This window comes from Aegilops tauschii, chromosome 4 (assembly GCF_002575655.3).
Source record: "Aegilops tauschii subsp. strangulata cultivar AL8/78 chromosome 4, Aet v6.0, whole genome shotgun sequence".
Classification (NCBI taxonomy): domain Eukaryota; kingdom Viridiplantae; phylum Streptophyta; class Magnoliopsida; order Poales; family Poaceae; genus Aegilops; species Aegilops tauschii.
Window position 1 is genome coordinate 523,977,599 of NC_053038.3, and position 72,089 is coordinate 524,049,687.

A 72,089-nucleotide genomic window follows, 5' to 3' on the forward strand; every position below is an offset into this window, starting at 1 on the left:
ATCTCGTTACCAGCAAGTCTCTTTACTCGTTCCGTAATACATCATCCCGCAACTAACTCATTAGTTGCATTGCTTGCAAGGCTTAAGTGATGTGCATTATCGAGTGGGCCCAGAGATACCTCTCCGACAATCGGAGTGACAAATCCTAATCTCGAAATACGCCAACCCTACAAGTACCTTCGGAGACACCTGTAGAGCACCTTTATAATCACCCAGTTACGTTGTGACGTTTGGTAGCACACAAAGTGTTCCTACGATAAACGGGAGTTGCATAATCTCATAGTCATAGGAACATGTATAAGTCATGAAGAAAGCAATAGCAACATACTAAACGATCGAGTGCTAAGCTAACGGAATGAGTCAAGTCAATCACATCATTCACCTAATGATGTGATCCTGTTAATCAAATGACAACCGATGTCAATGGCTAGGAAACTTAACCATCTTTGATCAACGAGCTAGTCAAGTAGAGGCATACTAGTGACACTCTGTTTGTCTATGTATTCACACATGTATTATGTTTCTGGTTAATACAATTCTAGCATGAATAATAAACATTTATCATGATATAAGGAAATAAATAATAACTTTATTATTGCCTCTAGGGCATATTTCCTTCAGTCTCCCACTTGCACTAGAGTCAATAATCTAGATCACATCGCCATGTGATTTAATATCAATAGTTCACATCACCATGTGATTAACACCCATAGTCACATTCTCATGTGACCAACACCCAAAGGGTTTACTAGAGTCAATAATCTAGTTCACATCGCTATGTGATTAACACCCAAAGAGTACTAAGGTGTGATCATGTTTTGCTTGTGAGAGAAGTTTAGTCAACAGGTCTGCCATATTCAGATCCGTATGTATTTTGCAAATTTCTATGTCTGCAATGCTCTGCACGGAGCTACTTTAGCTAATTGCTCCCACTTTCAATATGTATCCGGATGAAGACTTAGAGTCATCTGGATCAGTGCTAAAACTTGTATCGACGTAACCCTTTACGATGAACCTTTTGTCACCTCCATAATCGAGAAACATATCCTTATTCCACTAAGGATAATTTTGACCGCTGTCCAGTGATCTACTCCTAGATCACTATTGTACTCCCTTGCCAAAATTAGTGTAGGGTATACAATAGATCTGGTACATAGCCTGGCATACTTTTATAGAACCTATGGCTGAGGCATAGGGAATGACTTTCATTCTGTTTCTATCTTCTGCCGTGGTTGGGCTTTGAGTCTTACTCAATTTCACACCTTGTAACACAGGCAAGAACTCTTTCTTTGACTGTTCCATTTTGAACTACTTCGAAATCTTGTCAAGGTATGTACTCATTGAAAAAACTTATCAAGCGTTTTGATCTATCTCTATAGATCTTGATGCTCAATATGTAAGCAGCTTCACCGAGGTCTTTCTTTGAAAAACTCCTTTCAAACACTCCTTTATGCTTTGCTGAATAATTCTAAATTATTTCTGATCAACAATATGTCATTCACATATACTTATCAGAAATGTTGTAGTGCTCCCACTCACTTTCTTGTAAATACAGGCTTCACCACAAGTCTGTATAAAACTATATGCTTTGATCAACTCATCAAAGCGTATATTCCAACTCCGAGATGCTTGCACCAGTCCATAGATGGATCGCTGGAGCTTGCACATTTTGTCAACACCTTTAGGATTGACAAAACCTTCTGGTTGCATCATATACAAATCTTCTTTAATAAATCTATTAAGGAATGCAGCTTTGTTTATCCATTTGCCAGATTTCATAAAATGCGGCAATTGCTAACATGATTCGGACAGACTTAAGCATAGATACGAGTGAGAAACTCTCATCGTAGTCAACACCTTGAACTTGTCGAAAACCTTTTTGCGACAATTCTAGCTTTGTAGATAGTAACACTACTATCAGCGTCCGTCTTCCTCTTGAAGATCCATTTAATCTCAATGGCTCGCCGATCATTGGGCAAGTCAATCAAAGTCCACACTTTGTTCTCATACATGGATCCCATCTCGGATTTCATGGCCTCAAGCCATTTTTTGGAATCTGGGCTCACCATCGCTTCTTCATAGTTCGTAGGTTCGTCATGGTCCAATAAGATAACCTCCAGAACAGGATTACCGTACCACTCTGGTGCGGATCTTACTCTGGTTGACCTACGAGGTTCAGTAACAACTTGATCTGAAGTTTCATGATCATCATCATTAACTTCCTCACTAATTGGTGTAGGTGTCACCGGAACCGGTTTCTGTGATGAACTACTTTCCAATAAGGGAGCAGGTGCAGTTACCTCATCAAGTTCTACTTTCCTCCCACTCACTTCTTTCGAGAGAAACTCCTTCTCTAGAAAGGATCCATTCTTAGCAACGAATGTCTTGCCTTCGGATCTGTGATAGAAGGTGTACCTAACAGTCTCCTTTGGGTATCCTATGAAGAACATTTCTCCGATTTGGGTTTGAGCTTATCAGGTTGAAGCTTTTTCACATAAGCATCGTAGCCCCAAACTTTAAGAAACGACAACTTTGGTTTCTTGCCAAACCACAGTTCATAAGGCGTCGTCTCATCGGATTTAGATGGTGCCCTATTTAACGTGAATGCAGCTGTCTCTAATGCATAAACCCAAAACGATAGCGGTAAATCAGTAAGAGACATCGCACCATATCTAGTAAAGTACGATTACGACGTTCGGACACACCATTACGCTGTGGTGTTCTGGGTGGCGTGAGTTGCGAAACTATTCCGCATTGTTTCAAATGAATACCAAACTCGTAACTCAAATATTCTCCTCCACGATCAGATCGTAGAAACTTTATTTTCTTGTTACGATGATTTTCTACTTCACTCTGAAATTATATGAACTTTTCAAATGTTTCAGACTTTATGTTTCATCAAGTAGATATACCCATATCTGCTCAAATCATCTGTGAAGGTGAGAAGGTGAGAAAATAACGATATCCGCCACGAGCCTCAACATTCATCGGACCACATACATCTGTATGTATGATTTCCAACAAATCTGTTGCTCTCTCCATAGTACCGGAGAACGGCGTTTTAGTCATCTTGCCCATGAGGCATGGTTCGCAAGTACCAAGTGATTCATAATCAAGTGGTTCCAAATGTTGGGTAACGTAGTAATTTCAACAGAAAATTCCTACGCACACGCAAGATCATGGTGATGCATAGCAATGAGAGGGGAGAGTGTTGTCCACGTACCCTCGTAGACCGACAGCGGAAGCGTTATCACAACGCGGTTGATGTAGTCGTGCGTCTTCACGATCCGACCGATCAAGTACCGAACGCACGGCACCTCCGAAGTTCTACACACGTTTAGCTCGATGACGTCCCTCGAACTCCGATCCAGCCGAGTGTTGAGGGAGAGTTTCGTTAGCACGACGGCGTGGTGACGATGATGATGTTACACCGATGCAGGGCTTCGCCTAGGCTCCGCAACGGTATTATCGAGGTGTAATATGGTGGAGGGGGGCACCGCACACGGCTAAAATATCGTATATCAAGTGTGTCCATGGGGTGCCCCCTGCCCCCGTATATAAAGGAGCAAGGAAGGAGGAGGCCGGCCCTAGGAGGGGGCGCACCAAGTGTGGAGTCCTACTAGGACTCCCTAGTCCTAGTAGGATTCCACCTCCCATATGGAATAGGAAAAGAGGAAGGGAAAAAGAGAAGGAAGGAAGGGGGCGCCCCCCTTCCCTAGTCCAATTCGGACCAGACCAAGGGGAGGGGTGCGGCCACCCTTGAGGCCCTTTTCCTTCTTTCCCGTATGGCCCAATAAGGCCCAATACGTATTCCCGTAACTCTCCGGTACTCCGAAAAATACTCGAATCACTCGGAACCTTTCCGAAGTCCGAATATAGTCGTCCAATATATCGATCTTTACGTCTCAGCCATTTCGAGACTCCTTGTCATGTCCCCGATCTCATCCGGGACTCCGAACTCCTTCGGTACATCAAAACTCAATGAAACTGTCATCGTAACGTTAAGCGTGCGGACCCTTTGGGTTCGAGAACTATGTAGACATGACCGAGACACCTCTCCGGTCAATAACCAATAGCGGGACCTGGATGCCCATATTGGCTCCCACATATTCTACGAAGATCTTTATCGGTCAGACCGCATAACAACATACGTTGTTCCCTTTGTCATCGGTATGTTACTTGCCTGAGATTCGATCGTCGGTATCTCGATACCTAGTTCAATCTCGTTACCGGCAAGTCTCTTTACTCGTTCCGTAATACATCATCCCGCAACTAACTCATTAGTCACAATGCTTGCAAGGCTTATAGTGATGTGCATTACCGAGTGGGCCCAGAGATACCTCTCCGACAATCGGAGTGACAAATCCTAATCTTGAGATACGCCAACCCAACAAGTACCTTTGGAGACACCTGTAGAGCACCTTTATAATCACCCAGTTACGTTGTGACGTTTGGTAGCACACAAAGTGTTCCTCCGGTAAACGGGAGTTGCATAATCTCATAGTCATAGGAACATGTATAAGTCATGAAGAAAGCAATAGCAACATAATAAACGATCGGGTGGTAAGCTAACAGAATGGGTCAAGTCAATCACATCATTCTCCTAATGAGGTGATCCCGTTAATCAAATGACAACTCATGTCTATGGCTAGGAAACATAACCATCTTTGATTAACGAGCTAGTCTGGTAGAGGCATACTAGTGACACTCTGTTTGTCTATGTATTCACACATGTATAATGTTTCCGGTTAATACAATTCTAGAATGAATAATAAACATTTATCATGATATGGGAAAATATATAATACTTTATTATTGCCTCTAGGGCATATTTCCTTCAGTCTCCCACTTGCACTAGAGTCAACAATCTAGTTCACATCGCCATGTGATTTAACATCAATAATTCACATCACCATGTGATTAACACCCATAGTTCACATCTCTTATGTGACCAACACTCAAAGGGTTTACTAGAGTCAATAATCTAGTTCACATCGCTATGTGATTAACACCCAAAGAGTACTAAGGTGTGATCATGTTTTGATTGTGAGATAATTTTAGTCAACGGGTCTGTCACATTCAGATCCGTAAGTATTTTGCAAATATCTATGTCTACAATGCTCCGCACGGAGCTACTCTAGCTAATTGCTCCCACTTTCAATATGTATCTAGACCGAGACTTAGAGTCATCTAGATTTAGTGTCAAAACTTACATCGACGTAACCCTTTACGACGAACCTTTTGTCACTTCCATAATCGAGAAACATATCCTTATTCCACTAAGGATAATTTTGACCGCTGTTCAGTGATCTACTCCTAGATCACTATTGTACTCCCTTGCCAAAATCAGTGTAGGGTATACAATAGATCTGGTACACAACATGGCATACTTTATAGAACCTATGGCCAAGGCATAGGGAATGACTTTCATTCTCTTTCTATCTTTTGCCGTGGTCGGGCTTTTGAGTCTTACTCAATTTCACACCTTGTAACACAGGCAAGAACTCTTTCTTTGACTGTTCCATTTTGAACCACTTCAAAATCTTGTTAAGGTATGTACTCATTGAAAAAAAACTTATCAAGCGTCTTGATCTATCTCTATAGCTCTTGATGCTCAATATGTAAGCAGCTTCACCGAGGTCTTTCTTTGAAAAACTCCTTTCAAACACTCCTTTATGCTTTGCAGAATAATTCTACATTATTTCTGATCAACAATATGTCATTCACATATACTTATCAGAAATGTTGTAGTGCTCCCACTCACTTTCTTGTAAATACAGGCTTCACCGCAAGTCTGTATAAAACTATATCCTTTGATCAACTTATCAAAGCGTATATTCCAACTCCGAGATGCTTGCACCAGTCCATAGATGGATCGCTGGAGCTTTGCATATTTTGTTAGCACTTTTAGGATTGACAAAACCTCCTGGTTGCATCATATACAACTCTTCTTTAATAAATCCATTAAGGAATGTAGTTTTGTTTATCCATTAGCCAGATTTCATAAAATGCGGCAATTGCTAACATGATTCAGACAGACTTAAGCATAGATACGAGTGAGAAACTCTCTCATCGTAGTCAACACCTTGAACTTGTCGAAAACCTTTTGCGACAAACAATTCTAGCTTTGTAGATAGTAACACTACTATCATCGTCCGTCTTCCTCTTGATTATCCATTTATTCTCAATTGCTTGCCGATCATCGAGCAAGTCAACCAAAGTCCACACTTTGTTCTCATACATGGATCTCATCTCAGATTTCATGGCCTCAAGCCATTTTGCGGAATCTGGGCTCACCATCGCTTCTTCATAGTTCGTAGGTTTGTCATGGTCTAGTAACATAACCTTCAGAACAGAATTACCGTACCACTCTGGTGCGGATCTTACTCTGGTTGAGCTACAAGGTTTAGTAACAACTTGATCTGAAGTTTCATGATCATCATCATTAACTTCCTCACTCATTGGTATAGACGTCACAGGAACCGTTTCTTGTGATGAACTACTTTCCAATAAGGGAGCAGGTACAGTTACCTCATCAAGTTCTACTTTCCTCCCACTTACTTCTTTCGAGAGAAACTGATTCTCTAGAAAGGATCCATACTAAGCAACGAATGTCTTGCCTTCGGATCTGTGATAAAAGGTGTACCCAACTGTCTCCTTTGGGTATCCTATGAAGACACATTTCTCCGATTTGGGTTTGAGCTTATCAGGATGAAACTTTTTCACATAAGCATCGCAACCCCAAACTTTAAGAAACGACAACTTTGGTTTCTTGCCAAACCACAGTTCATAAGGCGTCGTCTCAACGGATTTTGATGGTGCCTATTTAACGTGAATGTAGCTGTCTCTAATGCATAACCCCAAAACGATAGTGGTAGATCGGTAAGAGACATCATATATTGCACCATATCTAATAAAGTACGGTTACGATGTTTGGACACACCATTACACTGTGGTGTTCCAGGTGGCGTGAGTAGTGAAACAATTTCACATTGTTTTAACTGAAGGCCAAACTCGTAACTCAAATACTCTTCTCCACGATCTGATCGTAGAAACTTTATTTTCTTGTTACGATGATTTTCCGCTTCACTCTGAAATTATATGAACTTTTCAAATGTTTCAGACTTCTGTTTCATTAAGTAGATATACCTATATCTGCTCAAATCATCTGTGAAGGTCAGAAAATAATGATACCTGCTACGAGCCTCAATATTCATCGGACCACATACATCTGTATGTATGATTTCCAACAAATCTGTTGCTCTCTCCATAGTTCTGGAGAACGGCGTTTTAGTCATCTTGCCCATGAGGCACGGTTCGCAAGCATCAAGTGATTCATAATCAAGTGATTCCAAAATCCCATCAGTATGGAGTTTCTTCATGCGCTTTACACCAATATGACCTAAACGGCAGTGCCACAAATAAGTTGCACTATCATTATTAACTTTGCATCTTTTGGCTTCAATATTATGAATATGTGTATCACTACGATCGAGATCCAACAAACCATTTTCGTTGGTGTGTATGACATTAGAAGGTTTTTATTCATTTAACAGAACAACAATTGTTCTCTAACTTAAATGAATAACCGTATTGCAATAAACATGATCAAATCATATTCATGCTCAACGCAAACACCAAATAACACTTATTTAATTTCAACACTAATCCCGAAAGTATAGGGAGTGTGCGATGATGATCATATCAATCTTGGAACTACTTCCAACACACATCGTCACCTCGCCTTTTACTAGTCTCTGTTTATTCTGCAACTCCCTAATTTGAGTTACTACTCTTTAGCAACTGAACCAGTATCAAATACTGAGGGGTTGCTATAAACACTAGTAAGTACACATCAATAACATGTATATCCAATATACCTTTGTTCACTTTGCCATCTTTCTTATCCACCAAATGCTTGGGGTAGTTCCGCTTCCAGTGACCAGTCCCTTTGCAGTAGAAGCACTTAGTCTCAGGCTTAGGTACAGACTTGGGCTTCTTCACTTGAGTAGCAACTTGCTTGCCGTTCTTTTGAAGTTCCCCTTCTATCCCTTTGCCCTTTTCTTGAAACTAGTGGTCTTATTAACCATCAACACTTGAAGTGGTCTCGTCAACCATCAACACTTGATGTTTTTCTTGATTTCTACCTTCGTCGATTTCAGCATCAGGAAGAGCTTGGGAATTACTTTCGTCATCCCTTGCATACTATAGTTCATCACGAAGTTCTACTAACTTGGTGGTGGTGACTAGAGAATTCTGTCAATCACTATTTTATCTGGAAGATAAACTCCCACTTGATTCAAGCGATTGTAGTACCCAGACAATCTGAGCACATGCTCACTAGTTGAGCGATTCTCCTCCATCTTTTAGCTATAGAACTTGTTGGAGACTTCATATCTCTCAACTCGGGTATTTGCTTGAAATATTAACTTCAACTCCTGGAACATCTCATATGGTCCATGACGTTCAGAACGTCTTTGAAGTCCCGATTCTAAGCCGTTAAGCATGGTGCACTAAACTATCAAGTAGTCATCATATTGAGCTAGCCAAACGTTCATAACGTCTGCATCTGCTCCTGCAATAGGTCTGTCACCTAGCGGTGCATCAAGGACATAATTTTTCTGTGCAGCAATGAGGATAATCCTCAGATCATGGATCCAATCCGCATCTTTGCTACTAACATCTTTCAACATAATTTTCTCTAGGAATATATCAAAATAAACACAGGGAAACAACAACGCGAGCTATTGATCTACAACATAATTTGCAAAATACTATCAGGACTGAGTTCATGATAAATTTAAGTTCAATTAATCATATTACTTAAGAACTCCCACTTAGATAGACATCCCTCTAATCCTCTAAGTGATCACGCGATCCATATCAACTAAACCATGTCCGATCATCACGTGAAATGGAGTAGTTTTCAATGGTGAACATCACTATGTTGATCATATCTACTATATGATTCACGCTCGACCTTTCGGTCTCTGTGTTCCGAGGCCATATTTGCATATGCTAGGCTCATCAAGTTTAGCCTGAGTATTCTGCGTGTGCAAAACTGGCTTGCACCTGTTGTAGATGGACGTAGAGCTTATCACACCCGATCATCACGTGGTGTCTGGGCACGACGAACTTTGGCAACGGTGCATACTCAGGGAGAACACTTTTATCTTGAAATTTTAGTGAGAGGTCATCTTATAATGCTACCGTCAATCAAAGCAAGATAACATGCATAAAAGATAAACATCACATGCAATCAGTATAGTGATATGATATGGCCATCATCATCTTGTGCTTGTGATCTCCATCTCCGAAGCACCGTCATGATCACCATCGTCACCGGCTCGACACCTTGATCTCCATCGTAGCATCGTTGCCGTCTCGCCAACTATTGCTCTTACGACTATCGCTACCGCTTAGTGATAAAGTAAAACAATTACATGGCGATTGCATTGCATACAATAAAGCGACAACCATATGGCTCCTGCCAGTTGCCGATAACTTGGTTACAAAACATGATCATCTCATACAACAAATTATATCACATCATGTCTTGACCATATCACATCACAACATGCCCTGCAAAAACAAGTTAGACGTCCTCTACTTTGTTGTTGCAAGTTTTACGTGGCTGCTACGGGCTTAGCAAGAACCGTTCTTACCTACGCATCAATACCACAACGATAGTTTGTCAAGTTAGTGTTGTTTTAACCTTCGCAAGGACCGGGCGTAGCCACACTCGGTTCAACTAAAGTGAGAGAGACACACACCCGCCGGTCACCTTTAAGCAACGAGTGCTCGCAACGGTGAAACCAGTCTCGCGTAAGCGTACGCGTAATGTTGGTCCGGGCCGCTTCATCTCACAATACCGCTGAACCAACGTATGACATGCTGGTAAGCAGTATGACTTATATCGCCCACAACTCACTTGTGTTCTAATCGTGCATAGCATCAACACATAAAACCAGGCTCGGTTGCCACTGTTGGGTAACGTAGTAATTTCAACAGAAAATTCCTACGCACACGCAAGATCATGGTGATGCATAGCAACGAGAGGGGAGAGTGTTGTCCATGTACCCTCGTAGACCGACAGCGGAAGCGTTATCACAACGCGGTTGATGTAGTCGTACGTCTTCACGATCCGACCGATCAAGTACCGAACGCACGGCACCTCCGAAGTTCTACACACGTTCAGCTCGATGATGTCCCTCGAACTCCGATCCAGCCGAGTGTTGAGGGAGAGTTTCGTCAGCACGACGGCGTGGTGACGATGATGATGTTCCACCGACGCAGGGCTTCGCCTAAGCTCCGCAACGGTATTATCGAGGTGTAATATGGTGGAGGGGGGCACCGCACACGGCTAAAATATCGTATATCAAGTGTGTCCATGGGGTGCCCCCTGCCCCCGTATATAAAGGAGCAAGGGAGGAGCAGGCCGGCCCTAGGAGGGGGCGCACCAAGTGTGGAGTCCTACTAGGACTCCCTAGTCCTAGTAGGATTCCACCTCCCATATGGAATAGGAAAAGAGGAAGGGAAAAAGAGAAGGAAGGAAGGGGGCGCCCCCCTTCCATTCGGACCAGACCAAGGGGAGGGGTGCGGCCACCCTTGAGGCCCTTTTCCTTCTTTCCCGTATGGCCCAATAAGGCCCAATACGTATTCCCGTAACTCTCCGGTACTCCGAAAAATACTCGAATCACTCGGAACCTTTCCGAAGTCCGAATATAGTCGTCTAATATATCGATCTTTATGTCTCGGCCATTTCGAGACTCCTTGTCATGTCCCCGATCTCATCCGGGACTCCGAACTCCTTCGGTACATCAAAACTCAATAAAACTGTCATCGTAACGTTAAGCGTGCGGACCCTTTGGGTTCGAGAATTATGTAGACATGACCGAGACACCTCTCCGGTCAATAACCAATAGCGGGACCTGGATGCCCATATTGGCTCCCACATATTCTACGAAGATCTTTATCGGTCAGACCGCATAACAACATACGTTGTTCCCTTTGTCATTGGTATGTTACTTGCCCGAGATTCGATCGTCGGTATCTTGATACCTAGTTCAATCTCGTTACCGGCAAGTCTCTTTACTCGTTCCGCAATACATCATCCCGCAACTAACTCATTAGTCACAATGCTTGCAAGGCTTATAGTGATGTGCATTACCGAGTGGGCCCAGAGATACCTCTCCGACGATCGGAGTGACAAATCCTAATCTTGAAATACGCCAACCCAACAAGTACCTTTGGAGACACCTGTAGAGCACCTTTATAATCACCCAGTTACGTTGTGACGTTTGGTAGCACACAAAGTGTTCCTCCGGTAAACGGGAGTTGCATAATCTCATAGTCATAGGAACATGTATAAGTCATGAAGAAAGCAATAGCAACATACTAAACGATCGGGTGCTAAGCTAACGGAATGGGTCAAGTCAATCACGTCATTCTCCTAATGAGGTGATCCCGTTAATCAAATGACAACTCATGTCTATGGCTAGGAAACATAACCATCTTTGATTAACGAGCTAGTCTGGTAGAGGCATACTAGTGACACTCTGTTTGTCTATGTATTCACACATGTATAATGTTTCCGGTTAATACAATTCTAGCATGAATAATAAACATTTATCATGATATAGGGAAATATATAATACTTTATTATTGCCTCTAGGGCATATTTCCTTCACCAAAAGTCCCATCAGCATGGAGTTTCTTCATGCGTTTTATACCAATATGACCTAAACGGCAGTGCCACAAATAAGTTGCACTATCATTATTAACTTTGCATCTTTTTGGCTTCAATATTATGAATATGTGTATCACTACGATCGAGATCCAACAAACCATTTTCGTTGGTGTGTATGACCATAGAAGGTTTTATTCCTGTAAACAGAACAACAATTGTTCTCTAACTTAAATGAATAACCGTATTGCAATAAACATGATCAAATCATATTCATGCTCAACGCAAACACTAAATAATACTTATTTAGGTTCAACACTAATCCCGAAAGTATAGGGAGTGTGCGATGATGATCATATCAATCTTGGAACCACTTCCAACACACATCGTCACTTCACCCTTAACTAGTCTCTGTTCATTCTGTAACTCCTGTTTCGAGTTACTAATTTTTAGCAACCAAACAAGTATCAAATACCCATGGGCTACTATAAACGCTAGTAAGGTACACATCAATAACATGTATATCAAATGTAGCTTGTTCACTTTGCCATCCTTCTTATCCGCCAAATACTTGGGGTGGTTCCGCTTCTAGTGACCAGTCCCTTTGCAGTAGAAGCACTTAGTCTCAGGCTTAGGTCCAGACTTGGGCTTCTTCACTTGAGCAGAAACTTGCTTGCCGTTCTTCTTGAAGTTCCCCTTCTTCCCTTTGTCCTTTCTCTTGAAACTAGTGGTCTTGTCAACCATCAACACTTGATGTTTTTCTTGATTTCTACCTTCGCCGATTTTAGCATCCAATTCTCCTCCATCTTGGGAATTGTTTTCGTCATCCCTTGCATATTATAGTTCATCACGAAGTTCTACTAACTTGGTGATGGTGACTAGAGAATTCTGTCAATCACTATTTTATCTCGAAGATTAACTCCCACTTGATTCAAGCAATTGTAGTACCCAGACAATCTGAGCACATGCTCACTGCTTGAGCTATTCTCCTCCATCTTTTGGCTATAGAACTTGTTGGAGACTTCATATCTCTCAACTCGGGTATTTGCTTGAAATATTAACTTCAACTCCTGGAACATCTCATATGGTCCATGACGTTCAAAATGTCTTTTAAGTCCCGATTCTAAGCTGTTAAGCATGGTGCACTAAACTATCAAGTAGTCATCATATTGAGCTAGCCAAACGTTCATAACGTCTGCATCTGCTCCTGCAATAGGTCTGTCACCTAGCGGTGCATCAAGGACATAATTCTTCTGTGCAGCAATGAGGATAATCCTCAGATCACGGATCCAATCCGCATCATTGCTACTAACCTCTTTCAACTCAGTTTTCTCTAGGAACATATCAAAATAAAACAGGGGAGCTAAACGCGAGCTATTGATCTACACAGATATGCTAATACTACCAGGACTAAGTTCATGATAAATTAAAGTTTAATTAATCATATTACTTAAGAACTCCCACTTAGATAGACATCCCTCTAATCATCTAAGTGATCACGTGATCCAAATCAACTAAAACATAACCGATCATCACGTGAAATGGAGTAGCTTTCAATGGTGAACATCACTATGTTGATCATATCTACTATATGATTCACGCTCGACCTTTCGGTCGCAGTGTTCCGAGGCCATATCTGCATATGCTAGGCTCGTCAAGTTTAACCTGAGTATTCCGCGTGTGCAAAACTGGCTTGCACCCGTTGTAGATGGACGTAGAGCTTATCACACCCGATCATCACGTGGTGTCTGGGCACGACAAACTTAGGCAACGGTGCATACTCAGGGAGAACACTTTTAACTTGAAATTTAGCGAGAGATCATCTTATAATGCTACCGTCAATCAAAGCAAGATAAGATGCATAAAAGATAAACATCACATGCAATCAATATAAGTGATATGATATGGCCATCATCATCTTGTTCTTGTGATCTCCATCTCCGAAGCACCGTCATGATCACCACGTCACCGGCGCGACACCTTGATCTCCATCGTAGCATCATTGTCGTCTCGCCAATCTTATGCTTCTACGTCTATCGCTACCGCTTAGTGATAAAGTAAAGCATTACAGGGCGATTGCATTGCATACAATAAAGCGACAACCATATGGCTCATGCCAGTTGCCGATAACTTGGTTACAAAACATGATCATCTCATACAATAAAATTTAGCATCATGTCTTGACCATATCACATCACAACATGCCCTGCAAAAACAAGTTAGACGTCCTCTACTTTGTTGTTGCAAGTTTTACGTGGCTACTACTGGGCTTAGCAACAACCGTTCTTACCTACCCATCAAAACCACAACGATAGTTTGTCAAGTTGGTGCTGTTTTAACCTTCGCAAGGACCGGGCGTAGCCACACTCAGTTCAACTAAAGTTGGAGAAACTGACACCCGCCAGCCACCTGTGTGCAAAGCACGTCGGTAGAACCAGTCTCGCGTAAGCGTACGCGTAATGTCGGTCTGGGCCGCTTCATCCAACAATACCGCCGAACCAAAGTATGACATGCTGGTAAGCAGTATGACTTATATCGCCCACAACTCACTTGTGTTCTACTCGTGCATATGACATCTACGCATAAAACCAGGCTCGGATGCCACTGTTGGGGAACGTAGTAATTTCAAAAAAATTCCTACGCACACGCAACATCATGATGATGCATAGCAATGAGAGGGGAGAGTGTTGTCCACGTACCCTCGTAGACCGAAAGCGGAAGCATTAGCACAACGCGGTTGATGTAGTCGTACGTCTTCACGATCCGACCGATCAAGTACCGAACGCACGGCACCTCCGAGTTCAGCACACGTTCAGCCCGATGACGTCCCTCGAAGTCCGATCCAGCCGAGTGTTGAGGGAGAGTTTCGTCAGCACGACGGCGTGGTGACGATGATGATGTTCTACCGACGCAGGGCTTCGCCTAAGCATCGCTACAGTATTATCGAGGTGGACTATGGTGGAGGGGGCACCACACACGGCTAAAAGATCAAACGATCAATTGTTGTGTCTCTAGGGTGCCCCCTGCCCCCGTATATAAAGGAGCAAGGCGGGAGGTGCGGCCGGCCAGGAGGGGGCGCGCCAGGAGGAGTCCTACTCCCGACTCCCTCCCTTTTCCTTGTTGGATTAGGAGAAGAGGGGGAAAGAGGTGGAGGAGAAGAAGGAAAGGGGGGGGGCGCCGCCCCCCTCTCCTTGTCCTATTCGGACTAGGGGGGAGGGGTGCGCGGCCCTTGCCCTGGCCGCCTCTCCTCTTCTCCACTAAGCCCCACTATGGCCCATTAACCCCCGGGGGGTTCCGGTAACCCCTCCGGTACTCCGGTAAAATCCCGATTTCACCCGGAACACTTCCGATATCCAAATATAGGCTTCCAATATATCAATCTTCATGTCTCAACCATTTCGAGACTCCTCGTCATGTCCGTGATCACATCCGGACTCCGAACAATCTTCGGTACATCAAAACATATAAACTCATAATATAACTGTCATCGAAACGTTAAGCGTGCGGACCCTACGGGTTCGAGAACTATGTAGACATGACCGAGACACGTCTCTGGTCAATAACCAATAGCGGAACCTCGATGCTCATATTGGCTCCCACATATTCTACTGTGACGCCCGGATAATTAAGCTACAGTAACCCTCTCCTAATGATGCCATGTCACCGCTGTCACTGTAGTTAATCTCGCGATGGTTGAAAAAACGATTCAAATTCAAATTTAAAATAAAGACAAACAACAAAAGTTTTCAAACTTTAAAACTAAGATGTTCGAGTTGTGCCAAATAATGCAAAGGTAATTGTGCTGAATAAACCCCACTTTTATAAAAGCTTTAAATACTCTAAAATGAATAAAACAGTAACAAAACAATTAATGAAATGCCTTTTATAATTAAAAAAATGTTAAACTATTCTATTTAGGGACTAAACATTTTATGGTAGTGGGTTTAGTGGTAGTACTAATTTAGGGGTCATTTTAGTACTTTACAAAAATAAAATAAAAGGAGGAACAAAGTAAAACAGAAAAGAAATAAAATACATATAAAAAAATTAAAAATACAAAAGGGGCCTCGTGGCCAACTGGACCTCGGCCCGGCCAGTGGCCCAGCTGGCCCCAGCCGCCCGAATGGGCCGGCCCACCCCGCGCCCTAGCCTACTAACCCGAGGTCCAACCGACCGAAACCCTAACCCCCTCACCGTTCCCACTCGCCCCCACTCCCTCCCCTCGTCCCCCCCACGTTCTCTCTCTCCCACTCCCGATCCAATCGGGATCGGGATCGATCCCGTTCGGCGCTACCCATCACCGCCGCCCGATGCCACCTCGCGGCGCCCATCCCCGGCGCCGCCCCGCCCGGTCACCGCCTCCTCCTCACCTCACCTCCCGAGTCGCCCCCGACGCCCATCCGCGCGCCGCTCCCGATCCCGTCGTCATCGCCGACGGCCGGCGCCACCTCGCCACGACTTCGCCCCGCCGTACCCGGCCGCGGTCGTCGCTGCTCCCGGCGAGCCGCCCCGCGCCGCTGCCACCAACGGGCCCCCCCTTGCTGGCCCGCATCGTTCTAGATCGAGGCAACCGCCTCGACCTCGCCACCGGACACCGCTCGCCGGAGCCGCTCCGCGTCGCCTCGCCTCCTCACCTCTCCCTCGTCGGCTTCGTCGAGCCTCGCCGCCCCGTCCGCGACCACGCCGTCGCCGGATTCCGCTGGACTGCCTCATCCCCGTCACCCGTGCCGCCTGGACGTCGCCGGAGCCTCCCCACCGGACCTCGTCGTCTCCTCCCCGAGCAACCTCTCCCTCGTCGGCTTCGTCGAGCCTCGCCGCCCCGTCCGCGACCACGCCGTCGCCGGATTCCGCTGGACTGCCTCATCCCCGTCACCCGTGCCGCCTGGACGTCGCCGGAGCCTCCCCACCGGACCTCGTCGTCTCCTCCCCGAGCCCCACTGCCCCGTCCCTACACCAGCGGTGAGGCCCCCGGCCTCCTCTTCCCTCTGCCGTTGCGCTCGTCGTTGCCCGCGCCGACTGCCACCGCTCTGGCTCGCACGCGCTGCACCGCACCTCCGCGCGTGCCTGCGCCACGTCTAGCCGCGCCCCGTGCGTCCCAGATGTGCCCCGACCCTGAGCCCACACCGCGTCACCGCCGCCTCTGCTGCGTGCTCACACGCCGGCGGCCGCCCTCGCCCGGCTCCGTCGCCCCTGCCCCTCGTGGCCTCGCCGCTAACGGGCGCTCGCCCGTCGCCCGTATCCCCCTCGCCCGTTCGGGCTGTGCCCGTAGCCCACACCCGCTATGGCCCCCTTGCCTATGACATATGGGGCCCACCCCCAGAACATAAACAGAAAAAAAAAGAATATAAAAAAATAATAATAAAAAATTAATTAATTAATCAATTAATTAACTAAATTAATTAAATTAATTAATCATGTTTAGTTAACTAAGTAACTCTAATTAACCTGCTAATTAAATGTTAACAAATTGTTAGTCTTCAGCCTATGACATGTGGGACCACCCTGGTTAATTACCATTTTATTAAACAAAAGACAATGACACACGGGACCCACTTACACTATTCATATGTTGACCAGTCAACCTTTGACCGGGTCAACCCAACCCCACTGGCCCCATTGTCATGCTCACATGCTAGGGTAGCACTAGGTGACAAAAGTATATTCTGTTTTTAATTAGAATTAATATAAAACCAGAAATTCTAGAAATTGTTTAAATCTTTAGAAAATCATATCTTTTAATCCGTAACTCGGATTAAAATATTTTCAACATGAAAGTTGCTCAGAACGATGAGACGAATCCGGATACGCAGTCCGTTCATCCACCACACCTCCCTAACCTATCGAACTCGCAACTTCCCCCCCTCCGGTCCATCTGTCCGAAAACGCAAAACATCGGGAATACTTTCCCGGATGTCCCCCCCCTTCGCCAGTAACACCTACTGTCGCGTTAGGACACACCTAGCACCGCTCATTGTCATGACACGCATCGTCATGTTTATGTTTGCATTGTATTTACTGTTTCTTCCCCCCTCTTCTCTCCGGTAGACTACGAGACCGACACTGCTGCTGCCCAGTTCGACTACGGAGTTGACGACCCCTCCTACTTGCCAGAGCAACCAGGCAAGCCCCCCCCCCTTGATCACCAGATATCGCCTATTCTTCTCTATACTGCTTGCATTAGAGTAGTGTAGCATGTTACTGTTTTCCGTTAATCCTATACTGATGCATAGCCTGCCCTTGCTCCTACTGTTGATACCTTTACCTGCAATCCTACTGCTTAGTATAGGATGCTAGTGTTCCATCAGTGGCCCTACACTCTTGTCCGTCTGCCATGCTATACTACCGGGCCGTGATCACTTCGGGAGGTGATCACGGGTACATACTATATACATTATATACATGACACATGTGGTGACTAAAGTCGGGTCGGCTCGGTGAGTACCCGCAAGTGATTCTGATGAGGGGGGCTGAAAGGACAGGTGGCTCCACCCCGGTAGAGGTGGGCCTGGGTTCCTGACGGCCCCCGACTGTTACTTTGTGGCGGAGCGACAGGGCAGGTTGAGACCACCTAGGAGAGAGGTGGGCCTGGCCCTGGTCGGCGTTCGCAGATACTTAACATGCTTAACGAGATCTTGGTATTTGATCTGAGTCTGGCCATTTGGTCTATACGCACTAACCATCTACGCGGGAGTAGTTATGGGTATCCCGGCGTCGTGGTATCAGCCGAAGCTCTTCTTGACGTCAGCGACGGAGCGGCGCGCGCCGGATTGGACTGGAACGCCTGCTAGGCTAGGTCTGCTTCCGGCCGCCCTCGCAATGTGCAGGTGTGCAATGGGCGATGGGCCCAGACACCTACGCGCATAGGATTTAGACCGGCGTGTTGACCTCTCGGTTGAGCCTAGGTGGGGCTGCGACGTGTTGATCTTCCGAGGCCGGGCATGACCCAGAAAAGTGTGTCCGGCCAAATGGGATCGAGCGTGTTGGGTTATGTGGTGCACCCCTGCAGGGAAGTTTATCTATTCGAATAGCCGTGTCCGTCGGTAAAAGGACGACCCGGAGTTGTACCTTGACCTTATGACAACTAGAACTAGATACGTAATAAAACACACCCTTCCAAGTGCCAGATATAACCCGGTGATCGCTCTCTAACAGGGCGTCGAGGAGGGGATTGCCGGGTAGGATTATGCTATGCGATGCTACTTGGAGGACTTTAATCTACTCTCTTCTACATGCTGCAAGATGGAGGCTGTCAGAAGCGTAGTCTTCGACAGGACTAGCTATCCCCCTTTTATTCTGGCATTCTGCAGTTCAGTCCACTGATATGCCCCTTTACACATATACCCATGCATATGTAGTGTAGCTCCTTGCTTGCGAGTACTTTGGATGAGTACTCACGGTTGCCTTTCTCCCTCTTTTCCCCTTCCTATACCTGTTTGACGCAACCAGATGCTGGAGTCCAGGAGCTAGAGATCCCGAGGATGATTCTACGTGGAGTTCGGCTTCGAGGAGTAGTTAGGAGGTCCCAGGCAGGAGGCCTTGCCTTTTCGATCGTTGCTACTTTTGTGCTAGCCTTCTTAAGGAAAACTTGTTTAACTTATGTCTGTACTCAGATATTGTTGCTTCCGCTGACTCGTCTATAATCGAGCACTTGTATTCGAGCCCTCAAGGCCCCTGGCTTGTATTATGATGCTTGTATGACTTATTTATGTTGTAGAGTTGTGTTGTGATATCTTCCCGTGAGTCCCTGATCTTGATCGTACACATTTGCGTGCATGATTAGTGTACGGTCAAATCGGGGGCGTCACATCTACGAAGATCTTTAGCGGTCAGACCGCATAACAACATACATTGTTCGCTTTGTCATCGGTATGTTACTTGCCCGAGATTCGATCGTCAGTATCTCAATACCTAGTTCAATCTCGTTACCGGCAAGTCTCTTTACTCGTTCCGTAATACATCATCCTGCAACTAACTCATTAGTTGCAATGCTTGCAAGGCTTAAGTGATGTGCATTAGCGAGTGGGCCGAGAGATACCTCTCCGACAATCGGAGTGACAAATCCTAATCTCGAAATACGCCAACCCAACAAGTACCTTCGGAGACACCTGTAGAGCACCTTTATAATCACCCAGTTACGTTGTGACGTTTGGTAGCACACAAAGTGTTCCTCCGGTAAACGGGAGTTGCATAATCTCATAGTCATAGGAACATGTACAAGTCATGAAGAAAGCAATAGCAACATACTAAACGATCGAGTGCTAAGCTAACGGAATGGGTCAAGTCAATCACATCATTCACCTAATGATGTGATCCCGTTAATCAAATGACAACCCATGTCAATGGCTAGGAAACTTAACCATCTTTGATCAACGAGCTAGTCAAGTAGAGGCATACTAGTGACACTCTGTTTGTCTATGTATTCACACATGTATTATGTTTCCGGTTAATACAATTCTAGCATGAATAATAAACATTTATCATGATAGAAGGAAATAAATAATAACTTTATTATTGCCTCTAGGGCATATTTCCTTCAGTCTTCCCCCAAGTGGCGCCCCTTCCTCATTTGAAGTGTGGGAGGAAGGAAGGAGGAGGTGTCGCCCCCTTTCCTTTCTCTCCTGATGAGGGAAAGGCAGGAGGGGCCACCCCTCCCCTTTCCTTCCCCTAGGGCCAGCCAGCCAAGGGAAGGGGCGCACCAGCCCCCTTGTGGGCTGGTCTGTCCCCCCCTTTGGCCCATAAGGCCCATACACTTGCCAGGGATGCCCGAAACCCCTTCCGGTGACCCGATGAGTACCCGGTGCACTCTTAAACTATTCCTCTGTCCCAATACCATCGTCCTATATATCAATCTTTACCTCTCGACCATTTAGAGACTCCTCGTCATGTCCGTGATCTCATCCGGGACTCCGAACAACATTCGGTCACCAAATCATATAACTCATATAACACTATATCGTCAATGAACATTAAGCATGCTGACCCTACGGGTTCGAGAACTATGTAGACATGACCGAGATACCTCTTCGGTCAATAACCAATAGCGGAACCTGGATGCCCATATTGGTTTCTACATATTCTACGAAGATCTTTATCGGTCGAACCGTTATGACAACATACGTAATTCTCTTTGTCCATCGGTATGTTATTTGCCCGAGATTCGATCGTCGGTATCTCTATACCTAGTTCAATCTCATTACAAGCAAGTCTCTTTACTCGTTCCGTAATACATCATCTCGTACTAACTCATTAGTCATTTGCTTGCAAGGCTTCTTTTGATGTGTATAACTGAGAGGGCCTAGAGATACCTCTCCGATACTCGGAGTGACAAATCCTAATCTTGATCTATGCCAACTCAACAAACACCTTCGGAGATACCTGTAGAGCATCTTTATGATCACCCAGTTACGTTGTGACCTTTGATAGCACACAAGGCATTCCCGCGGTATTCGGGAGTTGCATGATCTCATAGTCGAAGGAATATGTATTTGACATGAATAAAGCAATAGCAATAAATTGAACGATCATTATGCTAAGCTAACGGATGGGTCTTATCCATCACATCATTCTCTTAATGATGTGATCCCGTTATCAAATGACAACACATGTTCATGGTTAGGAAACCTTAACCATCTTTGATTAACGAGCTAGTCTAGTAGAGGCTTACTAGGAACACGGTATTTGTTTATGTATTCACACATGTATTTAAGTTTCCGATCAATACAATTTTAGCATAAATAATGAACCTTTATGATGAATAAGGAAATATAAAATAACTACTTTGTTATTGCCTCTAGGGCATATTTGTTTCAGCCACTTCAGAAGGTGAGGATCCGTTTCTACTAGTGGTAGGGGCGCCACCACCCTGTGGCGCCGCTTGACAGAAAGTTGTGCGCACTTTTCATTAAAAAAAACACATGAAGTCCTCTCTTCCATCTAGGAAAACATTATAAAAAAATCCTCACTTCCATCTAAAAAAAAGTAAAAAAAGAAAAAAAATCACCAAAGCAGCGTACGTACCAGCAAGCGCCACTTTGCGTAGCCCTCCATTTAAAAAACTAGATGATACCCCGCACGTTGTTGCGGGAACTCTTAGTTGTACGCACGTGATAATGTAAATTAAATAACTTTGCTTGCAAAGTTGATATATGATTTTAAGATGAAAAAATTGTAATGAATACCGCAATTGGAATATAATTGAACTTACAAAAATGTGAATTATGATATCAAATTTTCTACTAATGGTAGTGATATGCCATAAGTAATATCATATGAGTAAACCAATCCTTATATCTACATAGTTATTAAGACCTCATCAAAGAACAAAAACTTAAAACAAATATGACCACCGTAGTATTTTGCTATAATTGACGTCGAATGATGAAGCTCTAATATCACAATGAGAACAAATCAAATAAAGATCATCTGAAGAAAAGAGTACCTATTTATTTTCTCTTTTTCCTGTCAATACAAAAACCAATTCCTATTGTCTAAAAGTATGGGGTTGCCAAGAGCATGAGAACTTACATATAGATAAGCGCCGAGGTCCAAGTTATCCATGTAGTTAAAAACTACAATCACATGCAAGCAATTAACCAATAATCATATCGACTTGACATACTTTCAGTTCACTGGCATTTTTCCATGCAAGATACCAACGGAAAAGAGCACTACAGAATAGAGCTCCCTACAGAGTATACTGAAACAAACACATTAATTTAGGCAAACTGATAAAAATATGATATAATATTGTGGATTCCATTTATTATTTACCAGAAATTTGGTAGGTGATCACACATAAGCTAACTGTACACATACTTCTGAGAACCTTACCCTATATGATTTACATATAACCATAAATGAGAACAAAATCACTGTTATGCAAAACAATCACAGGTCATTTTCTGTCAGGGCCTAGACTACATGACCCATCACCAGTGATATTTGGTAATTACAAATAACCAAGTATCTCATGAGACAACAAATATCACACATGAGCATCAAGTACAGGTATCTTCCAAACCCAAGGTGATTTGTTTTATTTAGCGTAAAGCCAAATTTCATTTTAGGTGTGTCCATGCGTACTACTTATGGGTTGGATAGAAACACATAGTACAATAGGGGTTCATCTGCGAGAATTATGACGAAAGTCAAAACAGTTACTTCTCGAATCTTTTTTTAGGACTCTTATATCAGTTTAAACTTTCTCCACTTCTGCATTCATGCTCTCCAGCTATGTCAACAAAAGCAGACTACGTCAATACCAGTAAACAGAGCTGACACCCCAAGTTGTATGTGAAGGGCTCTGACCGTGAAGGGGGTAAATCTTGGATGCCATTCCTCAACTTAATTAAGCTTCTGCTTCACCCATCCTGCAGTCTACAATTGCTAAACAAATACAATATTGGCAGGCTGATAGATAATAGCCACAAAGAGATCCACCAATGGACTGCTGGTGGAAGTAGACCAAAACTTCTCTGAAACAAAAGCCAATACACATATCTGAATGAATTATAGCAGAACAGATACTTCAATCCTAATATGTGATGGATAGTTAATTGCTGATTCAAGGTCAAGTGACATTTAGATTTGATACTGTAAAAGAAAATAGGGAAAAAATCATGCCTTATTGGATCCCATGTACCTTGCTGACGGGAACATTGCCGCCACTGATACAGAGGTTCATCTTGCACACTGCAAGGAAATCCCACAGCTTCCACCAGCGCTAGTATTTGATCATAGCAGGGAAAATACTTACATGAAAACACAACTGAGCATTGCCCACCTGGCTGGATAGGTGTGTATCAATGGTGCTCGCAACTGGTATAAACCGGAAAAAAAAATCGTTCATCAATAACTCAACCTGAATCATGTACTGCTCTCGATAGTCTGAGCGATAGCAGTACCATACCCATGCATAGGTGTGTATCAAGAAAATCAGCAATTCCAATAAGATACTAAACCTATCCAATGGTTCGTATCTAGATGTTTCCCCTACTAAAAATTCACATCGCCTTGTCATCAGCAGCTTCCTTGCTGCAAAATCCACACAATAAAATAAAAATCAAACTGATTCGGTTCTATATGAATCAATTGATGCCCGGACGTGGTGGAGAGCCCTGGGACTCGACACTGAAATCAGTAGATGGGTACCTTCACAATCGGCAGTGGAATCAGACTGGACATCGCTGGATGGTTTCCTGCAAACTGAGGCTAAATGTTGTGTAGAACCATGGTCTACCCGAACCTACGCTCAGTACCGTCCACTTCCTGACATCATTTATGGGGATTTGTGCGTGGCGGGTAAGATAAACCATGACGGGAATTATTAATAAAAGATTAAGAAGCACAGCCGGCTGCTGGCTATATAGCAATGCCACGTCATCATAAAGCCTTCTCTCATATAGTAGTCTGGCGTTTTGGCTGGCTATTAGCATGGCTCCATTTAATATGAAGTATTTATTGCTTGCAGGTGCATATGATCTGCTGTGATCTACAGTAAACAACATCTGTGTGGCCATTTCAAAGAGCATACATATACATGCCATCCATGCAACCAGGAAATAGGAAGACTGACTGGCATTTAGGCAACAAACATATGTCATACAGCATCATAGTACTCCAAACATGTCACACAGCATCATACTACTCCATAGCATCATGAGTAATTACTTAAGATTACATAAGTCTTTAAGAAAGCATTCAACAAACATAATAGATAACATCTCCGGCAAACAAGCCGTTCACGACCACAAGCAACAACCATAGTTTTGATCTGGACGATGACAAAAGTCACAAAGCATGGAGGGTACTTCGCTGGAAAGGAGCAACCACTCATATGCATCAATAACCTTCAACCACTGTATGGAAAAGGAACCGGGTCAAGCTTAAAAATTTAGCCAATGCAAACTTACAGCATGTGACATCAAGAAGTAACACTGAGTAGTAATGCTGGAGAAAATCACTTCTATAAATCCTGTATAGCTACACAGGTTCAGTAAAAACAAATACTGTAACAATAGGAAGAGGAACAAGCTATAAAGAAGACCTCACTCTCTATACAAGCATGTTGGCAGATCAAATAAATTTTCTTGAGCACTAATACATTCACACTGACTAAACTATAGAGTACAGAACTATTTGGTTAACGAAAAGAACAATTTAAGATCAGAGAAAGCATACCTATAAGTAACAGCTGCCGCAATCACCACATCACAGCTCACTCCTGAAATAAAAATGCATGTAAGATATCAAGGTTACAGTAAAAAAAGGAATATGAACATGCAGATATCAATATCCCACCATGATTAATTATGATGGCTGTTTTGAAACTTATGCCTGATATGCTCGACTAAATCACTTTTAAGTTGGGCATGATGTGGACGAGCACGAATAGTAGCTTTTCTACGCAACACATCTGCGAAACATAGATTACCACCAACATTCACTTCGGAGGTAGAGCAAATGAAGCCCCCGGAATCTCATTCAAGTCAATATGAATTTTTGCCTGCTCTCTCTCATCTTCGATTATCATATTGTGGAGAATCACACAAGCCCTCATGATCCTTCCAACACTCTTTCTCTTCCATAGACGTGCAGGCCGACGGACAATGGTAAAACGGGACTGTAATACCCCAAAAGCGCGCTCGACATCTTTCCTTGCCCCTTCTTGCTTCTGGGCAAACAACTTGTGCTTCTCTATTTGGGGAAGTGGTATAGTCTTCATGAAGGCAGCCCATTCTGGGTATATACCATCAGCAAGGTAGTAACCTGTGGTATACTCATTCCCATTGACAGAAAATTGGACTTGAGGGGCTTCTCCTTTCAGTGCATCAAAAAACAGTGGGGAATGATTGAGCACATTCAGATCATTATTTGACCCAGCAACTCCAAAAAAAGCATGCCAAATACGAAGGTCCTGGGAAGCAACGGCTTGTAGGATCATCGTTGGTACTCCATAATCGCCGCGGGTGAATTGCCCCCTCCATGCAAGAGGACACTTCTCCCATCGCCAATGCATGCAATCAATACTTCCTAGCAATCAATGCCGTGTTCTAAAAGTAACTAAGGTAACCACCAGGTGGGTGAGAATCCACTCCCCTGCTCAACGACATAAAGAAACAAAGAGCGATCAGCACCGAACTACATGCAAGTATATACTCAAATTTGTAAAATCTGAATACAATACATTTGAGATGCATACTAGTTGATCACAGCAACTATTTAAAGGAAAAATCTGAATTGATCACAGCAACTATTTAAAGGAAAAATAGTTTATGCAGTCATATATCATACACACTATCATGTGGAAACTGAAAAGTTACACTACACTGCAATCCAAGATTCAGCAAACGAGAAGTCACGTGCTCCTGTACATCAAAGAAAGATCATCTAGCAGAAGAAACTTTTCTTTTTCTATCATTACTAAGCTACTAAAAATAAACTCTGAAAATAGACAGTAGAGTAGTAGATAGATTTCTGATGTTGTATCATCTAACTAGCATATCATACAAGTGTGTCAGCAGCTCTAAGAAATGACACCACGATTCAGAGTTGAGATAAGCAATGGAGAAAATTCATACCATACTTGTGGATCAGAGTAGTCCATATTGCCAGCCATGTACCAAGGTGATGTAGAGTCACCGATGCAAGCAGGCGGTGCCCAGCAAGGACCTTGAGCCGTAGGACCCGATTCACTTGGTTGCTGCAAACTAGCCGCCAGAGACTCTTGTGGTCTTGGGGGGATCCAAGTGCTTGTTCTCTGCTTTGAAGGGAAGGCCGACGGGATCCCCGGCAGCGGGGCGGACTTAGGCGCCGGCGAGACCAACAGATGCGCCGGCGGCGGGACCAGGAGATGCGCTGGCGGCGGGGTGAGCAGAGGCGCTGGTGGAGGGGCTTCACGAGGTGCCGGCGCGCGCGTGCGTTTGGACTGCTGACCCATCTCCTTGATGTGCGCCGGCGACAGTTCTAGGGTTCGGGAGAGGTGGCGATTTGGGGAAATTTGAAAGGCTTGATTTGGCGCGAGGAAGCTATTTGGGGCGACGGCACGGGCTGATTTTCGCGCGCGAAGGAGGAAGGAGAAGCACGGGAGGCGGGAGAGGCGCAGGGGATCGAGAGCGCCGGCTCTAGCGCTCGCCACGGGCTGCAAGCGGGCGCAAAGCTCTCGTATCTTGTGCCGCAGCCCGGCGCTTGACGAAGCGCCCGTTCGCTTCTCTCTCCCTCTTTCTCTCCCCTCCAGATGTGATTTGGCTGACGTGGAAGGGCTTATAGCCAGCTGAGTCAGCCTTATTATACTTGCTCTAATGCTAGGTAAACTTACTGGATGCGTAGACCATATGCAATAAAATAAGCATGTTGCTTTGGACGGGGCGAATGTTGTCTCCCATGCACCAACACTGTTCATATTTTTTTTATTTCCCTTGTTATGTACGCCAGCTGTGGCCCCACGACGCTCAGAGTAAAATGCACTGGCAGTCATTGAACTTGTGCTGATAGCTCGCTTTAATCATTGTACACAAGAATACGGTCAATACGGTTACTATACATGATTTTTAGTGAATACACGGTCACTATCTCACCGTATTGCTTCGTATTTGATCTAGTTGACCGGTCAAACAGCGGTGTCTCCTCAGCTCTATCTCTGGCTACATGGGTCCCAACTGTCAGTGGATGACAGAAAAAATAAAATTATGCGCATGGGACCTCCCGGTGCAACCTATGCACACTAGCCAAGTGAGCGCATATGTAAAGAGACCACTTCATTACATATACGACGCAGGCACACAACACGCACGTACACATTAGCACAGAGCACGCATGACACGCACCACACACGCGCCAGCGACAGAACCTTTCGACCCTAGGGTCGAACCGTTTCCCGCGGTTGTAGCCGATGCCAGCCAAGTGCATGCACGCGCGCCGGCTGTACTTCTCGCCGCGCCCACGCACGCCCTGTAGCTCGCGTCGCCGCGCCGGCTGCACGTCCGTATCAGCTCGCCACGTCTGACGCCCGCCCTGCAACGGAACTCATGCCTCTGCTCCAGCTGCACGTATGTCTCGCTGTCGTCCGGAGCACCACGGCCACAACCACCACCACGCCGGCCGTCCGTGACCTCTGGAGCGAGCGCTCGTCGCGCTGGCGCTCACCCTGTAGCTTGTGTTGCACGACAGCTGCTCGAGGCACGACGGAGCCGGGAATGGAGCTCATGCTGCTGTCGTGGAGCCATGAACACGACGTGTACGTTGAGCACTGGGCATCTCGCCTATAGGCGCCCCCGTCTGCACTCAGTATACAGAGAAGTAGGGTCGAACCTTAGGTTTACCCGTTGCCCTCTTAGACGAGGTGCGGTCTGAACCGTGGCCCTGGGATTTTGCGGCAGGTTCACAGGTTCAGTAACAGTTCCAGAACGGACCGGACCATTTGAATCTTGATCTAACCCGCAGCCTATCGATACACGCATGACTGACTATATGTGCTTCTCATGGAGAGTGGCTGCCGAGAGGCCTGGCCGTCCGTACATATCACGTACGTCCATCAAAACATACTCGCCGTCCATGCGTGCGCGTGTGCTCGGTGTGCGTCGTATGAAATGTATATATAATAAAGCGTCAATCTATTTGTTTGACACAAAAATGTCCTGCGCTCAACTGGCAAAGGCGTTGCCGCGGCAGCTAGAGCCTGCATGCGCAGAATTTTAGTTTCTTTAATTATTTGTTTCACCCATGACAAAGTGGGACATGCATAGACAAAACAAGAAAATGAGCTGACGAGGTGCCACTTGTACTATTTGACCGGTCAACTGGATAATATACGAATCTATACGATGAGATAGTGACCATATAATAACCAGAAGTCATGTATAGTGACCGTATTGATCGTATTCTTATGTACAGTGACCAAAATGAGCTATGGGCACAAGCTCAATGACCGCCAGCACATTTTACTCTATTTTTTAATTTCCCTTGTTATGTACGCCAGCTGTAGCCCCACGACGCTCAGTGTGTCTCTTGCTCCACATTTACCCAGTGTGTCTCTTGCTCCACATTTTAGTGATTTCCCGTATAGAACAAGAGTAGATGAGGCTTGTTTGTTTTATTTTTTTGTTGCATGCTGGGTGTAGTTGGGGTCTGATTCTGGTGTATGCTTTACTTATAAGCTGTGAAACTTAACCACATATGTGAATGCGGCGTACTTTTTCTTTGAGATGAGCAGCGTGTTAGCATAGCTTTATAGTGTGTCAGTACATATTTGCATTTCTGAACATTTTGTAGGCTGTAAAACCTTACTGAGCATTTCAAATCGTTCTGTGCAGTATTTGTAGATCTAAAAGAATATATGCAGTGTGTCGATACCGATTTACAACAGCAGATACCCTTGAAGAAAAAATATTCTTTGTATGAACTGAACTGGAGAGCATGAGCGTATGTATTAGATTTTATAAAAAAATGTCAGGACTCCGTTTCATAAAAAATGTCAGGACAAAATTTTGATTTTCACGAGGTCTCTTAAATAGCGATACAGTGCTTAGGGACGAGTGCTAGCCCATCTCGTTTGAAATAAAAAATAACATTGTGCAGGCCTACTAGAATACTGGTACAATGATTAACGGGGGCTTTAGAAAGGTTAGAGCTAACTAATAAATTTGAATTCAACCAGGGAACATATCCACATGTAAAGCAGTAGTGCATCATACGGCGCCCAGCATGGGTTCGGCCGGACCATGGTTCTGAAACTCACCTCTCCAAACTGGGTCCTGCCGGAGGGCCGTAAAATGAGGTCTCGGCCGCCATGCCGAATGCAGATGAGAGCCGGGCCACCGGTCCTGCCGACGAGGCGTCTGGCGGGAGCCTGGCCGCCGGGCCGAACGAAGAGGGTAGCCGGGACAAGCCTAAGGAGGCTCCTGAGGCGGTGGTCGGCGCGGAAGGCAGAGGAGGCGTCGGTTGCCACGAGTTGGAGTTGGAGATCGAGCGGCGGTAGGCGCGGGTGGTGCCGCGCGTGGCGCAGGAGGCGGAAGAGCGCCTTGGGGGAGGAGGCGTGTGCGGAGGGGAGCCCCGGGACTGGGAGGGGGCTCGGCGTGAGAGGTGGAACGGCAGGTAGGGGTCGAGGGGGTGGAGGCGAGCGCGGTGGAGAAGAGGTACGTGGAAGAGATCGACGGATGGGCTTCTGTTGGGCTCCCTTTATCCATTATTACACCGATTCGTCGTCTACACACACACCACGGAGTCCTCTTCGGTTACCAGAGTCGAATTACATGATTTCTTTCAAAACAAATGCTGACGTGGTGAGCTGCACAAAGATAAAGAAACAATAATTGATGAGGTGGCAAGGCTGCTGAGGTGGATAGGCTGCATGTCAAGAGAAATAGAATAGTGGGGATGAACTATTTAGGTATTATAGATATGTGGTTCATCACCTACATCTAAAAAGAGAAAAAAAATTAAAAAAATTCATCACATCCATCTAAAAATAATATCCGAAAAGCTTTTTCAACGCTGCCAACCAACTTACGCCACGTGGCATAGTTAGTTGGCTGCCCTTCACGCGATGCTTAATGGGTTTAATAATGAGGCACCGTCTAAACCACTAAATGAATTTTTTGAAGACATGGAATATAGGATCACTGGTGGGAAAGACGGCGTTGGTGGACATGCCATATACGAGGATGCATGCTGTGATAGTTGTTGGGTATCCTAATGCGGTTCCAGAGACGGTACCTTGCTACTATAGTTTATCTATGCCAAAACCTTACTTGCTTTTGTATAAGTTTAGGGGGCTGTTTGGATTGGAGCCCTTGGCGCTGCCAATCCAAAAAACTGATCGTTGACCAGGCTTGGCTTTCCGTTTGGATGGCACCAATTTTTTTGGGAGCGCCCAATCCACCCCAACTTCTACTCATCGGTTTTACGCCAAACTATTGTCAAGTCTCCGGCGCGCTGCATAATCAGCGCCGATTGGCGGGGCTAGCACATACAAAGACTACCAAACATCCCCTAAGAGCAACTACAGCTGGATATGACAAATATGACCTCTCAAACGCTTGCGGACGTGTCCGGACGCGTCCACAGACAGTGATCGGGCACATTTTAAATTTCCAAAGTTGCATCTGGACATCTCATACTAGATTCTTAAATTCATATAAAGACACATAAACTAAATAAACTACGTACTACGTCGATCACCTAGCTACTCGTCGTCGAAGATGTCGACAATCTCCGTGCCCGGCTCCGGCAGCATGGGCGGCAGCTGCAGCTCCGGCGCCTCCGGCTACTCCGTTCCGGCCTCCTTCTCTATCTCCATGTTGAGTTCGGCGAAGAGCGCGTCGGACGCCGCCTGCTCCTGCCGAAGGAATGCCCAGTTAGCCTCCACATAGGCCTCATCCTGGATGGACTCCAGGATTGTGATGCCCGGATATTTAAGCTACAGTAACCCTCTACTAATGATGCCACGTCACCACGACTACTGTTGATAAACTCGCGTTGTTTCAAACCCCGTTCAAATTCAAATTTAAATTCAAGTCAAACAAATAAAGTTTTCAAATGTCAAACCTAAAATGTTCAAAGTGTTGAAAATATTCCATAACTAATTATGGAGGTGAACCAACATTTTTTTATAAAGTGGTTTAATGCCCTTGAATAACTAAAACAGTAGCTAAGACTTTAATTCAATGCCTTTTATAAATATTAAATTGTTAAACTATTTTATTTTGGACCTAAGATAATTGTGGCAGTGGCATAATTGCTAATGCTAATTAACTATTTTATAAAACTAAAATATAAAATGAAACTGATGGAAAACAGAAAAGTTGTTAAAAGTAAGACAAAACAAATGAAGTTAAGTAAAAAGAACAAAGCCCCCTGCCCCCATGGGCCTGAGACCATCCAAGCTGGCCAGCAAGCCCACCTAACCCCCTCCCCCACCCCCCACCGGTCGCTCCCTCCCTTCCTATTCCTCTGCTCCGTGTCGCTACAGGGGCGAGGTCGACCCAGACCACCTCGCCGGCCTCGCCACGGGGATAAGACCAACCCGGCGCCCCCCCTCTCCCCCATGGAACCCTAGTCCCCTCTCCCTCCCTCACGCGCCCCTCGCTCTCTCCGCCAGATCTGGCGCGCCGCTCGCACCCGAAGACGCCGCAGTCGCCGCCCGTCACCACCGTCGTCGCCGTCGCTCGGGATTACGTCCACGAGGTCCACGACGGTCGCCTTCCTCCGTTCAGGGCATCGGAGCAAGGAGGGGAGCTGCGTAGCCGACGCCGTCTTCATCTCTTTTCTCCGGCCGCCACGCGTCGTCGTCGTCGATCGCCGCTGCCGTACGCCTCCGACAAGCCTCCCCAAGCACGCTGCCACTTCCCTACGGCTCCCGGTGAGCCACCGTGTCTCTCTCCTCGCTCCCCCGCACGGATCCATCGTTGTAGCCGCCGCTGCCATCGCCGCCCGAACGCAGCTCCGCCGCATAGCTCGCCACCGTCGCTGTGGGCATCGTCATGCTCGCCACTGTTGAGTTCGTAGGGCCTCTAGGGCGTCGTTTGGCTCGTCAAATATCTCAATCCGCCCCTGCATCACCTGGTCGCGCTCGTCGCGAGCTCCTAGCCACCTGGGTGTGCTCCCCTGCTGCTCTCGTTGCTGCTGTTGATGCTATGCGCTACTGCTTCTGCTGCTGCATACTGCTTGCTGTTCGCCCGCCCGTGCAGCTCCGCTGCCTACGGCTCGTCCCCTCCCCTCCCCGCACCGCGCCGCGCCTTTGCGACCTGGTGCCCGCTCGCGCGCCGTGCTGCTGCGACTCGCCGCCCCGCCATCTGCCACTGACGTTGCTGCCGTCGCCGTGCGCCGTGCCTGCGCCTGCAGCCCCGCGCCCGCGCTCGCCTTACCTGGCCTCGCCCGCAGCCGCTGTACCCACTTCGCTTGGCCGTGCTCGTCCCCGCCTCCTTGGACGCGGCCCCGCCTGTTGCCGCCCGTGCCCGCCGCCTCCTCCGCGCGCTACTGCCTGTTGCTGCTGCCCGCGCCAGGCCGTGCTCGCACCGCCCGACCGCGCCCGCATCCCCCCGCCGCGCCGACGCCACTGCTGCCCCGTTGCCGCCCAGCACCGGCACCGGCCGCGCGTTCTGCCGGCCGCGCTTGTCGTTGCTCCTTGCCGTGGCCGCCGGAGCACCCTGCTCCCGTGCGTGCCAAGCCATGGAAGGGCACGGTTTGTGCCCTGCCCAGTGGGGCCGCCCCGGTTAGTTAATAACTAGGCTAATTAGTCTAATTAGATAATTAGTCTAATACGGCCCCACCACTAACTAGTTTAAAACAACTAACTTTTTATATATGCATGTGACACTGACATGTGGCCCCTACTGGGCCCCTTTGACCAGTCAACGGTCCCAGTTGACTACTAACTGGGAAGTTGACTAGCCCCGCTGTCAGCCACTAGCGCAACTCTGGGTGCACTGCACCGAGTGCACCCAGCCTATTATGCCTTTTTGCTTAATTCGAGTTTAATTATTAAAATAATTTCATAATTGTTTAAAACTTTGAAAAATCATATAAAATAAACCGTAAGTCAGATGAAAATGTTTTCTACATGAAAGTTGCTCAGAAAAATCCAACGAATCCGGATACGCGGTTCATTCATATGTCACATGCCCCTAGCATGCTGAACATGGAACCGTCCCCTCTCTTTTCATCTGTCCGGAAAACGCCAGACGTCGGAAAAACCCCTCCGGATGTTTCCCTCTCCGTCTGCAACGTCTAGCATTGCGTTGGTTCACAGCCGGCACATCATATTGCCATGTTATGCTTTGTGATGCTATGTTTGCTTTATATTTATTGTTTCTTCCCCCTCTTCTCTTTGGTAGACCCCGAGACCGGTGCCGCCCCTGTGATCGACTACGTCGACGACGACCCCTCCTTGCCAGAGCAACCATGCAAGCCCCCCCTTTGATCATCCCGATATCGCTCATTCCATTCTCTCATGCTTGCATTAGATTTTGCTACTGTAATTGATTGCTCCTATTCTGATGCATAGCCTGCTTTTGTAACCTGCTTATTGTTACCTACCTGCTTATCCTAAACTGCTTAGTATAGGTTGGTTAGTGATCCATCAGTGACCCCCACCTTGTCCTTGTTGCCCCTGCTTCATCATCGAAGACCCGATCAACGGGATTGGAGACCAGGCCCCGACACCGCACATCACTTTCCCCTTAGTTGCTCGACACTACTGGGTGACTATCGAGTGCTGAGGGTGAGACCTCTTCAGCACTTCTGATGTTAACCTTATAGTGTAGCTATTCGGTCGTGGTCATCGAGGGTGATTTCCTCCTTAACCACTTCCGATACGACTATGTCGTGCAACCCCTCAAGTGTGAACCTCGGGGGTGGTTCCTCTTACATTCACCTTGATGATTACATCGAGTGGAATTCACCGGGGGTGATTCCTCGGGTTTTCCCCTTGATGTTTGGACACACTGATACTTGGACTTTACAACTGTTACTTGGAAAGGCGGTTCGACCCTGAGGGGTACCCGTGAGTGATGTGGATACGGGTTGACCTGGAGGGTGCCCGCGAGATAATTACGAGGTGTGGCCGGGCATTCCTAGCCCTTGCCGCAAGTCCTCGAGACGGGGCAACGGGGTCACATCTTTCGTGAGTCTCTGCTTGTTACCGTGCGTTCCTAATCCACTACGAGTTGGATATTTGATCCGAGGGGCCTCTGGCCTGATAGCACTAACCATTACGTGGGCATAGTATGGGCATTCTGCGTCATATGCATCAGCCGAAGCTTAATAGACGTCAGCGACTGAGCGTCGCGCGCCGGATTGGACTGGAACGCCTGCTCTTGTATAAGGGAGGCTAGGTCTGCTTCCGGCCGCCCTCGCAACGTGCAGGAGTTCCCGGGGAGATGGCCCATGACCCCTGGGGGCATAGGTTTAGTCCGGCGTGCTGACCTCTCTATTAAGCCTAGGTCGGGTTGCGGCGTATTGTTTGGCCGTGGCCGGGCATGACCCAGGAAAGTGTATCCGGCCGGAGTTAATCGAGCGTGGTGGGTAAGTTGGTGCACCCCTGCAGGGAAGAAAACATCTATCGATAGCCTGTCCTACGGTAACGGACACTTGGAGTTGTATCCCGATCGATACAACTAGAACTGGATACTTGAGATGAGAAATGGATAGTATGGCTCTGGGATTGCTTTCTCGCAGGGAGTCGAGAAAGGATCTCTGGCCGAGGTTGATAACACTACTACTACTTTACATTATGTTGATCTGTACTCTTCTAATGCTGCAAGACCGCGGAAGATGTTGAAGATGCTAGTCTTCGATAGGCTAGGCTTTCCCCTTCTCTTCTGGCATTCTGCAGTCCAGTCCACAGATACAACCCTTTTCATTGATACCGATGCATATGTAGTGTAGATCCTTGCTTGCGAGTACTTTGGATGAGTACTCACGGTTGCTTTGCTCCCCCTTTTCCCCTTTCTTCTTCTTTCCGGTTGATGCAACCAGATGTCGGAGCCCAGGAGCCAGATGCCACCGCCGATGCTTACTACTACGTGGAGGCCGCCGATGACCAGGAGTAGTTAGGAGGCTCCCAGGCAGGAGGCCTTGCCTTTTCGATCGATGTTGCTTTTGTGCTAGCCTTCTTAAGGCAAACTTGTCTAACTTATGTCTGTACTCAGATATTGTTGCTTCCGCTGACTCTTATGTATTCGAGCTTATGTATTCGAGCCCTCGAAGCCCCTGGCTTGTAATATAAAGCTTGTTTTATTTTAATTTGTGTCTAGAGTTGTGTTGTGATATCTTTCCGTGAGTCCTTGATCTTGATCGTACACATTTGCGTGTATGATTAGTGTACGATTGAATCGAGGGCGTCACAAGGATGGCCTGCTGCTCCGCCATGTCCTCCGATTGGGCTACGGCGAACTCCGCCTCCGCCTGCTCCATGTTGAAGCTCGGCAGTTCCTGCTCCGACAGCTCCAGCTTCGGCTGCTCCGCCTCCTCCACCTCCATTGGAGCCAACTCCTCTCCCTCCTCTTCCCCCGGCTCCTCCTCCTCCTCCTTCTCCGGCTCCGACGAGTCCGGACGCAGCCCGGCAGCGATGCGGGTAGCGCGCGCGACCTGTCTTGCCCGGATCTCCTACTGGATCTCGTACCCGCGCTCTGGCGTGAGCATTGCGTAGTAGGTGATCTTCCTCTGGACCATGACGAAGCGCCGTAGCTTGAGTAGAGCGCTGGAGCGAGAGAGGGAGGAGGTGGATGGGCTTGGATTGGCGGGGCTATCACCCGGCTACCCGGGCAGCTGCCGGGCCCTAGCCTGGATTACCATTTGAACAGTAGTGCGAATGAAGAGCTAATCCTCATTTTGTAAGGGCAAACAGCCGGTGGATAGGAACCTTGTGTATTTTCCTTGGCTCTCCGGCCGAGCTGGCTCCGCCACTGAGTAGATAAGTGTTGAGGTGGAGGCGAGAGATACCAATTTTAGTTAAGAGATGATCGCTTAGCAAAAACATCTCTCGCTATATATTTAGGGATATCTAGTTAGTGAAGATAAGACTAAGAAATAACTCACTATACATATTTTTGTTATTGTCTTCTCTAGATTACGTGACAAAAATAAATAAGTTTGTCTTATCAACCATTGTGCATGCCCTAGCTAGTCAAGTATCCTTATAAGCTGTAGAGAAAAGTATGTTTTTGGTCCTTCCCCAAAAATATAGATTTGGTCCCTCAAGATTTTTTGGTATACATTTGGTCCTTCAAATCTTAAAACCGGATACGTTTTGTCCAAAACCAGATTTTGAGCATGTTGACCGAGCTTGACCACGTTTGACCGGGTTTTACCATGTTGACCAGTTTTGACTGATGAACAGTAAATTCATAAAAATAACAGAAAATTTCAAAAAAAAAAATCTGAAATTTAGTGGTAATCAAGATGCTTGGGTGCGCTGTGTGCGTGAATTTTTTTGTGGTATTTCGACATTCGAGGAGCTCGTGAAAAAAAATTAAATTTTGGCTCACAAGAAAAGCCAAAATTTGATATTTTGCTAGAGCTCCTCGGATGCTATTTGACCATGAAAATTTACAGGCATCTAGCGCACGTAAGCATGTTGGTTGTCATGAAAATTCAGTTATTTTAATTTGTTTGCTATTGTTTTGAATTTATCGTTCATCGATCAAACTTGGTCAACGTGGTCAAACCCGGTCAACGTACTCAAAATCTGGTTTTGGACCGAACTTATCCGGTTGAGACTTGAAGGACCAAATGTATACCAAAAGAAATTGAGAGACCAAGTCTATATGTTTGGGAAACTTGAGGGACCAAAAACATACTTTTCTCCAAGCTGTGGGCAGAAGCACGGAAACGAAGATAGCTCTCGAGCTTCTCTTCCCTTTAGCGACAAGATTGTTGTTATAGGAGGGGATTTCAGACAGGTGTTGCTTATTGTGGTGGCTGCACGTCTGAAACAATAGACATATATCACACTAGATCCCCATTGTGGCAGCAGACAATTCTAAATGTACTAAACCTAGCTAGTATTATTTTTTCTTATTTTATTGAGTTATTTCTAGTAAAAATCGGACCAATCAGAGTGCGGCACACCAATTAGTGGGGGATATGGCTGTGTACGATTCCAGGCGAGCGTATGATTCTGCGCGCGATTTGAGGCAAACCGTTCGTATTGTTGTCCTTTTGTGCGTGCATCGTCTGTTTCAATTTGGCTATGTCCGCCGCTTTGACTTTTGCATGTTGTGGATTTGGGTCATGTTCGGGAAGGTCTCATCTAATTTTTTATTAAAAGGATTTGCATGGATGTTTCCTAATAACTCTCCCTCGAAGATTAATTTGGCTCGGATCGCGTATAGTTTCGCAGCTGCAACGTCCCGTACCCGGCGGTGCCCAGCTGCTCACACCCATCCTTTTCGAACTCCTCATTGCCGCGGACGAGCCTCGTCGTGAAATCGCTCCGCCAGAGAGCATGCTAAAAACGTGTTTGAGATCAAATTATATTCTCTGCATTAGATGAAGTGCTATATATAGCACTGGAACAGGCGTTTACAAGGGGCGGACGGAACCGATGCAACAATTGCAGAAAGCAACCGCCAACGGTTATTACCGGCAGGGATTAATCCCTTAATTAAAATGTTAATTAATCTTAACACTTACTACTGTTGGTCATTTGTCCGAGTGCTTCACTGGCAAGTGCCAGTGAGCAACACACCATAGTGTGATTGGCATTCACATTCCGAAAATGTTTCCAGCTCAGTTAGCTAGCCGCACAGAGTCAGTTTTTTCGAAGCCAGCTGCAGACTGCATGCACGCATTGGAATGAGAATTTACATGCTCATTCCTGAAGTTGCAGGAGACCCTTTTGCAGGCACAGCTTCTTTCTGCTGTAGCGACCCGTGCTCTATCTATCACCCCATCCTGTAGTAATCTATGAGAATATTTGTGGTACTCCCTCCAAAGTTGTACTCCCTCCATTTTTGTTTAAAGAGCGCAGCTCCAAATTCAGTCGTTTTCACAATCGCAGCATGCAAAGGCGCAATACATTAATTAGAGTCTTAATTTCTCTCTTTCCTCTTCCCTTTCGGAGTCTGCATGCAAGTGGAAACAAGTTGTGGCTTGTAGAGGTGTGAACGCAGATTACTTTATTTGCATGCCGTCGTCTGTACTCCCTCCGTGTTGCATGCAGAAGCTGTTGCTCTCCTTTTCCCACCGCCTCCTCTTCCTCTTGTGTATAAAAGTGCAAACATTGCTTCCTCTTCCTTGAGCCAGCGAGCAGGAAGGCAACATGGAGAAGCTCGACGAGGTTGAAGAGGTGCAGTACCAACCTATTCTGACTTCTCTTTTTAGCTTGCACCCACTCTGTGTAAGCCCAAACCCCTATCTTGCCATCAAACACACAATTGCCTTGAGCATCATACCTTGGTCTAGCCATTGCGGACAAGAACATAATTTTCTGAATGTGGCTTTTATTTTTACATTCCCGGTGTGGTGCCTCCTCTCTATGACTCAAATACATGTTCTGGGTCTTCCGGGTGCGATAAAACCATTTCTCATCTATATGAACCACATCCATATCAGCCCTAAATGTGGGATTAATACCACCTAGGGATGTTATGCTACATGGTTCAAGATGCATAAGAGCATACTCCAGACGAGCCCTTTGGTTTGCATCAGTCAAGGCGGGCTTCAATTCACTTGTTATTCGTCGAATTTCCTTCATCTTCAACTTATCATTCAGAAATCCATAAAATAAAGGAATGTTGACATGTAGAAATTTGACAACAATTTAGTAGTAGAACTCTCACCTCCTCCAAACAGTGGTAGTTGACAAGTTTAGATGTCCAGCAACTTGTTCTAATGTTGTTCTCTCTCCAGGTGGGATGGCCTCCAATGCATCTATGTTTAAATTTATCTTTTTCCTTCCTGATTTGAGCTTCTGATAGTTTTTTACCCCTGTAATGCCTCCCCATTTTTAGCCTGCTGCCATACCCTTTGCACTATTCTCCTTGGACATTCACAAGCTAGTGCAACAACTTTAGCAACTCCATGCTTCAACCTATTACCCCCACCATTACGGGCAAGGATCTCAGAATATATGTGTCGCTTATCATCTGTACGGTTGTGCGTTCTTGTCTCCTTGTTCGACATAACATCTAAATGCATTGGACAGAATAATTAGATGCGAAAAATATTGAATATTACTGAAACACACAAATATGATCAAAAGGTGCTTACTCAAATCGATAGGTTCTTTTTGGATTTGAACATGCTCTTGACTAGGAGGGTATTCGTCGGCATGGGCAAAATTTGGGTTGTATCCAACCCCTCGGTAGCCAATTGTTGGAGTGTCTCCGTTGGTCATCTCCTGCCCATTCTGTCCAGCAAGGCCGAACCCAGTTCCTTTGATCATGCACACGTGACAGCAGACAAGAGTTTAGGGTACATGATCATCTAAAACTACAAAAAACTATGAGTACAAGATCTACAACTAGGGTTTAGGGTTTACCTTCTATGGTGGCAGCACGGGAGGATCCATCTCTGATCCGTATGCCACCGGCGCCGGAACTGAAAGTGAAGCCCATGGACTCACTGCCGCCACTGCCGAACGAGATCCCGCCGCCACCATTGACGAGGCTAAACCCCACGAACGAAGATCTTACCATCTCTCCGCTACCTGCCACGGCTCCGCCAATGGAGACACTCCAGTTCGAGGAACCGGCCTCGTTAGGTGCCGGAGGACGAGATGGGCGTGCGAGGCCGACGCGCCGTCGAGGCAATGTCGTTGGAGGAGGATGCGGCTCCGAGCGAGCGGTGCCAATGGAGAAAGCTGGCATCGACGCGCGTCCAGTGAGACCAAGAGGAGGAGGAGGAGGAACTGCTCCTGGTGGCGGCGATCTAGGTTGGAAAGCCACCCGCGAAAGCCCACGGAGGCCAAGAGGAGGAGGCCGGCGATCTGATCCCCCGGCTGTGGCGGCGCCATTGGAGTGAGATGGAGGAGAGATGCAGACCGATGTCTGTTCGTGTGCCTCCATCTGCACACCTATATAAAGAGAGCACCGGCGGGAAGATCGGCGGGAACTATTGATCGGTGAAAATTTCGTTTACAATTTGGCAGCGGGGAAGATCGGCGCGAGTTTTCGATCAGAGATGAAATTTTCACTCGTGTTTTTTATGGAAACTGAGCGGGGAGAAAGGAACGAGTGCGGGAAGAAGAAGAAAGAGAGGAAATCGCGGCTGGAATTGGCTCCACCAGTGCATGCGAGGAGATGGCTCGCTGATTGGCCGTGGGGGTTACTAAGCGTTTTTAACGCGATTAGTTAGGCGCAGAACCGTAACTCCCGATGCTAATTTCACGTCCCACGTCCAGATTTTCGTCCAATTGCTAGGCACCTTGGTCCCAGAGACTTTGGAGCTGCGCCCTTTAAACAAAAATGGAGGGAGTACTAGAGATGCCTCAATTAATTTGGCTCGGATCGCGTATTAAATTTTCTGTATTTTGGCAGAACAAGGAAACCAAAACTATTCCTACATTTTTACAGCTGGTAACATGCTCACCCACCACAGATTCATCGGTGCTGGAATTTCCCTCAAATTCACATCTCTGTTAGTGAAATCACTACTCTCCTTAATCACTACAAAATGCCACAAATCTATATAGAGCATATTGAAAGGCTGAACGCGGCTAAATAATAAAAAATGACATTAATGATCAGTTGCACAGTTCATGGCACTCACTATTCTGATCATTGACCACTCACTACTTGGGACAATCTACGCAATAATACACTCTTTCTACAAAACGTTCAAGTGCATTTGATTCCCATCTTCACATGAACAATGAACAGAAATGCATTCCATGCCAAGCACGACGACGACTTTGCAGGTACACGCTCACCCGCCCGCCCATTCCCCTCCCCTTTGCCAAAAAATCACAAACCCATCCTACTGCTGTTGAGTCACAGAGCAGCGTGTTAATCTTGTGTAAATTCTATCCTTTGGTGCAATGCTTCAGGATGTAACTTGCGTAATTCTACTCTTCTAAAAAAATAACTAAGACATGCAACAACTTTCTTGCAGTAAGGTGATCTTTTACTCCAAAGAAATTGAACATAGTCGACACGTGACATTTTTAAAAAGTGAACATAAATTGCTAGTATAGGGAAAAAAATAGTTGTACCGAAAAATAGTAGAGGCAGAAATAATGCAACAAACAATAACCACTTTCAAAACTCTCCGATACCTAGTCAAGCAAGGGACCAGCTGCGGGACATGGATTTTCCGCTCCCACTGGCAGATGCACTGGGATGAACGGTAAATTCCAAAAAAAAAAAAAAATCAAAAACTTCTTATTATTTTTAACAACAATCATTTTCTATAAATAAATGACGAACACGAACACAAAATTGTAGAAATAAATTACTCAATGGGGCTTAGCAGCAAATGCAGCATATCAATGATTTATAGAAAGTTTGTAGCAGATGAAAATCCAATCTTGCATTGAACTTCAGTGGCCCAGAATTGTACCAATAGTTGTAAGGCATCTAAAGGTTACGTTTCAAAAAAAAACATCTAAAGGTTTCTGTGGGAATAATCATTACTTAAGATACCAGGGAATGATTTTCCAGTTTCCAATGGCAAACAACCGCAGACTTCAATGAGAACCTTCAACTTCATGTCCAGTGCTCCCATCATCACCAACCAAACAAGAAGGCCAGGCCATAATATACGGACAGGGACGATCATCAAAGCATCCCTCGACCAGTAACTCAAGGTCCGTCGTCTCTAGTGAAAGGGAGAAGAACCGGCAGTGCAGTGTGCCGACAGGTGTCATGCATGTCATGGACAAGTACACATATCCACACCTAACTTGCACAACCGTGAGGCGGGCCTGCAAGCCCAGAGCACGCTTCCCGATGATCCTGTCAATTTTTACACTCAAAGAGATTATGTTCTGCAGCACCCAAATCTCAATTCCATCAGCATTCACACTACGGGTCCAAACATGAAGGAGGAAATCGTCAGATGCATAGACAATGCATAGCCGGCCGTCCTTGGTCTCCCCAGCCCTGAAATTGGATCCGTCCACCTTCATTTGCAAGGGTAGATCCACAATGGAGAAATCCATGGTGGTTGCGTTGACCCTAATCATCCGCCCTTTGCCATGAAAAGGCCAGTAAACGCAACCACCCACCAGCGTGCCAGTGCTGGACTTTAGGCTGTTGTCACCGCCGATGTACACCCACGGGTGGACGACCCAATCCCTCGTCTCCGGCGAGAAGACGGCAACACGAACCCTTTGCTTGTCAGCGCAGACGCAGACCACGCGAAAGGACGAGGGCTTCTCATCGGTAGACAGCAGATGGAAACCAAGGAAGGCGAAGTTGCGGCGTCTCCCGCTCCTCCCAGCCCACACATCGCAGGGCACCGGGATGATGTCCACGGCCCAGGTCATGGGGTTCACGGCAGCGACGACGGGCGGCTTAACCATCTTGTTCCATAGGAGGACGTAACCGTCGCGGCAGTCCGTGACACCCCAGCTGGTATACGCGTCGTCATTCACAGGGAGGGAAGTGAGGAAGAAGTCGCCACGGCGGAGGGCAGCGGTGACATCGGGATCTGAGCGGCGCAGGGGGGCGAAGGAGGGGGTGGCGGCGCCATTGATGTCGAGGAAGAGCCCGATGGGCGGCGCTGGGTGAAGGGCGCGGAAGAGGCGGCGGAAGGACGGGGAGGAGCGGACGGCGCCGAGCCAGGAGCGGCAGGTGAGCGCGGCACGGACGACGTCCGGCAGGTTGGGCAGGCGGAGAAAGATCTCGAGGAACAGGTCTTCGCCGAGGGAGGATATGGTGGCGGCGGTGGCGGTTGTTGCTGTTGCGGGGGTGGTGGTGGTGCCATCGGCGGCAGAGATGGTGTTGGACCTTTTCGCTCTGGTGGTGGTTCCCTTGGCGGCGGTAGCGGGGGTGGACGGAGGTCTCGCTGCTGGCGCAGCCGATGGCGGCGGCGGTTCGCTGCCCATTGCTCTCTCTCGATGGAGAGATTCTGTGGATTCAGGTCAGGCTGGCTGCTACCAGCCGTTGGGTTGACGCATGGCCCAAGTCCATCACACCCTTCAGCTTTTAGCCCATGTGTATATGTACGAATGACCCCCGATGAAATCTCTACAATCTTGACCTTTTCTCAGTGAATTTTATAAGTCAAATTTCACACGAGCAACTTGATAATGTACTTTGGAATAAAACTAGAGTTTAACTTCCAGTTTCCTAGAGAGGTGTGTCATTTTCAAACAACACGCAAAGTGTGGCAATGCGAAGAAGAAGAGGCTCGTAATAACATATAAATCTTATGACTTCAAATTATACTTTTGGAAACCCTTTCAAATATGAATTTGATGATGTATTTTTTAATTTTCTATTTGCAAATGGATGCTGTAATTTTTTGACACAATATCTATATTTCATTTGTCAAAATCATGATCAATCTCTAATCTTGAGAAGCATGTCACTGGTGCAGAATGATTCTATGAAGATACACTTATCGCAGACCCTTGGACCAAATTGTGTGCGATGTAGGTATCACAGACATTAGAAAAAATAATTTGTGAGCCAGAAAACAAAACATGTGTGATAGCCAATCCTTTTGACAAGATTTTGAGATGCAAACCGTGTATGATACATGGCACACAGTTCGGCAGGAAGACGCGCTAGAAACACGTGCATTGATTGGCAAATGATTTGAATAAATGAACAACCGTGTGTGATGTTTTGGAGCATTCCGCATGTTGCGATATGTACACACCGTGTGCAAAGTTCCGCACATGATTGTCTAAAGGCAGCTGAAGAATTCTCATATCATTGTGTGGTAAGAATTGTGTGCTCTATCAGACACGCAATTGAATTAAATAAACTATGTGCCGTACTGAGAATCATTGCACATGATTCCATCATATGGACCCGTGTGCGATGTGAATTGCTTTGCCTGCAAGAACAACATGCCATATTGTCCTAAAAACAACATATTTAAATATCAGTGTATATCTAGTTGCATAGTCAAACTAAACATCCATTAAATAAGTAACTAAACATAATATCAATGTATTCATTGACTGTTCCTGTATAAGAAAGTTGATGTAGCAACGTTCAATACTTGTCACTTCTGTGAGAAGTTTATGCTTACATTTGCGTATGCCATGTTTTAGAATATACTTGTTCCAGCCATGTGCTGGACTCTGGAGTTTGGTGTAGAAAGCAGTGCTTTATTACTACTGGCAAAATCTTCCTTTTTGTTTAACTCGGCCTAAAAATGTCAGATAAATAAATCCTGATGTCATATTTCGAATCAGGTTGTTGTCTGTATCATATGGATAATATGCAGTCACGATGTTGTCTATATCTAGATGTAGAACAAAGCTAGAATGACGGAGAAAGATCTTCAGCAATCACCAAGGCTGATTACTATCTTTTCTTGTTTTCTGCAGTTGATGACTTCAAATTTTTCAAGGAGTGTACAAGGGTGTAAGGTTTCTGCACTTGTATTCATAGAAATCTTGGTGTTGGTAAATCTGTTTCCAATGGATTTGAAGGGGAACTTTTGTTTTTATCGATGATCAGACAATACTAAGAGACTAACAAGAGTATGGTAAATTACTAGATCATCCGTAGTTCGATAGACCAGAACTTGCCGTGGTTACTTTCTTGGGGTTCTGAAAATAATTCCTCTAAAACTGAATCATTCATTCATACCTTCAGTAGTAAATAATGGCTCTGAAACTGGGATCTCTCATCTCGGTTACCTTTACCTACTGCACTACAAAACCTGAAGCTCAAGCTCAAGCTAGGCTAGTCTCACAGAATAATGGTGATGATTAGTTAGCTAAAATCTGAAACTCTCTGCCCACTTGCTCTAGCTGACAGCAAGAATAATGAATAGTAAGCACTATGCTTGATTGTGTCCTGAATGCCTAATCAAGTTCCATCTGAATACAATTTCATTGTGTTTGACTTGAGAAATCGGTGCAGATGTTGGCGTCAAAGTTTTGTCTGGCCGCGGAGAGATGCCTGGAGTTCCATTACAGTACAGGCAATCTCTCTCTCTCGGGTATGATGAAAACGGGTCTCTTTTGCTTGTGCCGTCACATTGCTGATATGACTCTGAATCTCCACTGCACTTGACTGCACCCTCAGGAAAATCAACTGGACTAGTTGAGAAAACTACACGCCTCGACCCGCTCCCGCGAGCGGGAGGGGCGAACCCTAACGCGCCGCCGCCTCCCTCCTACTCGCGCCCCCCACCCCTCGCCGCCGCCGGCGCGCGCCGCTGGGCAAAGCCCGGTGGGCATAGGCGGCGGCGGGGATCTCTCCTCCCTCGGTGGTCCCTGCAGCGCGGGATGTGGTGACCATTCTGGGGACGCGGCGCTTGCGCAGGGCGCGGCGGCGGCGCTTGCGCAGGGCGCGGCGGCGGCGCTGCGGACGGTCGTGCAGTGGCGCGGGCGGCCGTGGGCGCTGTGGCGGCTGTGCTGACCCGGCCTGTCGTGGAGCGGCGGGGCGGCGAGCGACAGATGCGGGGGTTTTCGGACGGCGGCGGCGGGCAGATCTGGTGGCGGCGGCGGCTGCGATGTGGCTGGGCGCAGGTGGCGGGGGGCTTGGCCTGGGTCGTGCGCGGCCGTCCTTGCCGTGGTGCGGCCATGGCGGCGGGTCCTCGCTGGATGTTGGTGGCCATGGTGATGTTCGTCCTCGACCCCGATCTACTCCGATCTGCAGCGGCTCCGGTCCTTGGTGGCTTCGGTCACCGTTCTGGGTGCTGGCTTTGCAAATCCGGTGGCTGGAAGTGGTCTGGGGGAATCTCTTGGCCGGCATGGCGGCCACTCCGATGGCAGTGCCTTTGGGTGTTGCTTCCCTCGTTGGAGGCTTTGGAGAGGACCTCCTTCCTTCCACCCCTCCCAGGAGCTCAGGTGAAAACCTCAGCACCCCTTGTTCCAAGCGACGACGACACCACGGTGGCGTGCTCCTTCCTGAAGGCGTTGCTCGGGGGCTGCTCAAGCGGAGGTGGAGGTGGCGACGGTTCAGTGTCGACACATGCATTCTGGTCAGCTTCATCTTCGAGGTTGCGGCGACGTAGGCGATGCTCGTCTGGTGGAGCAACTGCCGATGGTCGAGGCATCGTCGACAGTTTGCGCCATCAGGCTCGGGATGCTCCGGGGGAAACCCTAGATCTGGGTCTTCCGGATCGGATGATGATGGCGTTCTATCGCTTTCCCTCCTGGGGGCATCGTTTTGGAGCAAGTGCTGGCTGGAGGGATGGTGGAGCGGTGCTTCATCCCACACATTGATGGCGGCGGACTTCGGCGGCATGGCGCTGTGGAGGCTCGGCGTCCGATGCACGGAGATGGGCTCGCGCAAGAGGAGATTGCTGTCTGGCGTCATGGTGACGTCGATGGCAGAGTGGCCAGACAAGGTAGAAGCCTCAATATGTTCTGAAGACAGACCCGTGGAAGATGGCGGCGACGACACACGAGTGCGTCTGACCGGATTGTGCCCCAGACCCGGTATGTAGCTCGGCTGGGGCTTCCGAATGAGTGGTTCGGCTTCCGGCTTTTGATGTTAGGCTTATGTGAGTGGTCTGGGTAGTGGCCCAACTAGCACCCCTTCATCATTTTGGATAGGAGTAGCGGCATATGTTGCCAAGATAGTGGATTCAGGCACATTGTTGTAATATTTTGTAAGGTCCTCGAGAATAATCAATAAAGTGGCCGTATGCATCTCCCAGATGCAGAGGCCGGGGGTCATCCTCCTTTTCTAAAAAAAACTTGACTGCACCCTCTATCTTGATCTGCTTGACAACTTATAATTTCCACAAACATTCCCCTGCATAATCTTTCCTTGGTGTGAAAGAACAATTCCTGATGATATATTTCAAATCAGGTTGTTGCCAGGATCATATGGACAATATGTAAGTTTTCACTACATTTCGCTTCTGTTCCATTTGAGAATCCCTAAATCATGTAGATTTAGAGCAAAGATAGATGATGGACATCTTCACTAATCACCAGGGCTGATTACTACTACCTTTTTCTTGTTTCCGCAAACCATTTCATTGCATTGTGCTTGCATTGCATCCATGTAAATCTGGGAGTCGGTCAATTCTGTTTTGAATTATATAAGGGGAACTTTGTTTTTCATCAAGGACAAGACAATAATAAAATATTAATTAAGGCATCATTCTTGACTTGCAGGTCATGAATGCCAAGGCCACCTTGGTCTTTAGGCCTACAAACCACGCTCCATTTTGCCAGTCTGTATTTTTATTTTCATTGTCTCCTTGCCAAAAGAATCTGAATCTAAAATAATCCAGTCTTTGCAAGACCCCTCTTGGGAGTTGGAAAAAAGAAAGCATATAGAGAACCATGTTTGTGAGAACAGAGTTGATCAAGACCAGTCGTCCTCCAACAGAGAGCAACTTGCCTTTCCAACTGCTCAATCGTTTCTCTAAACGCTTCTCTACATATTTCCACTCCGCATTAGTGAGACGACGGTAATGAATTGGAATTCCCAAATATTTAATTGAGAATTGGCCTTGTGCACAACCAAACAGGTCAGCATAATCAGCTACCGCCTCAATGGCTTCTCCAAAGCAGAACAATTCACTTTTATGGAAGTTGATTTTAAGGCCCGACATTGGCTCAAATGCCGAAAGCAAGAGTTTCAGGTTTCGAGCCTTGTCTAGGTCATGTTCCATAAAAAGAATTGTATCATTGGCATATTGCAAAATGGATAGGCCACCATCCACTAGGTGTGGCACTACTCCTGCAATCTGACCGTCCTGCTTAGCGTGCTCAATCAGAACCGCCAACATATCAGCAACAATGTTAAATAACATTGGAGATATGGAGTCGCCCTGGGGTAGTCCTTTTTTCGTTTGGAAGTAATGGCCTACGTCATCATTTACTTTGACGGCCACACTACCTCCAGTAACGAAATTTTGGATCCACTCGCGCCATTTATCGAAGAATCCTTTCATTCTTAGGGCCTGTTGAAGGAAGCACCATTTGACCTTATCATAGGCCTTTTCAAAATCAATCTTGAGAACTACTCCACTCATGTTTTTCCGGTGCATCTCATGAATGGTCTGATGTAGGATCACTACTCCATCAAGTATTTTTTTTCCTTGCATGAAAGCAGTTTGAGATGGTCGGACGACATGGTCTGCAACCGTGTTGAGCCGATTAGTGTCCACTTTGGTGAAAATCTTGAAGCTGACATTAAGGAGACATATGGGTCGATATTGCTGAATCCTCTCAGCCTCCTTAATTTTTGGCAACAACACAATCTCACCAAAATTAAGCCTAAAAAGCTCAAGTCGGCCGGCAAGAAGACAATTGAACAACTCCAAAAGGTCAGTCTTGATGACTTTCCAAAAATTCTGATAGAATTCTGCGGAGAAGCCATCAGGGCCTGGAGCTTTGTTATGTTCCATTTGGAACACCACAGCTTTCACCTCCTCCTCAGAGAATGGAGCCGTAAGGATATTGTTTTTTTCTGCCGAGACTTGTGGAATATCATCTGTTCGGGTCTCATCAAGGGTAAAATTCCCTTCATCCGGCGGCCCGAAAAGAGACTTGTAGTATTTAGTGATATAATTTTTGAGCTCCGCCTGACCTTCGAATCGCCCCTCATCTTGTTGAAGAGAGAAGATACACTTCTTCCTATGTCGCCCATTGGCAACCAATTGAAAGAACAAGAAAATCATCCAAATATCCAATTGAAAGATACCTTCGATCCTCACTGCATCTGGGTCCTTCACAGTCGACTCGATGTACCGTGTGCTCACGCATTCAGAGGCCCCAGTGGATAATAACAAGAAAATCTGGAGATCGAAGATTCCACTGAAAGTTAAAATCTTCATGTGGTACCTTCGAAAGGGAGTGGTGCTAACCAAAGATAACCTCGCTCGTCGCAACTGGCATGGAAGCAGTACTCATGACGAGACAATCAGACACCTCTTTTTCCAGTGCAAGTTTGCACGTTCTACATGGTCAATCATCCAAATAGCGTCTAATCTTTGTCCGCCCATAGGTGTTGCCAATATTTTTGGTCACTGGCTGGATGGTATTCCTTATAGATTCAAAACGCTAATAAGGGTGGGAGCGTATGCCTTATTATGGTCGCTTTGGCTATGTAGAAATGATCTGATTTTTAATGACATACACTCTTCTCCTTTGCAGGTTATTTTTCGTCGTACGCAATCTCTTCGTACGTGGTCTATGCTTCACCGTACGGAGTTCCAACTGCTGTTCAAGGCGGTGTGTACGCAATTGGAGCGAGTGGCCATGGAGGTTTTTTCCCAACATGGGTGGCAGCATAACCTCCGTATCGGCCCATCACATCCTTCAACATAGGCATAGTGACGGTCTTATTTGACTCTACTAGTGGCGATATGTCATCTTTTTATTTTCTTTCAGACTATTTGTGTTTGGCCGTGTGCATCCTAACTATGCAGAGGCCGGGTGTTACTCATCATGATTTATATCTTCTTGATGCTACGTTTTGAGTTAATAAAGACGCCCTTTATCGAAAAAAATAATAAGATATTAAAAAAAAATGCTCAGAAAACTCGCTTCACTTTTGTGCCACTTCAGTTCAGTAAGCTGGACCATTCTTACCCAACGAAACTAGATAATTTACACCTTCAACTCAGAACCTATTGCAGTTACTTCCCTGGGGCTCTGGAAACAATTGCTCTGAATTTTGATCATTCAGTCATGACTTTAGTTCAGTAAACATACAATTTCTCATCTTAGTTACCTGTACCTAGTGCATTGCAAAACCAGAACCTCAAGCTAAGATCGGGAGACACTATGCTCTATCCATTGCTGTAGCTGACAGCAAGAACGTACAGCAAGCACATTATGCTCGATTGTGTTGCGGATGTCTAACCAATGTTCTTTCTTTGTGTTTGCCTTGTGGGATGCAGATGCGGGGATCCGAGTTTCGTCCGATCGCAGAGAGACGCCTTGAGCTGCATTTGGTTCGTCGTCAACCCTGTCCTTGTGGGCAACCAGCTGATGTAGACCTCTGAGCCGTCGTGCTCTGAATCTGAACCTGAACCTTAACCTGGACCTGGACCTGGACTCGGTTTGTATATGTTTTAGTAGTTCATTCAAAGTAAGAGATGCTGAAACGGAACCTCCGTCAGTCAGTGTGCTTACAGGGCTTGGTTTCTGTAGATTATGAATCGGAGGTGGAAGATGACATTATCCCTCTCTTTCGGAGGGGCGAGGTAATGTCATTGACATTGTGCTGCACAGATTGTTATCTTCCTTTTTCTTAACACTGCATCTGAACATGATTCTGGCGTCATGGTCCCTCGCGTCGCCCCTAGGGCGACTCGGGGGAGTCTAGGGTTTTCCCCCGCCGCCTCCCCCCACCTCCCCCACCCCCCTCGCCGCCACCGGAGACGATCGCCGGGAAAGCCCGCGCGGGCGCCGGGGAAGGTGGCGGCGGGGTCTTCGGCGCTTCTTCTTCACGGAGGCCATCGGATCCAGGGCGGCGGCCCCTGCTGGCGTGGCGTGCAGCGTGCCTGAGGGTTCGGCCGTGAGGACGGCGAGCCGCAGGCGTGCCAGATCTGGAGGTATTGCCCCCTTCCCTTCCATGCATCCCTTCCCAGTCCCCGGTTTGGTTTGGATCTTGCCGGATCCACCTCCGGTGTGTTCTGGTGGAGCAGATCGGTGTCCGGGGGAAACCTTGACCGCCTTGGCTGGCCGGCAGCGGCGACGCCGCTTTTTGGCGCCGCTTTCCTCCTTGGGGGCGCTGCTGAGGGCACCATCTCTCCACTCCGACCCATGTCCGGGTGAAAGCCCAAGATCCGATGCGGATCGGGCGTCGGCGGCGCCCCGTGCACCGTAACCTTCCTGGAGGCGACGCCAAGGACATTGGGATCGGATGGAAGGGTCTGCAGGTGAGGGGTGGGGATGTGCTGCCTCCCTTTTGGTGGAGCGGTGTTTCTTTCTATATATTCTTGGCGGCATGGAGCAGCGGAGGCTTGGCGTCAGATGTGTGGTGACGGACACGCGCAGGAGGTCGACGCTGTCTGGCGTCGTGGTGCCGTCGGCGGCAGCGAGACCGGGCAAGGCCGATGCAACAGTACAGCTCTGAAGATGGATATGTGGCAGGTGGCTGTGGCGGCCTCATACCCGGCAGGCGTCCTGGTTGAGGAGCACGCCGGACTGGTGGGTACCCATACCCGGCAGGCGTCCTGGTTGGGACCTCAGGTCTTAGATGTTAGGTTTGGCTGCGAGGTCTGTTTGGTATTAGGCCTAGACCATCAGCGCCCCTTCATCAGTTAGATAGGAGTAGCGACAGAGGTTGCGAAGATGGTGGCTTTGGTCTTACTGTTGTACGACTTTGTAAGGTCTTGTGTTAATAATTAACAAATTGGCCGTATGCATCGTCCAGATACAGAGGCCGGGGTATTCCTCCTTTTCTAAAAAATCTGAACATGACTTTGCTTTTCTAAACAGGATTTTAACTAATGCTGCTGATATCTTTCTTGTAGACCACATCCAGAGAGGCAGTCGAGGATGCATTAGCTCATCTTCAGAAGTTGATCATCCACTATACTTCTTTCATTGTGCAGGCAACCTCAGCTCAGGTATGACTAAACGGGTTTCTTTTGCTTCTGCCGCTACGACTCTGAGTCTCCACTGCACTTGAGTACACCTTCTATTTTTATCTGCTTGACAACTTATAATTTGCACAGACTTTCCCCTGCACAGTTTGTCCTTGGTCTGAAAGAAACGATCCTGATGTTATATTTCAAATCAGGTTATGGATGTCCTTGGTCCTCGGTAAATTCTGTTTTGAATGAAGGAGAACTTTGTTTTTTTTTATCAAGGACCAGATAATAATAAGACATTTACAAAAATAAGGAAGTGCCCTGAAAAATGGCTTAACTATTGTGTAACTTCAGTTCAGTAAGTTGGATCATTAATACCCAAAGAAATTAGACCATCTATACCTTCAGATCAGAACCTGTTGTGGTTACTTTATTAGGGCTCTCAAAATAGATTGTTCTATCTTCAGTTCAGTAAATAGTTGCCGTGAAAGCTGGGATACTTTTACCTACCGCGTTGGAAACCAGATATGCTCAAGCTAGGCGTGCGGAACGATGACGATTAGTGGCCTAAAATCAGGGGACACCGAGCTTGAAAATTCTGAAACGGAAACTCTCTACGCATTGCTCTAGCGGACAGCAAGCACCATGCTTGATTGTGTCGCCGCGATATTAACTTCTTTGTGTTTGCCTTGTGAGTGCAGGTGCGAGTGTCGAAGTTTCATCCGGTCACAGTGAGATGATGTTTTGAGCTGCATTTCATCGTCGACCCCGTGGGCGACCAACTGATGTAGGTTGTTATGGCGCGGTTAGAAGGAGGGCGTGAGAGGGCCGGCCGAGCAAGATGGAAGGGATTTTCTTTTTAATTCTTGCTTGATTAGATTGATATATCTCTTCTCTTTATATAGAGAGGTTTACTTGACTCCCAAACAAGCGACCCTTATCTCTAATTAACTCTAAGACTAATGGGCTATACCGCCAGCCCAGGCCCATTACGTACTCTAACACTACACCCCACCTGGACATGCAGCTTGTCCTCGAGCTGCAGCCTAACTAACTTATAACCATGACTTGACGTAACACAAACCTAACACCTAAAAATAAGCCTTTTACATCTCGGCTTGTTTTATTACTCTCAACCTGAAATGGACTGGGACGCTTTATTTTGGACGCCTTAACAAAAAGTGGACATCGTCCGCACGTCGGACATGCACGTGTACAGCCACCTGGATCCCATGGACACCAGCCACTGCAGCAGTTGGGACACGTTGCGCTCCTGTCGGTGACACCCTGCCTTCTCCCCGCCGGACGGCTGTTGTCTGCACCGCACAGAGAAGAGTGGAGGGCTTGCGATGGAGAATGACGAGGAGGGGTGCGCCCCCAACCGCCGATGTCGCAGACTTTGAGGTCGCTGTCCGTGGGAACGAGATCGAGGTCCTTTGCGCAGCGAAGGACAACTGGGAGGAGCGGCAGCTGCAGACCGTGCATCTCCCGCACACGCCGACGTGCTAGGAGGCCGCGCGCAGCAGCCTGCAGCCTCACCGCCGCCGACATGTGGTGGGTAGCGATCCAAGCCGGAAGCGGTGACGGCGACGGCGGGAACTTGATCTGCTGGATGGGGACGCCCTGGGAAAGCGGTGATGGCGACGACGGGAACTTGATTTGGTGGATCGGGACTCCCGCCGGCGCGGTCGATGCGGGGCCGGAGCTGACCGGCGGGGGCCGATGCAGCAGCAGCGGCTGCTGCGGCGGAGCGCCGGGCGCGGCGGAGGCCACCAGGAGCGGCGACTGCCACTGCAGTCAGGGCGGGGCGATGGATGGCAGCTGCAGCGGCTGCAGCAGCAGCCCGGTGAGCGCGGCGAAGGCCGCCAGGAGCGGCGGGTGCCACTGCAGCCAGGGCGGGGCGGTGGATGGCAGCTGGAGCGGCCCGGAGAGCGCGGCGGGGGCCGCCTGGTGCGGCGGCTGCCACGGCAGCCACGGCGGCGCAGCCTGGTGCGGCCCGTAGGACCCGGCCAAGAACAGGCGGATCTCCTGGACCGCCTGGGTTAGGTCCCGCAGCACCCCGGACACCTCCTCCGGGGTGAGGACGGCGGGGGCGGGCGCGACGGAGGACAGCGGGAGAGACGGGTTGGGCGGCAGTGAAGACATGATCGAACCGAAGCTAGCTGATACCAAATTGTTATGGCGCTGCTAGAAAAAGAGCGTGAGAGGGCCGGCCGGGGGCCTTTTGCCCACGGCCGGGCAAGATGAAAGGGATTTTCTTCTTAATTCTTGATTAATTAGATTGATACATCTCCTCTCTTTATATAGAGAGGTTTACTTGACTCCCAAACAAGCGACCCTTATCTCTAATTAACCCTAAAACTAATGGGCTATACCGCCGACCCAGACCCATTATATACTCTAACATAGGTAGATCCTGAGCCATCGCGCTCTGAGCCTGGACCTGAACCTTCGTCAGTGTGCTTGGCCTGTGCGGGTGCATGTGTATTCAGTGTTCTTTGCCTGTCCACTGTTGAGATTATTTATCTTCGTCAGTGAGGCAGTTCCACTCACTGGCTGCCATATACTCTGGTTGCCAAGCCTCTTTTCTTGTTCAGTTCTCACAAAATGGATGTGTATGATATTATAAAAAATATGGATGGATGTCTACACTGAAAAATAAAATCAGTGAGACGAAAGTAGACTGTTAGTTGTACTAATTTGAGTGAGATCATTACGTTGCTTCAATTCAAAATTATATGAAGATGCAGAGGAGGGATTGGGTAGGACTCGATGCGTCCCTGCAGTTCAGTATATGGCAGCCACAACAGTATGCTACCCTTCCACCGTGTTGTTTTGCAGTTCAGTATGCATGGTCTTGTTTCTTGAACCTCACAACAAAAATAAAATCTACTGATTCCACTTCTACACAGGCTCTATCTCATTCGAGGGAAGATCAGAAAAATGATTGAGCATAACGTGTCCTTATTTCATTTTCTGCGTATGCTCTGCTCTACCTTACGATCACATGGTTTATGTGATTTGATGAGCTCAGCCAATGCTCATATTTGTCATTGCTCACTACTCTTTTTCCTTTTCCTTTTGAGATGTAGCACCTGGTCACTGAACTGAGAAGGGACAGGGATAAAGATTTTCAGAACAGTGTCGATGAACTGGCATCGGAGTTGAACCATGTGAGCATGACTACAAGCATCTTCACCCACTCTTTACTGATATTTAGTTTCCATTTCTCAACTTGATTATTGTGTAGTATGTACTGATGTATGTGTTCTTTTCCTGTTTGCTTGTGAGCAGTGGGCATTCCGCAAGTTTCAGAAAGAACAACTCAAAGAATATAGAACATTTTGCCGTGGAAGCCCATGACCAATGCGAAGCCATCCAATACTTCATAAAGATTGAAGGTACATGTAAAACAGTTTTTTTTTAATTTGATTCACTTCTGACTGCAGCCTAGCGAACTAGCTAACCCTTACAAAATCCTGGCAGAGTTCACTCTGAGGTTCATGAGCTTCTACGGATCTTCCATAGCGTAGAACTCGAGTAATTGTATGAAGGGGGTGATCCACTCTTTCCATCGAAATCATCTCCAAGTATTGTTGCACTTTAGGTAAATATAAGCAATGGCCTCTGCGTGCCTCTGAACCGGAGCACTTTATATGTTGATCCGCGTGTAAGATGAAGGGCCTGTGTTATCCGCGTTGTCTGTGCGAATTATGATAACGCACAGAACTTTTGTTTTGTTTTGTCTTGTTTTGAGAATGATAACGCACAGAACTTGGCATATGTGTGTGGATTGTGATGAAATTATACAAATATCAACTTCATACTCCCTCTGTAAACATATATAAGACATTTTAGATCGTATATAAGACGTTCTATCACTCAGAACGCAGCATTCCAAAGCATCATATAAGTGACTGTAAGTATTTTGTTAGGAGCGGAGTACTGATTTTGTAGCCACATTTGCTTGCTTACTTTTTGGGACACTTTGTTCCCTCAACATTTAACATGCAAATACCTGTCTGTATTGATTTTTTTATCATGATCTGATGATTATATCTAGCCCATAAAGATTCATCTCTCACTGCAAATTTTGTTGTTGTTGAGAAGACCTCCCACTGTTTTCTTAGAAAATCTCCCACTGCTATATGCTCCCTCCATCCCCAAATAGATGGCGTGAATTGAGTAAAGAAATCAATCCTTTTTAAGTTTGACCAAACATATATAAAAATATGTATATATGAAATTAATATCAATATATCCATCGTTAGATATATTTTTCATAATTTCCGCAAAAATGATATATTTTCATAATTTATTTGGACTATCGTGTACATGGGCCCAAAGGATTAAGCCTATAATGGGCTTGGGCTAAACGGAGAAGTAACCAACCGTAGTAAGATTAGGGAGTAGATGATATTTTAAGAGTCAATTACACCACTAGTGCCATAATTTGGCATGAAAAATCACTTTAGTGCCAAAACTTGTGACATACATTGAACAGGTGCTATAACTTGGCTTTGGCATACATATACGGTTGAACCCGTGATCTGCAGCATGAAGGGGTGTGCGCCCAACCAATGCACCAAGAACTGTTTTTACTTTTGGGAGGATACGCATCATATATATTCGTTACACCTTAAGCGGACCGGCCCATTTTGCACTGATATTTTTTTACAAAAATTGTAAATTATATGTAAGTTATAATTGTGTGTTATAAATAAAATAAATTTTATAATAAAAATGAATACTTTTATATAATACATAAATTTTTTGTTAAGAGCATGAACATTTTAAATATATATTAGAATTTTTGAAGTATATAGAAAAATATAAAATTACTTTAATTCTTTTATAAAATATGAAAATTATTATGTGCATAATTTTTTATTTATAATTTAATCATTTGGATAATTTATGGAATAATATGTGAATCATTGTACAATGTAATATTATTATTATATTATTTATAACATAATATTATAATTTATGTATTTAAATTTCTGAAAAAATAACGCTGCTGAATGGGGTCGTGGTCACGCGCACCTGATGACTACATGTTGGTTTGAATCCCAGTTAACTATTTTTACATTATATGAATATATGTTTCTAAATCATGAACACTTTTATAGACTATATGAGTATTTTTTTAAACTATGCGCATTTTTTAACTTATATACGCATTTATAAAAATATGTAGAAAATTTCTTAAAGCATGAACACTCTACATTAATATCTTGTTAAAACCGTGAAAATTTGAAACTTATCTAAATATTTATTAAAATATATAGAAAAATAAAAAATCTTAAAGCATGACATACGATTAAAAAAACTTCAGAATGGTGAAGGGTCTCCAGGTAGCTTACGGCCACATGATATATAACGTACGTTTTTAGTTAGAATATCAAATGCTTCTGTGCGCAATGGTTAGCCACCCGCCCCTTAATGCTGCAGGTCACGTGTTTGAATTCCATAGGCTATCATTTTTGCACATAATTTGCTACAGATGGACAAACACCTGTCAGGGATTTTACCGTGAGAAAAAGTATTCCGAGGGGTTTTCCATAAAATACCAGGCCACCCGCCCTATCTCTACCGTTCACTGGCCGACAGCGGGCCCCATGCCACGTGGTGCGCCCAGTCAGCACCATGTATGTATATGCACGTCAAAGCCAAGTTGTAGCACCAATTCAATGTATGTTGCAAGTTCTGGCACTAAAGTGATTTTCCACGCCAAGTTTTAGCACTGGTGGTGTAATTGACTCGTATTTTAAGTCAGATAATTAATATTCCCTCCGTTCATAAATATTTGTCTTTTTAAAGATTTCAAATGGACTACCACATACAGATGTATATAGACATATTTTAGAGTGTAAATTCACTTATTTTGCTTCGTATATAGTCACTTGTTGAAATATTTAGAAAGACGAATATTTAGGAACGGAGGGAGTAAGTTTGGAAGTTTTCCCTGAAAGAACAAATCAGTCCATGTGCATGCGCCCAAAGGCCAAATCATGTCTACTTAAGGCCCTCGGCCCGATGTCACCTTCACTTGCTATCCAGCTTGCTCCTACCCTAACAATGGCAGTGGCAGGTGCCTCACCTGTTCTCCAGCTCCTGCTCCAACAATGGCCGGTGATTCTAGCCATCCTCCTCGTCCCACTCTCCTTCCTCCTCCTTCGGGGCAGGTCGCGCTCCGGCCTAAAGCTGCCACCGGGCCCCATGAGGCTGCCTTTCGTGGGCAACCTGCACCAGATCGGGCGGCTGCCGCACCGGAGCCTGGCTGCGCTGGCCCGGCGGCACGGGCCTGTGATGATGCTGCGGCTGGGCATGGTGCCGACGGTGGTGCTGACGTCGCCGGAGGCGGCCCGGGAAGCCCTCAAGACCAAGGATGAGGACTGCAGCAGCCGTCCCCTGTCGGCAGGGCCAGGGCTGTTGTCCTACGGCTACAAGGACGTGGCCTTCTCGCCGTGGAGCGACTACGTCCGCGAGATGCGGAAGCTGTTCATCATCGAGCTGCTCAGCAGGCGGCGCGTGCAGGCTGCCTACTACGCGAGGGATGCGCAGGTTTTTTCTCCTTTTTTTTGACAGCTGCAACAATGAGAAGATCTCTTGTTCTCTCTGAGGGATGCAATGCAATGAGAAAATCCTGATTGAATGTTCTGATTATTTCAGATTGACAAGCTGGTGGAGACCCTCACCGTGCTGGGGCCGAACCCGGTACACCTGGACGCCCTCATCTTCGCCACCATGGACCGGATTGTGGGCTTGTTCGCGTTCGGCGAGAGCTACGCGGGGGAGCAGTTCAAGGGGCAGTTCGTGCCCTTGCTCAACGCAACCATGGACATGCTGGGTAGCTTCTCTGCCCAAGACTTCTTCCCCAACGCCGTTGGCCGCATCATCGACCGCATCACCGGCGTCAAGGCCCACCGCGAGAGGGTCTTCCGTCAGCTCGACCGCTTCTTTGAGCATATCATCGAGCAGTGCGATGGGAGAAAGGCCACCGGCGGCAGCGGATCGGACCTGGTGCAGGAGCTGCTGGACATCATGAAAAGGCCCGCCGCCTCCGCTGCAGGAACCTTCACCAGGGATCATGTCAAGGCCATTCTCATGGTAACTCTTTTTTTTTTTTTGAGAAAGATTCACATGGTAACTGGAGTAATTAACTAGTACTCTCCCCCTGTAAATAAATATCGATACATGCATGTAGGACGTTGTTTTAATCAACTACATCAAAATACGTCTTACCTTATTTTATTTTGTTATTACGGCGGGAACTAACAAGGGAGCGCTAATAATGCTGCACGTTTTGTTTGTTCCAGAACACATTCATTGGTAGCATTGACACCACCACAGTGACCATAACCTGGGCAATGGCAGAGCTGATTCGGAACCCAAGGGTTCTGACAAGGGTACAGCTTGAGATCAGGGCTGCCGCTGGAGGAGGCACCAGAGTGCACCAAGCTGACATGCCCAAAATGAGCTACCTGAGGATGGTGCTGTCCGAGACCCTACGGCTGCATCCCCCGGCGACCCTACTCGTCCCGAGAGAGACGCTGCGGCGGGTCCAGGTGGCTGGCTACGACATCCCGGCCAAGACCCAGGTCATTGTCAACGCGTGGGCCATCAGCAGGGACCCCTCCGCGTGGAAGGACCCCGAGGAGTTCAACCCGGAGCGGTTCCAGGACACGGACGTGGACTTCAATGGCAGCCACTTCGAGTTCATCCCCTTCGGCGCAGGCCGCCGGATCTGCCCCGGGCTGGCCATGGGGGTGGCAAACGCCGAGTACATCCTTGCCAACTTGCTCTACTGCTTCAACTGGGCGCTGCCCAACGGGGTGAGCCGGGAGGGTGTGAACATGGAGGAGGAAGGGGGGCTCACTTACCGGAAGAAGACACCACTCATGCTCGTGCCAACACGGTACCACCCAGCCCAGGAGAAAGAGGAGGAGTAGTAGTACTCACTTATTATGCTATATATTCTGTTCCTCCTCCGTTACTATTTGTTGTTGTTGTTGTTGTTGTTGTTGTTGTTGTTGTTGTTGTTGTTTATTTCAATAAATTAATATTAATAAAATTTCCTAATTCCGTTGCTCGTACATCTCAATTACGTGGTTATATATATTAATTTCATGCATATTGAAAAAAGTGCCACCAATAATCACATAATTTTAGTACTACATCAATTGATTATTTGGGATCATTTTATGTCACGTACGTACGATAATGTTTTGCTGGGGCATCTCAAATTACACAATTATATACGAATTAGAGGCATTTCAGAAAATGTTTCGCAAAATATATTAATTTCATGCATATTGAAAAAAGTGCCACCAATAATCACATAATTTTAGTACTACATCAATTGATTATTTGGGATCATTTTATGTCACGTACGTACGATAATGTTTTGCTGGGGCATCTCAAATTACACAATTATATACGAATTAGAGGCATTTCAGAAAATGTTTCGCAAATTATTACTGCATATAACTGTCGATTTTTCATTTCCATGGTATTTCAAGTGCCTCTGCATTAGCCATGGTCTATAAGTTCCTCTATCTTTGCAATGGACACGCCGTCTCGACTCGACGCTCTCCGAACTGGTGCCGTGGCCCATCATGGGGATGTACCCTCTCTCTAGCTAGGAAGGCTTCTAATTCTGTTTTCACCGTTGATACAAATTAATTTGTAATTATATCTAGCAACTCCTTTGTAAGACACGGGCGGAGAAGTTAACTTTTCTATACCATGCATTTTTAGATTGTGATATTCAAGACCGGCCAATCATCATTCTTATATTTATGTGGAGTTGTGCTCTTGCCAACTTAATTAGTACTACATCGGTTGATTATGTGTGATCATTTTATGTTACATATGTATGATATTGTTTTGCTGGCACGTCTCAAAATCACGCAGTTATATAGGAGTATAAATTAAAGGCATTTTTGAAAAGTTTCACAAATTATTTGTGCCTATAATGGTTGACTTTTCACTTCCAAGGGATTTCAAGTGCTTCTTCATTGGCCATGCTCTAAGTCCCTCTATCTTTGCAATGGACACGCCCTCTCGATGCTCTCCAAGCTGGTGGCGTGGCACATCACGGGGATGTACCTTCTCTCTAGGTAGGTTTCTAATTGTGTTGTCTTTATTGATACAAGTTTATTTGTAGTTATATCTAGCAGCTCCTTTTTGAGACATGAAAAGAAAAATCAACTTATTTATACGCTCCATCTTTGATTTAAGAAATTTAAGATCGGCCAACCATCATTCTTGTTATTTTTTTTGTTTTGTTGTGCTCTTGCAAACATAATTTAGTACTACATTGATTGATTATTTGTGATCATTTTATATCACATACATATGATATTTTGTTGCTCACACGTCTAAAGTCACACGGCTATCTATTAATTAGAGGCATTTTGGAAAAGTTTCACAAATTATTAGTGCCTATTATGGTTATTTTTTCCAAGAGATTTCTAGTGCCTCTACATTAGCCACTTTGAAATTCCCTCCATATTTGCGGTGGACACACCATCTCGACGCTCTCCTAGCTGGTGCCACGACGCATCCCGGGGATGTATCATCTTGGTTTGTGTTAGGGTGGATCATGGTGACATGAGAAACCAAGTTTGTGCGCTTGCGTTCACAAGATTCCCTCTCATCGGCACGAAGAAGAAAAGTGGGGCACCAACACTCTAAGTCCCGAATCATCCTGCTGGATTATCCGGTTTCTGAGGCAGGTGCCACATTAAAGTTCGGCATTCAGTATTTAAAAACCACAACACCCAACATGCAGGTGGGGTGGTGTTCTGATCCTCCCCCACATGGTTTTAGACGATGCGCCCATTAGTGTGGTTGGCGCGGTCTACGACATTGACCGACATCAAGAGGGGTTGGCCATGGTGAATTTCTCTTGGTTGTGTTAGGTTAGGTCATGGTGACATAATTGACCAAGTTTGAGCACATGCGATCACAAGATTCCCCCAAGTCGGCACGAAGTGGGGGTCGATCACTCTAAGTCCCGAATCTTCCTGTCGGACTATCCAGTTTGTGATGCTAGTGCCACATCCAAGTTCTGTATTGGGTATTTAAACATGACACCACCCTTTCATCCATATATTTGGGAAACATGTAGGTGGGGGTGGTGTTCTGACCCTTCCCGTACTATTTTTGATGATGAGCCTATCCGTGGGGCCCTTGCAGTGTACGACGTTGACCGATAGCGAGAGAGAGGGTAGATCATGGTAAATTCCTCTTGGTTTGTGTTAGGGTAGATCATGGTGAAATGCCAGAACAAATTTGAGCTCATGCATTCACCAGATTCCCTCCTATCGGCTCGAAGTGGGAGACTATCACTCTTAGTCCTGAATCTTCCTGCCGCACTATCTGGTTTGTGATGCAGGTGGCACATGAAAGTTGAGCATTGGGTATTTAAACATCACACCACCTTTCATACATATATTTGGGCCACATACAGGTGGGGGTGGTGGTCCGATCCTCCCCGTGCGGTTTTCGATGATGCACCATGGGGCCCGCGCGGTCTACAATGTTGACCGACAATGAATGGCGGCAGGCAATGGTGAATTCCTCCTGTTTTGTGCTATGTTAGGTCATGATGACTCTCTAGACCATGTTTGAGCGAACGCGTTCCCAAGAATCCCTCCCGTCGGTTTGAAGTGGGGGATCAACACTCCAAGTTCTGAACCTTTCTGCCGAAGGGTCCGTCGGACATAGGGATTTTCTCATGCTCATGTAAAAACCTTTAACATACATAAATAGAATTGTCTAGATAAAATCACCCCTTTGAAGATAAACTAGCAGGGGTAGATGTTTTCGGGCTTACCAAACAAGGGATTCATCAAATCACGTTATTAAGGGTCAGAAGTACTTATACTTTTGCATGTGATCCTAATATGGATATACTAGGGGTGTGAAGAGTAAAAGGAAATACTCCACAAATTTAAAGTAGCGGCATGGTGGTAATTAATTAAAGGGAGATCGTGAAATTGGGGCATCGAAAGGAGGATGAAAACTAGCCCATGAAAAATAGGTGAGAAAAAGGGTTAAGAAATGAAATACAGCAAGTAAATATAAATGCAATGCAGTTTATTGGATGGTCCGTCACAGGGCCGTCAACCAGCTCCATGATTGCCACGTGGCAGGGAAAGTCGCCGAGGCTTTTTGTAAGCCGAGTGCCTTTTGATCTCTATGCCTAGTGTTTTACATAAGCCGAGACCTTTTTCTGACCAGTACTCGGCCTATCAGATACGTGTCTACAGAGTGATTCTCGGCTTACTTGCATATAAAGCCGGGTACCTGTTTTTTGACACTCGGTCCAAATGTGGATACGCGTCAACTTTTGATTTCCTGTAGTGCTGCATTGCATACCTCGGAGTCGTTACAACTACATGCCAGCGGCAGCAGGGGTGCTAGCTGCTGTGTTTCTCAAGATATTATTTTACAGTGGCTGCTGCTGTTGCGTCGATCGATCGAGTTCACTCGACAGGTCGCCCGCATGGGCACCCGCACCATCATCTTCTTCAGCAGCAGCAGGGTAAGGGCAACGAGATCCGGCCTGTGTCTGTCAGAGAACCCGTGCCATGACTTGGCATAGCATGGCATAAACAGTAGATGACCTGACAGACCGGCAAACCGTAGCGGCACAGCCATGCCCATGCTTGAATCAATCGGAGGTATTGAGAATGAGACATGCAGGCATGAGCGAGTCAGTGAGCGATAGATGAGTCCCATACGGTATGAGGGCCAACTGCAACTGCAAATGCACCATCCCTATCTATCTATCTATCTATCTATCTATCTATCCTGCAGCAGCTAGCAGCACGCCCACCTCACCATGTCTACCACACCACACCCACCAGCACACTGAAATGGAAGGGTTAATGTGCACAATCCACAACATTAATAACTCACACAACCAAAACGAAACAACAAACGAAATGAATGCAATATGTGCACCCCGGTCTCAAGAATTCTCCCGTCCAACAGCAAACCCTAGTTCCCCGCTTACCCCGGCAAGGGAAGTTGAAACTCCGAAACAAAGCAACAAAGAGCATAAGGTCTTGATTTCCCATACCCCACAAGGATCTTATAGCTTATATCTTTCTTAGAGCATCTACAGCCACATATGGCAAATCCGGCCCCTCAAACGCTTCGTGGACGTGCTCGGGCGCGTCCGCCGGCAGTGACCGGGCACACCTCAAATTTCACTTGTTGCATCCGGACATCTCATACTCGATTCTTATATCCATACATGGAAAATGAAGTAGAACCTACGTACTACGTCGATCCTAGCTACTCCTCATCGGAGATCACGACGATCTCCGTGCCCGGCTCCGGCAGTATGGGCGGCAGCTGCAGCTCCGGCTCCTCCAGCTGCTCCGCTCCGGCCTCCTCCGCCTCTATCTCCGCGTCGAGTTCGGCGAACAACGCGTCGGACTCCACCTGCTCCCGCCGGAGGAATGCTCGGTTGGACTCCACATAAGCCTCATCCTGGATGGACTCCAGGATGGCCGACTGCTCGGCCATCTCGTCGGACGAGGCGACAGCGAACTTCGCCTCCGCCTCTCCCTGCTCCATGTAGAAGGCCGACAGCTGCTAGTCCGACTCCTCCGGCTCCTCCACCTCCATCGGGGCCATCTCCTCCTCCTCTTCCCCCGGCTGCTCCTCCTCCTCCACCTCCGGCTCAGGCGAGTCTGGAGGCAGCTCGACAGCGATGCGGGCGGCACGCGTGGCTTGCCTCGCCCGGATCTCCTGCTGGATCTCGTAGCGGCGCTCCAGCGTCAGCATGGCGTAGTAGGTGATATTGCTCCGGACCATGGCGGAGTACCGGAGTGTGGGCGCAACTTCCGACCGTGGGCAGAGCGCCGGAGCGGGAGAGGGAGGAGGTGGATGGGCTCGGATTGGCGGTGCGCAGAGGGGGAAGGGGGGTGGGTTAGGGTTGCGGGACGCCGGCCGACTTAAATAGCCGGATTTGGTCTTGGGCGGCGAGCCAGAGCGGGGCCACACAACGTTCGAGCCGCGGCGACGGACGCGGTGTCCGTCGGACCGCTGGGTTTCCGGGCGTTTCCTCGTGGGACCCCGCCGTCAGTCCGACGTGGCGGGCGTGCCCGGGCGCCGCCATATCCGCCCCATTTTTGGGCTGGATATGGGGGGCGCCGGTCAGCCCGGGCGTTTGAGGCCCGTTTAAGGAGCTCGTCTAGGTCAAAAAAACATGATTGGGCCGCCCGCCCGGACGTATGAGGCGGGTTTGAGAGGTCCGACTGTAGATGCTCTTATTACTCCTATAAAGGACGCTGAAGTACCTGCCACCTGTTGCTCATCGAGGGCTGAGAGCGCCTCCGCACTGTCTGTCCCGCGGTGGCGTGCTACTAGGGTTTCTCGGGGGTGCTTCGGCCCGTCCTTTCTGCTTGGACCCGGGTGACCCGGCTGGGCGTTCCATAACGGTAGGACCACGTGCTCGTCCGGTTCCACCGTCATGATGCGGCTTCGGGCACGCCTACGGGAGCCTTTTCGCGTGCTACCCGTAGAGTGGATACCGAGGTCATCCTTCCTCTATACGGACGGCCCCTCATACTCCTAAGAGGTCTTGCCCCCATAGATCCTTCTTAGGCCCTTTCCTCTCATCGGTTGTTCATAACCAGTGCGAGAAGGCCGATATCATGTAGCGGTTCATACCGAATGGCCATGTCGATGTTCTCTTGGAAAAATGCTTTAAGGAAAACAAAGCCTTAGCTCCCTACCCGGCGCGCCAGATGTTGGAGTATAAACGCAGGACACCAGGGATCAAGTATACCAAGTATTTATGTGTTTGGCCAGGGGCTAAAATGCTTTGTTTCCCTCCAAAAAGATCCACAAGAGACACGACGGTTTTTACACAGTTTTAGGTCTCCATGGATAGTGGAAAACCCTACATCCTGTTATTGAAATTCAGTAAATGAAGGAAATATAGAAATAAAACTCTGAAATTCATGAAACTTGGGACGTGGGCATCAAATGTGGTCTACATTGGATGAAAACTTCTAAGGACCAATTTTCAAACTTATTCAAGGTACTTCCCCTGGTTGCTTAGTTGTGCACAATTTTGATTTCGTGCGCTGGGGGCTCGCCAGAGTTGAGTCCACGTGCGCTCGGGACTATCATTACACTTAAGGATGTCCTAAGATCTGGAAACATGATCACCAACAACACTTAAGCTAGTCTTAGAGACGAGACTAGGAACCTTTATTTTATCCGTTTATCATTTCATACGTCCATATGAGTTTTCAATTGAATCGCATATTCCAGGATCACAACAGTTGCATGAAATATAAAAACTTAATTACGAATATGAAAATATAATAATATAATATTATTACCTCTAGGGCATATTTCCAATAAAAGGTGAGATGACAATTATTTGCCATCAGAAGACCAATTTCAAAGGCATCTACTTGACTGCAAACCCACGAGATGGACGCCTCAACATTGATGAATGGCAGCAAATATTGAACGAGTGCATACCAGAAATTGGAGATCGGTGGATCTCTATGCTCCACCATGCAGATGCAGGGGCATTCTTACTCTTTTCAATTAATCCTAAAAGAGAGGAGTATTTCCTAGTAATTTGTCATTATCAGGACTAATTAACTGGTAGATGTTTGTATCGTCAATCTTTTTTGCCTACTATGTGTTGGCTGCTACCTAGCTACGAATATTTAGTTGGGGCATTTGTAGTCATGATTGAAAACAATTAGAGCTAGTGGTTAACGTATGCAGCCACATTTCGTCCTCTCTTATTCTTATCAATGTATTCTGATATGTGTTGTATGAAAAATGCATCAATGGCAGCATAAATGTTGTCGCGATGCGAAAATTTAAATTTGTGTAACTCACAGTCAGTGGCGGACGCTACAAAAGCACGCCACAGATACCAAACCATCCAATGTCGAGCACCAACGCACGCATGCCACTGCCGAGTCTCTACCAGTAGCGAGCGAGTTCCCGCCACTGATATGGTTATAGCAGTGGCGGGATGTCGGTGGCAGGCGCCCCTGGGAGCCTAGCCCACCACTGCTAGTTTTTTTGTGCCCGCCACTGCTAGGCATTTCTGCAGTAGTGGGCCCATGACGTATATAAGGAAGACTCCACAAGACTAGGCGCACAAGACGAGGACTCTTCTGAACCTTAGGCCTCCGGTGCATTATATAAACCTAGGCTACACTAGTCAATAGATCATCTCATATTCGTTAGAATCATACAATCTCATGGTTAACACTTGTACTCTGTACTACACCGCATATGAATATAATAAAATGCAGGATATAGGGTATTATCTCTTCGAGAGAGCCCGAACTTGGGTAAAATATCGGTGTCCCTCGTTCATCCTATTACCATCGTGCCAAAACGCCTACTTAGGACCCCTACCTCAAGATATGTCGGATTTAGCACCGACAGCGGGGACAACGAACAAGTGGTGGAGAGGTCACCAGAGTTCTTGCGAGCCATGGAGCTCCTCGCGTGCGGACGGGCTCATCGATTCCGTGCGCTCAGGGCTCGCCGAAGTTGAGCTCACGGGTCATGGGTGCGTGCACACGTGCGCGGTTGCAGGAGGTTAGAGACGACACTGACGCGTGGGTTCCGCTATGCAGGGAAAGAAGAGAGAGAGTGCGGGCTCGGGGGTTAGGCTAGTGGGCTAGGGTTAGTTAGGTTAGGCCTTTTTTTTTCTTTCTAGTTTATTCTTTTGTTTCTTTCTAAATTCATAACTATTTTGAATTTGATTTTTCTCTCAACCCTGAACCTTTTTCTAAATTCTAATGGATTTTTTCTGAATTCTAATGGAACATTTCTGAATTTGTGAATGTTTTATTTGGGCCTTTTGACCAAATATTTTCTGCAACTTTATTTTAGGCTTTGATTAATATCCCTTTGAATATATTTTATTTTTCCAATTGAGTTTTTCTTCTAAATTTATTGACTTGGTCTTTTCTTGAACCAAATTCAATTTATTTTTGAATATTTTTTATTTTACTTGTTGGGTAATTATTTTCTTTTTAACCCCTTTAGGGTTTTATTTGACTTTCTGTTTCCTAGTGGCTAGGGTTTCAACTAGTTGCTGTAGGGCCTTTCACCCTTCTAAGTGATTACTCAATTCAAACAAGGTCAATCAACAAGCAATTTCTAGCCAAATTTTAGCTAACTAGCATGCAAGCAAAGGTTTTCTAGAAAAGTTTTAATTCCGTTTGAAATTTTTAGACATTCTATATTTCGGAAAAATCTGGGATGTGACAATATTTTTGGTCACTGATTGGACGGTATTCCAAATAGGTTTACAACGCTTATAAGGGTGGGAGTGTATGCCTTATTATGGTCGCTTTGGCTATATAGAAACGATTTGGTTTGTAACGGCAAAAACTCATCTCCTATGCATGTTATTTTCCGTTGTACACACTCTCTTCGTATGTGGTCTAGGCTACACGAAATGAAGTACCAACCGTTGTTCAAGGCGGTATGTATGCGGTTGAAGCGGGTGGCCAGAAAGATTTCTACATAACATGGTTGACAACATAATCTACGGGCACCACCTCCTTCGACATAAGTATACTATTGGTCCTATATGACTATTGTTGCCCATATGTTCCTATTTTTTAATTTTAAGTGTTAGACTGTTGGTGTTTGGCTGTGTGCATTTTAGTTATGCAGAGGCCGGGTATGACTCGTCATGGTGTAAATCTACTTGATGCTATATTTTAAGTTAACAAAAATGCCCTTTGTCAGAAAAAAAACTTTTACACGCGTATCACACTGAAAAAAATAATAAATGCCACTTGAAAGAACATTATAGATTTAGGTGAGAAAACAGAGGCTCGGTTGGTGAATTTAATAAATCGGGAAGGACGCGACAAGGCTTCATGCATGCGTGCATGGACATGGTCCGGATCTGGCAATAAGATGCACGATTATATCTGGATAAACAATACAGTACTGTGCCGGTTAGATCTGACAATAAGTTGGATGGCTTCGTATGTAGGTCCCATGCATGTAGTTCTGAGCAGGTGATTGGTCCAACGGGACAACCCATGCATGTCAGATTAGAACTGGTCATTGGGTCCCAAGGCAGATCTGAAAAATATCATTATTGTGCCTTGCTTTTACAGCTCTGCTGGCTGGCCTATTGGAATCTCAGGAAATGTTTTTAAATAACTTCTTTTTAAAGAGGATTATCTAGCCTTTGAATCTAGCGATTCACACAGCCATTTATTAAAAAGAACCGACTCTCAAAGTACGAATAACATATCGAGTAGCCAAACAAGAACAATAAATCAAATAAATAATCACACCTGGCAAAATAGGACACCGTGACTACCACCCAAACAGGTTGTACGTAGCCTGTGCAACTGTCTCCCATCGGTTGCACCCAAAGGACATAAGTTTCTTCCCTTCCGCATGGTGCAGTAATGGCCACATACAAATCCAGCAGAAGCCTGGTAGATAACCTGCAAAATGTTTATGATATTTGTCATGTTAAAAACACAATTATTCAGACAATTCATTATCACCCAAAATAATGCACAAACTTCCACACAAATTGGAGATGGTATTAGGAGGAGGTATGTTAAATGGCATATGAATTGTTCACCATAATAACTCGGCTATTGTTCAAGTGAGAATAATAACTCGGCTATTGTTCAAGTGAGATACAAATATTGAATCGTTCCATTATTATCAAAAAAAAAACCTTTACTCCCCTCTCACCTAAGTTTGCCCAAGTTGTCCTTTGTTACAATTACTCCCTTATGCATGAACCACATAAAGATCTTGATTTGTAAAGGGACCTTTGTTTTCCACATACGCATAGACCGAGGGATTGTTCCATTACTAATTAGGTCCACATACAAAACTTTAATTGACAAAATGCCTGAAACTGAAAGTTTTTACCGGAATACATCCGGCTCATTAGACAAGTTGACCTCCATCAACCTACCAGGCTATCCACCTAGTCCCCAAAAGCAAGTGGACGTCTGATATCGAGCTAAGTAGAGACGCACCGACATTTGGACGATGACCGCATCTCCCACACACATCCCTCAACTGGCATCACCATAATATTAGGCTCCGCACGACAGCACGACGCTCGCAGAATTACCATGTGGCGTTGACTGCTAGGTCGTCGCGTCTTTCAGGATCCTGCGTTAGTGACCAGAGCTCATTTGGCCTCTCCGAGGAGATCCACGCCCCAGCGTGAGGGTGCCTCTCTGCACCGCATGGGCCCATTGCCGATCAAAGGAACTGACAACCTTCTTCTCCTCTGACATAAGATAAATTCACATGACATAAAACCCCGCCGCGATTGCGTAAATGCAGTGGTTTATAGAACAGCTATTGTTGATGGTGGTGTTGAATAGTTGTGGTTGCATATATATGGTAGTGCAATAGCTTATAATGCCATATCTTACGCAAAATTTGTTGCTCGCCGGTAGTCTCTTTATCTATTTGTGTTTTGATTTTTTGTGCTCGCATTCAACAGAGACTTGTTAGATCTGAGTGATATGCCACAAATTTACTGTTTGAAGGTAATTTCTCCCTCTGTCCCACTTTCTTGTTTTCTTCCAGGTGTTCAGAATATGGTTGGTAGATCTGAGTGACTATCCACCAATTTAATTCTAGTCGGTATTCTCACTGCTGTAGTTTTCTTGCTTGCATGCAACAAAACCTTGGTAGATCCGAGTGAGTTTCCACTGATTTAATCTTCGAGGTTAGTCCCATGTTTCATATTATCTTCTCATAGCTTTTGGTTTCTTATTTTACGGAGTGATGCATAATATTGAGCTTCTCCATGTGCTACGCTTATTTTTCATAGTTTTACATTGCTACTCTTTTGTTGAGATGCTAAGCAACGGCATTTCTTCACTACAAAGTTGTTGTTTGACTCTATGAGCTTGCTATGGTTGATAGGGTCTTTGTTGGTCTGCATATTCAGATTTACGTTAGCTACAGTATTCATCTCAAAAAGAAAGAAAATACTATCGTAAGTTTGATCCTAGTAGCAATATTCATCCATTGGCATAATACTCTTTTAGTTGTTTCCATTTAGTGTCATCCAGGGCACACTAATGAATTTTTAGTATTTATAGATTTTAGGTAAGCCATTGAAATTTCTTAGAGCGTATAGCATATATCTTGAAATACAGTTGGTACATTTCAGATTTTAAGAAATTATTGCTCCTATAGTATTTTCTTAAGACCCTCTACTCGTTGCTTAGTGTGGTCTTTGTTTCTCCTTTTGTTCAATTTGCTAGATCGTATGATCCACGATAATATCATGTGTCTATTTTGGCTAACCTGACTGGCCAAAACTCCATGTACTATCGTAGCGAGATTTCAAGAATAACTCTAAGCCCACTTTGTATTTGATTAGGAAAGGGATTGGGGATCGACTCGATAACCTCAGAAGTATAAATATTTTGAAGACGGCCTAATTATATAACTAGCGCTTCCAGCTCTAACGTTAGACACATAATATACCTAATAATAGTAGGTCAACGTATACCATTACTTGCATTCATCTGGACATATGCAAGAGAAGAAAAAGGAATATATGAGACATGTAGCGGCAATAAGGAATTTCATAAATTCCATTTTGACATAGCCACATGAGGGACATAAGAGTTTTACAAATTACACAAGGAAATTAACGTGATTATGCGTGAGCCTTTTAATTATTTGTGGCTCTTTGAATTTCACCTGGTGCTAAATTGATTTTCGTGGTAGGCCAGGGAAAACATGGGTTCAGACAGACCATAGGTAAGAGGCCACAACATAGCTTGACGACAACCCCGGTGGCCTCAACATGCATTGATTTTAATGTTTTTCTTGCCTACGTTCAGTACACTAACCCAATTAACTGCTCCTCGGTTAGTCTCTTTTATGGAGTTTTTTTTTTGGCATTAAACAAAGACTTGGTAGATTCGAGTTATTTATCACCAATTTTATCTTTGAAGGTATCCCAATGTTTAATATTAAGTTCTCGTAGTGTTCGCTTTTTTACGGATTGATGATGTCTATTCTTGTGATCCTCCATGTGCTATGTTTAAGTTTCACAATTTAGCATTGCTGCCCTTTTGTTTTGAGATTCTAAGCTGCTGTTTTGTTTCCACCAGGAAGTTTTTTCTTGACTCTATTAGCCTGTTGTAGTGGAAAGGGTCTTCGTTTCGTATGCTCATTCAGTTGATGTCTTGGCTTAAGTTTTATGTAATTGTAAAATACATAGTTCTTCATTTAGAGTTGAATAGGGTACCTGACTTAGATTTACGTGAGTGACAATATT

General features: G+C 46.1%; 2 protein-coding genes, 2 long non-coding RNA genes and 1 pseudogene across 4 annotated transcripts; 2 read left to right on the forward strand and 3 right to left on the reverse strand.

The window, feature by feature from the left end:
* Positions 1 to 24,247: 24,247 nt before the first annotated feature.
* Positions 24,248 to 26,980, reverse strand: LOC109787592 (uncharacterized). The gene is made up of 3 exons (XR_012182747.1): positions 26,266 to 26,980; positions 24,866 to 24,908; positions 24,248 to 24,543 (listed from the first exon to the last, which is right to left on the reverse strand). It is a non-coding gene; the product is annotated as an uncharacterized lncRNA (long non-coding RNA).
* On the reverse strand, positions 24,974 to 25,721 carry LOC141021433 (uncharacterized; annotated as a pseudogene).
* A 4,706-nt stretch (positions 26,981 to 31,686) lies between the features above and the next one.
* On the forward strand, positions 31,687 to 35,425 carry LOC141021580 (uncharacterized). Its single transcript, XR_012182906.1, has 2 exons — positions 31,687 to 32,042; positions 35,159 to 35,425. It is a non-coding gene; the product is annotated as an uncharacterized lncRNA (long non-coding RNA).
* Positions 35,426 to 41,810: 6,385 nt separating this feature from the next.
* Positions 41,811 to 43,172, reverse strand: LOC109787603 (uncharacterized). Its single transcript, XM_020346139.1, has one exon. The coding sequence runs from the start codon at positions 43,170 to 43,172 to the stop codon at positions 41,811 to 41,813; it is 1,362 nt and encodes a 453-aa protein (XP_020201728.1).
* Positions 43,173 to 57,801: 14,629 nt separating this feature from the next.
* Positions 57,802 to 59,862, forward strand: LOC109787604 (4-hydroxyphenylacetaldehyde oxime monooxygenase-like). The gene is made up of 3 exons (XM_020346140.3): positions 57,802 to 58,330; positions 58,439 to 58,876; positions 59,086 to 59,862. The coding sequence occupies exons 1-3, from the start codon at positions 57,803 to 57,805 to the stop codon at positions 59,716 to 59,718; spliced, it is 1,599 nt and encodes a 532-aa protein (XP_020201729.2). The 5' UTR covers position 57,802; the 3' UTR covers positions 59,719 to 59,862.
* Positions 59,863 to 72,089: the final 12,227 nt, after the last annotated feature.

What these genes read in the sequence shown, in the direction of transcription:
- LOC109787603 (XM_020346139.1), bottom strand. Translation starts at nt 43,172, where the DNA reads ATGGGCAGCGAACCGCCGCCGCCATCGGCTGCGCCAGCAGCGAGACCT.
- LOC109787604 (XM_020346140.3), top strand. Translation starts at nt 57,803, where the DNA reads ATGTCACCTTCACTTGCTATCCAGCTTGCTCCTACCCTAACAATGGCA. An exon ending in ACTACGCGAGGGATGCGCAG is followed by an intron (nt 58,331 to 58,438) that starts GTTTTTTCTCCT and finishes TGATTATTTCAG; the next exon opens with ATTGACAAGCTGGTGGAGAC. An exon ending in ATGTCAAGGCCATTCTCATG is followed by an intron (nt 58,877 to 59,085) that starts GTAACTCTTTTT and finishes TGTTTGTTCCAG; the next exon opens with AACACATTCATTGGTAGCAT.